The following is a 72,089-nucleotide window of genomic DNA, read 5'->3' as shown; positions in this document are numbered from 1 at the left end:
ATGGCACCACAGCCTACTGTACATTCAGAAGTCATTTAGGCAGAAATGGAACTGGCACCACTGTATGAGCACCAGCTACAGAAGAATGTGCTGCAACACTGAGATACTTATCATTTCTCCCAACATTGTTATTTGTATTGTCTCATGGCTAGGAATACCAAATATTTAATCAAATTCCCTTGATTTTATAAATACAGAATACCAAGGCTGTGCTGCCCTCATAACTTCCTGTCATCGGGCGCATTACTGACAACAGTTACAGCAGATGGACAAGGTCATCACACGAGGAGAAAATACCACTTGTGCCAGGGCATATCAGAGGTCTATCTCACCCACTGTCTGCTCTTGGCAGTAGCCATCTGTGGGTGCCTAGGGAGAATTTAAGGACATCATATAGCAATACTTTGACAGAACACTTTGACAGAATGCTTTGTCACTTAAACACAGTTGTCTTCCTTCACAACTGTCCTTCATGTTTTATTCTAAGAATTCATCTGGTCTCATTTGTGAGCTATGAAAACTTTAGCACACACAGTGTCTTTGGGTGAGGGGCTTCACAGATGATCTGGTTTTCGCTGGAGTGGAGCTGATTTTCTTCACAGTAGCTAGAAGGGGCCTGTAGTTTGGATTTTTGCTGGAAACAGTTGATGACATGGAGATGTTTTCATTATTGCTGAGCAGCACTTACACACTATCAAGGCCTTTTCTGCTCCTCACCCCATGCCATCAGAGAGCGGGCTGGGCATGCAGAAGGACAGCTGACCCCAGCTGACCCCAGGGATGTGCCATACCATATGGTGTCATGCTCAGCACACAAAGCTGGGGAAGGTTAGCCAGGGAAGGCCACAGCTTCAGGCCATGCATTTCTCCACAGAAGCTGACAGGAAGGGATTAGTAGCAGAGCAATTTGAATTTCTGACCTCAGTGTACTAGGATGCCTTCAGCCTTGTGCCTGGCTCAGCCTTTGCTCAGCTGCATCACCAACACACAGACCTGTCCACCACTGAACCCTGCCAAGTCACGTCCAAAGCTCTCTGTTTCCTATCTATCCACACCTACAGCTGTGCTTTCACATACTGCTCGCAGCTGGGGAGACTGCAAGGTCTTGCATTTTAATCGCATTGCTGAATTCACTAAGGCAGGGAGAAAGGCTGTGTCTGGTCTCATCAGCATACTGAGTATTACACTTATCACACAGAGAGCAGCAATAACTCCAAGGTAATTAATTACTTAAGGTACTCCAGCTCTCAGAAACACAGTAAACAATTAGTATAATTTAAATTTACAGCTAACATAACAAATTAAAACAGAGAAACAAGTCCCCTTTTTTTTTTTTTTTTTTTGGTTCATTAGACAGGACATATCAGGCCTGTGAACAGGCCTGATAAATGGAATTTGCCTTTAGGGCATTACTGATGAAAAATGACAAGTGTAATATTTTTATCTAGCACTTTGCTGAGATTCTGTCAGCAAATCCCCAAACCTTACAGTTCCAAATGACTCTAAGGAAGATTTTATCCCTTAAGTCTCTTAGAAGATCCTTCCATCCCAAAATATGTTGGTGTTCTGACATGTTGGTGTTGTCCCTCGATATGTTTAAAACCCCAAAGTATTGCTTCTCTCCAGGAGACCAAGACCGGATCATAAAAAATGAAATTTTTATCTCATGGGTAGATAAATGTGCTGTGAAAGAATTTTTCAGCTAAACTGGTATTTTATGCCATAGAGAACCAATGTTTCTATCCGTCTAAGCCATCTGCCTATTTACACTTCCAATCACCATGGCATCCAGTCACAACAAATGGAAAAAAAACTCACAAAACCCCCTTTTCATTGGTTAGTCACCATTATCAGCACGTGTGAGCCATCAGATCCTGTTTTCATTGCTCATGCAGGCACCCTCTACAGCTCCCAGGGTGCTGCATCTGCAGTCTGAATGTGCAGTACTCACCTCAAGCTAGAGACAACGTGCAATGCTGAATGCTTAAATGCTTTCTCCACTGGAAATTTTTTTTTGGATCACTAGCTTTTGAGGTGGAATGCCACTGGAAGCTTGCATAAACAAAAGGCTAAAAAGGGATTTCTCTGTCAGTGACCTATTAACATCTATTAATATATATCTTAAGTCTTACACTGTCTTGAGTTTGAAGGCATCAGTTTATCTCAAATGGACTAAAAATCCATCATCCCAGAATCCTCATCACTATAACTTGTTAGAACTGCAGCTAAAGTGGCATTCCTTTCTGGTATGCACAATATCATGATGATTTAAATTGATTTCTTCAGACCGAGGATCAAGCTTGCAGAAGATTTGCTTTTTCTACCACTGCTGAGCATGTGTGTGTGCAGATTTAGCTTGCCTAAATCAAATCAAGGATGGACTCTATGCCCTTGAAATTCAGCTGAGGCCCAAGGACCAGTTTAACCTGCCTGCTTTCCATTACAACCTAACAGACCACCTAAATTATTTAGCTCGTTCCACCATTCTAACCAGGCTCATGCTTCTATGGCCCTCCCCTGGCACCAAGTTAGGGAGCCTGCCCATCCCAAGGGATACCTGGGGATACAGGCACCCAGGCTAGGCCATGGCCTCCCAGAGAAACCTGAGAGCAACGTTCCAGGCAGGGTGTGGGTTGGATATATCATGGTGCTGTTCCCTGGGAAGCAGAAAGTTGCAGTCCAATGTTGCTGCTGCTGGAGGGAGATAGGGGTGGCAGTGTGAGCCAGGCTCCCCTCTGTCCTTGCCACAGGCCCTAGTGCTCCCAACTCCCCCCTTAGTGCCTTGTAACTTGGACATTTAAATTAAATGGATTGATTTATGTCATCTAGAGTTAAATGTATTAAGTGTGTATGTTTCTTGAATTTATAAATAAGACTGCAGTCAAGTAAATCATATTCCTTGCGTGTTGCTTCACTCACCAAATTGGCTAAATTATCTTTTCTGTGCTCATTACATTTTAGTCCTGCCAGCCTAGGAAGGGCATGCAATTGCTCACATTTGAGAAGAAAAAGAAAATCAGAAAAAAAAAAAATAGAAATCCAGGAGCCAAAGATATATTACTGAGTTAATTTAAATCAGGATTTATCTTAAAGCATAGTTCATGGCAAAACAAAACTAACTGCTGTTTATAATTCTGAGCAGCAGGAAAACAGCAACCTAGGACATTGTAATGTATGCCAGGTCCCCTCCTATCCTCAGGTAACAAATATTCCCCCAAAATGTACGCAAATCACTGTTTGCAATGGAGCACCATAGGCTTCAAGACAGGCTGTGGTCACCAACAGCAAACAGGAGCAAGAAGACTGAAGTGAGGCAAACTAGTGGGAGCATCTGAGCTGCCAGTGCCTCAGCTTACAGTTCCTAATGGTGATCTAATTCTAAGAAAAATACTTTACATGAAGTCCCATGCATATGTGGCAAGTTCAGAGGTGCCCTGTGATGTTTCATGACTACCATGCACTGTCTTGCCTCCAGCAGATTCTGTGTGAACATGTTGGTTCTTCGAACAGGGAAACATGGAGGAAGAGCCAGGAAAAACAGAAATAGCTTTGGCAGCCACCTCTGTGAAGGTTCAGGAAAAAAATGCTAGGAAAACAGTACAGAGAGAAACTTTCTCTTTAAACATCTCTCATCTTTTAAAAATTAGGCTTTCTCCTCAAGGTCTGCAAAACCCACCACAGAATTAGAAAAGATGAAGTAATGGATGAGCTGTGACTACTATTTATCACCGGATCACAACCATTTCACTTCCACTGTAAGCCTTCTCCTACATGTGCACTACTTACTCTTGTTGTAAGCTCCAGTCTTAATTAATTTTGGGTGAACCACATTGCTTTTTGTATTTCCTCGGGTTCTTCAGTGAGGATTTTGGTGCTTCTTCATCATCTTCCTTGTTATTCAAAGCCCAGTACATCAGTATCCCTTAGCCATAAACTATCATTCTGTGCTGATGCCCTCCACTACTGTGCCCCTGGTGCACAGAGCTGAAGCAGCTTCTTGTTACTAGGTTCAGGCTTCCTTACTGTTTCCATCCAGAAAAGACAGCAGTCCAAGGTTCCTTCCTAGTCTTGTCCTCCACTTCAAAGATACTGAAGATGCCACCAGGGCTGATGTGCTTGTGTTAGTGGTGGTAGGCTTGCTTACACTGTCCCCAGCAGTAGCTAAAATCCTGAGTGCAACCTGTTGCCTTTACACTGTAGAGTAGTAAAGTATCACAAAGTAGATAATTTATTTTTTCATTGCAGAAGGGAAAGTGTAAGGGAAAGGATGCCCTCTTTAAACACCCTCTTTATCACTCTGTGGAATCTGTGAGCAATTTGGTATGAAGTCCTCCTGTCTCCTTGCCCGCCTTACTTCCAGTTAATTCTTTAAACATGAATACCCCTGCATGTGTTGTTTTACATCAAGTCTCCTTCTTTCCTTGCTTCCTCTGGTCCTTCTGATCTGCAATCGCTGCTCCCCACCATTTCACCTTCACACTTACCTCCCTCTACCATGGCATCCCACACTTTTTAAAGCTAGATTATGTCTGGCAGATTATTGAACCCCTTGACCCCATACAGACAAGTTTTGCTGTGAAGATAAATGTAAAAATGTACAGTGATGAGCCAGTGGAGAATTAAACTGGTAACAAAATAAAACATTGGATGGCAGACAGTTAATGAAGTCAGACATAACCTAATGCAGCTAGTGAAGCAGAATGGTGACAGAATTGTCCTTCAGGACCCACTTGTCCTAGCAGGGGATTTTAGCAAGTTACTGAGAAAGAAATCTGTATAGAACATATTAAGGAAATCACTGGGTGACAGGATATGAATATGGCTATTGGACCACATGGTCTCTGAGGCAGGAAAATATCACACAGGCATGTGTGCCTGACCCATCACAAATGACTGACTAATCCCAAGCCAAGGGTCATGCTGGAAGGGACCTCCTGGCCATTAACTCCACACCCTTGGTCCTGCATGTCGTACAAACACCCATACAAAAAAATTTTAACTTGAAGCATAATTACACTTGTACTCTGCTTTCCAGCTCAAATGGATTTCAAGCAGGGGTGCTGACAATTTAGGCAAATCCCTGTTTGCTACACTGCCAAGAAACTTCATTAGATATTATTAGTTAGTTATGTATGGATTGTTTCTCCCAAAACCCCTCATTTGTGAATGAACTGTATACTCCCCTGACTGCATTTCTTCTTCCTCTTATTGCTGCCTCAGGTCACTCAGTGCCAGCTTATTCTAGGAAATGTTTTCCTTCCTTCCTTCTTCCCTTCTTCCCCCCCCCCCCCTTTGCTTCCCTTCCTTCCTTCCGTCCTTTCCATTCCTTCCTTTCCTTCCTTTTCCTTCCTTCCTTCCTTCCTTCCTTCCTTCCTTCCGTCCTTCCTGCCTTCCCTTCCCTTCCTTCCTTCCTTCTCTCCTTCCTTTATCCTACTTCCTTCCCCTGTCCTATCCGATTCTTCTCCTCCGAATTCCTTCCTACTTCCGTATCCTTCCCTTCCTGTGCCTATCCTATCCTTCCCTATCCTTCCTGTCCTACTCCTTCCTGTTCTATTCCTTCGCTTCCCTTTCCTCTTCCTAGTCCTCCTAGTTCCTTCCATTCGCTTACCTAACGTCCTATTTCCTTTCCTTCCTTTGCCTGTCCAGCTTGCCTTCCTAAATCACTTCCTTATCCTATGTCCTAGTCCTCGTTCGCTCTACAGGTCACTTTTCCTATCCGTTCACTGGGAAAAGTGGCCCTTCCCGTCGGGGATTTTCCCCCTTGGGTCCGTTAAAACCTTCCTGACCTTCCTTAAATGTTCCCCGTTCCTTCCTTCCATTCCTTCCTATTCCTTCCTTACCTGATGCCGCTATGCCTGGCCAATTCCTTCCTGATCCAATTTAGAAATCACCTTTCCTTCCCGTCCTTGCCTTCCTTATTCCCTCTGGTTCCTATCCATTATCCTTCCTTCTTCCATTTCCGTTATTCAGGCTCGCCACTAGGACGCTTGTACTGTCGCCACGTATAATAATCCCCCTATCGTTGCCTACCACTATACAGCGTCCGCGGCTCCCCTGTGAATTCCATAGGCGGCTGAGAGGTAACTCATTAGTGAAAATGCGTCCGCGCACCGGGGAGTCACGCCACCTTTCCCGAGGTAAGATTCATACAGGAGGAGTCCTCCCCGTTCCCGGGAGGAAAGTCTCAATGGAGCCCAAAGACTTGGGTCCCGTCTAGCGGCCAAAGTACTAAAAGGGGCGTTTCCGTGGAGTTGAAAGACCATGGGAGAGATTCGCAATAGGAGACGTATGGGTGACGAGCGCAGTTAAGGACTTAGGAAAAAGGAGAAATATGAAGTTTATGCTTTTAAAACCTTGTACCTCCACAGCCCTCCCCGTGGATTCGTCAGCGGGAGCTGGGGGCTTCCAGGGCTAACGTGGGAGCTTTATAGGTCGCAAAAACTATAGCGACGGCCGGGCCAGCCGCCTTGGATGAAAAGGAGACTAGAATTCACTCCGCCATCCAATCAGAACCAAACATCCGAGTTGAAAGAGTCTGTAGGCGAGATCCATACGTCGCGAGGTTGGGGCGTAGAAAAGCAGGAAAGAAAAAGGAAAAGGAATTTTCCCTCCCCTATCCGGGATGGAAAGCAATATCAAACTACCGCGCCCATAGGGGCGCATCAACTATGAAACAAGGCAGAAGGTTAGATGCCCAGATACAGGAGAAATAAAGAACAGAGAGGGAAAACTAACTCCAAGGTAGGAAGGCAAAATGCAGCACGTTATTGTGTCAAAGAGTCCTCACCCCGTCCCTGCCCCTAAGAGACAAAACTAATATCCGGGACGTGAGGAACAGAAGTCCCGCTCCGTCTTCCTAGCGCGGTAATAGTAGCTCGAGCTGACAGGGATCAAGAAGATATACCGGCAGCGGTGATTAGAGCATGGCTAGGTAACGGGAAAGACAAAAGGTAAAGAACAAGAGGAGGGAAGATCCTTAGAGACATGTTGAATTCGCGCCAGGGAGTTGTTTGCAGAAGCCGGCGCGCTGGCCGACTTCCACGGGGTGGGATAAGTCAAAGAGCTTCCTTTTAGGGGAAAAGTCGCACATAGTTTACAAACGGGGATCCTCACCAAGCGTCATAACAGGTGATGATCAACGAGCCGCCAATAGGGAGGAAGATTGAGAGAAAAAAGTGTGGGTCCTAGTAAGTCTGCGTTATAAAGAAACATGGAAGGTTCCGAAGAAAGTAAAAAGTGTCCAGAAGCGACATGCGAACAAGAAAAAGAAGTACCTACCACTTCCAGGCCTAAAAATCCTCCCAGCATGGGGATCCTCAATAGAAAGAGCACCGTCAGGACGATATCCCGGCTAACCACTAAAATAATTAGGAACAGTGGGTGGAACGGTTCCCCAACCAGGGAGGGTAAGGAAGAGCGAAAAGATCACACCAGGTCCCTTTTTGAGATCACCCATAAAAGCAAGTCCGCACTATAGACGCTCCTTCCGTAGCCCCTTCACGCCCCGTAGGAAATGAGACAAAGAATGGGACCTGAAAGAGAGTAACGTTCCTTTAACCGTGGAGTGCACTTCCGGTTCCATAATAACAAAAAAAAAAATGATCACTTCCTATCCATTCGAAAAACCAGACCCCCCTACTGAGCGGCATACCGAAAGCTGTCGCTGAGATACGTCCAATAACGCTTGCAGCATTCCGCTATCCGACCTCACGGGCCATTCTTTATCACTCTTAATAATCTAATTACCGCTTGAATCAAATGAAGAATCAGCTACAAGAATCCAGCCTATAAGTAGACTTTGGGGGCTAGGTATATCTCTGATATTCAGCAAAAAGGGTCCTGGTCAGCCGTGAAAAAGCTATCCAGGGATATCCTAACAAACCGGGACTCCAACGTGGACCCGTGAGTAGAATGAATGCAACCCAACTGAGAGAACCATCCAGAATACCGGGTGGCTATGGATCCCTAGAACCATAGGTACATTGCAAAAGAGGAAGTTGAGTCCTCCTCGTCCTGGTGATTACCTTACTCTATCCTATGTTCCCCGCACGGAGAGATACCCTCTGGCTGAATATATGCTCAAACGTAAGTAAAGTCTTAACACGATTCGCTGGCCTTGCGTGTTGAAACATACATATTAAGGGGTCAGCAACTTAACCTTCCGCTCCGCTACACTCACACACACTACAGAATTAAAATATAGAAAGTGATCATAGAACTACAGGAAGGGGAGTTCACACTTCCTAATGGCCTCTGTGCCTAGAATGATTGCGCTGGCCTGGTTTGTTCCTCAATGCGTCATCCACTTAAATTGCGCCAAGTAATATGATACCTAGTCCGTGTCAAACTGTCCGGGGAAGTAGCCTAGATATGGCAACCTGGACTGCACGTAGTTTAAGCTCCGGAGGACATAAATTCCCACTTCTCTAGGAGGCCTCCTTACACTAAAAAGTCGCTGGTCGCGAGGTCTGATACGAGCCTTCCTAAGACCGCTGAACTATCCATATCCTAGTGCCTAAGAAGAAGAAATAACACCGAATCCTATGAGCCCCCCTATAAAAACTGCCATGTAACTGAAATAGCCGAGCATAAAAGGCGGGGGAATCCTAAAACGACATTTCACTCGAAAAATAATAGCCATAAGTCCTTTCCTGGCTATGAAGTCGTCACTGTGCAAAGATCCATACCTGGGGACGAAAAGAATAGATGCTCCGATTTATACCGTTGTTCCTCCTAGAATATAAATTCAACGCCATGATCAAAAGGAGAAGAAAAGTGCCTGTTTGTGGGTGGCCTTCTCACTAGGAGTATAGTCTTAGAACATCCTGGTGCTGTACCTAGACAGAGCCCTTATAAGTGTGATATCCTTGGCCCTTATAAACCTGAACAAAAATGCTATAGGATCAGCTCATGCATTCCTCCTGTCGCCCTTCCTGATAATCCATGACAGGAAATCCCTAGGGGGTCAGCCCCTTAAGAGCTCAACTTCTAAATGCTAACATTCGCTCTCCTGCTAGATTACAGTGGGATAAACATCAGCTAACCATTCCAGTTCCGTTTTAAGGAGCCGATTTACCTAATATGGTGGGAGTTCAGTAGCAAATTCAGGGGGACGCTAGAATTTACTGCCTAGATAACTATACCGGAAATACCAGCTAAAGGTTCCTCTACCTATAGAGCACAGGTAGCTTGTTGAGACACTATTCACTTCCGAATCATCTCACCGGGTTCCGCGTGAGTCCGAAAACGGCACTGCCCAGACGAGCACAGAAAGAAAAATAAAAAGATCCAACATAAAGCTACTGCCTAAGGATCCAAAGTCGGATAGAGACTATGGTCCATTGCGCCTAAAAAACGCCTCTGACCTTCCTTTGCCGAAGTGGATATACCTATAAACGAGCATTTTTCTGCCGTAAACGTTCGCGTGGATCAACATTCACATGGTTGAAAAAATCCTGGGAATTCAAACGAGTTATTAGATCAATCCGAGGGTTCCTTACCTTCCCTCCTAAAATGCCTAAACTACCCTTTGTCAATCTTGTCTGGAGGAGCACTAGCAGGGCTGAACCTTCATCTGGTCCTTCTGCCTATTTTCCTATACTTCCTTCCTTATCCTTCCCTTCCTTCCACCTTCCTGGAGTCCGCAATTCGCTATGGTCTCCCCTGTTCCCACGTCTTCCTATCTGCCTTACCATGATCGCTCGTTCCTCAAAAATTTCCTCGTGCCTGGTGCCTCTACCTTCCTATGGCCTATCCTAGGGTCCATTCCTTACCAGGATTCCTTCCTTTCCTTCTTCCTTCCTTCCTTCCCGCCTATAGCTTCCTGCTAAGCCATCCTCACACAGGATGAACAAGGATGCTCTCACACTTTGAACACTAGCTTCAGTGTGCCCAGTTTGAGCTGCAATGAACCCACATAACTCCAGCAGCCATGTCTCACCACTTATGCCACTCACTTGCACTTGCATAAGGAAAAAAGCTCACCTATGCCTGACTTTCTCTTCTGATTACCTGAGGTCACTCATGATCAAATTAATGTTACTATGAATCACCTTTCATTACATTTTTTACTTTCTAAGGCCAGAGAGATAAAACACAAGTCTGCTGATACTGTTTTTTATGCTATCTAGATCCTTTATTTGTGCAATAGCACAAATTCACAATAGCAATGACATCATGTTTTTGCAGAGCATTTTCTAAATACTGTCTTCCAAGCACATTTTAAGAGACCATCTTGTGTACAGAGGTCTGCAACTCCAGTTTGACAGAAAACATCTTGCAATTAACCTGTCATTACAGCAAAATTAACATTCATAATTACAAAACAGGGATTTGTGACCTTTTTTTAAAACAGCAGAACACAGTGTATTTTCTAAAAGAACGAATTTTCAATACCATTTTTAAAGCAGTATTTCACAAAGGTACTGATTAGCTTAAACAGGCACTTGTTATTCTGTCACATTTGAAAACCTTCTGCAGTTTTGCAGCTCTACCTATTTTTTTCTTTTGTCAGACTTTGAGGGTAGGGTAAGGAATGAACTTGTTTTTTACCAGAAGTCAATATCAAAGGAATACTTTCAGGGGTATATTCATTATATCTTCAGAGACAATATCAGCAAAAGATCTTTTCTTGGTCTTGCTCACTCTCCAAACACTGGCAATTTCTGAGAACAACAAAGAAGAAAAGTTTGGGGTATTGCATTGCATTGAGCAAGAGAAATACAGAGTTGAGAATTGAAATCTCCAGCAAAGTTTAGCCTGTAAATGAAGCCAGTGCAGTGCAGTGTATGGCCACAACACAGCAGGAAAATAAAAGATAACCTGTTCAAATCACTAAACTATATTTTCATGATATGCCCAAATGCTCACTGCATTAAAGTGATTTGCAAATGGCACATGGTTAGGATAAGGATAGCAATCTTGCTGACAGATTTGCACACATATGCATAAAATATGTTTGTATGCAAACATCCATACACAAAAACTGGCTAAAATCCAGGCTGGCAAAAGCTTTTTTTGCCCCTGAACTGATTTGTTCTTTTGTGTGCAGTTTTATAGGGAGTGAGTTTCATTATAAACCTGTTAGTGTTTGGAAAATATCCCCCAGAACTAAAATCACAATTAGCTCTGAATTAAGCATCTCAGTAATGACTGAAATCTTTTCTTCCAATGCACAAAGTTATCTAATTTCCTCTGAAAAGTTCAAGGAGCAGCTGGTTTATTTTTAGCCAATCCTTCTTGTGTGCAAGGAAATTCTAATAATTTTGCAGCATGGGTATGCTAAAATAATGCTTTGTATTCTTTGAACTTCATCATGATAGAGCATATTACATGCTCATAAAGAAGCTGGGAGATGAGCCCTCAGGCATGCTGTGGATAGAGAAGTCTCCAAGAGGAATATAAACACCTGACTCAGAGGAATGCTGGTGTCACTGATTCCGCAGGGAGAGGTGCTGCTGTGGAACAGGCAGATAGGTGGGACCAAGGCAGTACAGCACAGATACCACAGGGAAAAGCAAGGAGGCAAGAAATAAATGCCAGAAAAGCAGAGGCCATGCAGCTGTAGTCCTAAACTCACAGGAAGAAGGGGAGGTGTGACATGCATATGCATGAAGCAAACAAAATTTCACAACAGCACAGCCTTAAAAAACCCACTACGGATTATGGACTTAAAAGCCTAGGGTCAGAAAATTCACATCAGGGAGTGTGGCCCCGCTTTTTCCCCTCCTTAAAGGTAATGCTGGTGTATTCATCTCCGGGTGGAGGATCTGGCAGATGCCAAGATATTCTTTCAGATTTCGGGACCAGCACAGCATTAGACCTGTACATGAGGTCATTCAGCTGCAAAGAAGGAACTAAATGTTAAGGAGACAGGTCAGCTATGATAATTTACTATCACTGGTAGTGCTGGTATAAGAAAGGCTCAGGAGGGCCAGTTACACCCAAGGAAACAAGAAGAAACAATGGAAGAAATTATTGCAATGGATATGTTTGTAAAAGGACAGAACCTGGAAAAGACTATTCAAGGAAAAGACTGGAAAAGACTATACAAGGAGATACGCCTTGTATTAAGTCCTTTCTAAGTCTGTATGATCCTGTTACAAGGAATGTGCATAAATGAATTCGGTTTTTTCCCTATTGCTAGCTGGTTTTTAGTAAAGTCTAAGAAAAGAACAAGCAGCTTTCAGTACAGTGTGTGACAGAATGTATAAATCAAAACAAAATTCTATCCAGAGGCTATGACACAGGTATCTATCATATTGTTCTGTAACTGAGTCCAACACAACTCACCATTATGCCACCAAGAGGAATCCAAGGTTAATGTATCTCTTTATTTTGCCCCTCTTTTTTTTTCTTTTTCTTTTTTCTGGGCAAGGCAGCATGGGGCAGAGGGGAGTTGGTTGGTTGGTTGCTTGCTTGCTAGATTGTTTGCTTGCTTGCTTGGCTGGAGTTTTTTGTTTGGTGTTGTTTGAGATCTTGATTTTTGGATCACCATAAACTATGTCACATTGAGATTTGTGTTCTGGTGGCTGGTTCTTTCTAGGGGTGGGATGTGACCAGGGCAAAAAAAAGAGGAAGTGGTGACTGGAACAGTAGCAGAATGGTACAGTTTACAAACTCAGTAGGCTCTTTGTAATTCATAGGACAGATTGATGTCCACCCCTCCAGTGATCCAGAAATCTGAAAAGAGAATGCATGTCATGCTGCTTACTGTGCCAGGAAGGGCTGTTTGGTGTTGCTCCACACCTTCATCTGTGGCTTCCGTTTTGTAACTTTATTGCTGTTGATTTTTTAACTGTCTTTTCTTTATATAGTGGCATGATTGTTTTGCAGGGTCCTCTCACATTAAAAAAAATCAAAACACTGTATTACTACATGCTGCCTGTCAAAAGTGCCTCTACCATACATAAGGAAACAGCAAAACAAATAAAAGTATAAAAAAAACAAGTATAAATTCCTGGCGGAGAGAGGAAGTGGATAGACTGCTTAAACACATCAGTACTTCCTCCTTTTCAGCAGCATGAAAAAGATTTCAAAGCAAAACTGGTGGCTCTGTCAGCAAGAGAATTGTCTATTCCCACAAATCTGTAATGTTCAGAAAATGTAAAGTCATTGATTGCACAAGTCGCTCCTCCCATTGTTTTAGCAATGTGCTACTGCCATGACTCTGCCTCTGCTTCCAGCATATTTCCTGTTTCTTTACATACAGTTCATATTCATTCCCACTTACTTAGTAAAATTTTTTCGTGCTGCTGCTGTTGTGTGCTTTTCCTGTTTGTTTGTGTTCACTGCAGGGCTGGCACCAGTTGCCTGTGTCTGAGGAGCTGCTAATGCTTATGAATGAGACACCACATGCAGTAAGCAAGGCCCAGTGGAAAGCCCAGCAATATGAAATACAGAACATACTGGTTTATTCTTCTCCTACTTGTTTCCAGGTTAAATCACTTTGTTCTTCAGCATCCCATCTGTTAAAAAGGCTCATGAACTCACTAAGATAGGGAATATGGGACTGTTGCTTTTCTGTGTGTCACATTTTCATGCGTGTTTGCCGCTGTAATGCATTGACTTGCTGTAGCACCTAAACCCTGTAGGTTCACCTGTTTAAAAAACCTGCAATTTACAAAACTAAGTAGAAGTTCACTAAGAGAGGAAAGTGATAGCGTAGAGTGGCCGAGGTGGAAAGAGCTACCGACAAGGACACGTTGATACACAACAGCAGTGGGAGCACATGCCATTTGTCCCAGGTGTCTGTGCTCAGGAATGCTGCTGCAGTCAGCTGGCACACCCCTTGGACACACATCACTGCTGCTGCCCGGGATGACACAGCCTACGTGCTCAGGTGACAAGACAACAACCCCAGCCTGCCCCTCTGCCTCTTGTCTATCTCTGTAGCTGGCTTTCTGTGTTCTTTTCCCTCCAAGACGAAGGCAACACTGATGAGTGAAGGAAAGGCGCATGAGCTCTTCCCTGGAAGTGGGAAGAGGTTGACTAGATGACGCTGATTATTCCACCCCTCAATTACCCTCTCCTCCCACTTACTCATCCTTTCCCAGCATTGTCTCGCTGGCTGCAGCTGCAGGGTTGGCAAGTGGGGGAGAAATAAAACCAAACTGGCAGAAATAGAGAAAGCAGTGAGCAGGCAAGCATTTGTTTAGCAACAGCATGCCATTCTGATGGCTGAGGAAGTCTGCCAGGGTGGTAAGGTGCAAAGACACCTGAAATTATAGACCAGAACGGATCCTCTTGCTTACCTGCTTGCACTTGAATCTAAATAACTGAACTGAGTGGAGACAAAGCATAGAGTAAATGTTAGTTCCGCTCTGCATAGATCTGGTATTTTGGAAAAGCTCTAGATCAGGAATTTTTTTAAACAATTCCATTTTCTTTTTTTTTACAATCCCTCTTTACAAAGTACTGGTATGTGGACAGGCAGACAAAAATAAAAAATTAATTCTCTTACTTGCTGAGTCACCCCTGAGAGTTTTAGCAGACACTGCATTCAGTCTACCTTCAGCCCTATTATACAGCTTCTGGAGTGCCCTAAAAGGATAAACAAGACATTATTAGTTACTACATTGTCAATAATCACCATTAGCAGCATTTTCCACATGGTCAACTTAGGTTCAGAAGTCACTGGATGTTAAGGAAAGAGCCTAGCTAGACCCTTTAAAACATGCAAAATGACAAAATGACTGAGTGAAATTCTGAGGTCATTGTTCAAGTAAGTCAGAACAAATCATCTTATAGGCCTGTCCTGACCTTAAAAAACCACTAATCTACAAAAAATTCCTCATGAGGCAGGAACTAATCTACTGAGGTCTTATAGAATCATATAAATTCTTTAAAGCATTTTTAATTTAAATTTTTTCTTATTTTTAAACCAAGAAAAAGTACACACATCAAATTCTGAAGCTGATTTGCTCAGTAAAAGAGCATTATAACTACAATTGTATTACTACAACAGTCCCCTATCCTGAAAAAGTCAGCACTCCTAAAAATGAAGGTTTGAAAAGACCCATCTGCTCCCTCCATTTTAATTATAGTTTTCTGTTGTTAAAATCCTGTTCTCAGGAAGCTGGCACCCAGAGTACTGTCAGGTTGATTGGATAGCATTCTCCAATGTTACTGGCTGCTAAGTTTTCACATTTCTTCTTCTATCCATAGAATCAGAGAATCATATAATATCTCAAGTTGGAAGGAATTCATAAGAATCACCGAATCCAAATCCCCACTCCTTGCAGGACTATCTAAATTAAACCATATGACTAAGAGTGTTCTCCAGACAGTCCTTGAATTCTGACAATCTTGGTGCTGTGACCTCTTCTCTGGGGAGCATGATTTAATCACTGACCATCATCTCCTTGAAGAACCTTTTCCTAACGTCCGGTCAGAACTTCTCCTGATGCAGCTTCATTCCATTTCCCAATATCCTATACTGGCCACCAGAGACAGGAGGTTAGCACCTCTCACTTCATTGCCCACCTTGACAAAGTTGTAGGTTGCTTGAGGTCACCTCAGCCTTTTCTTCTCCAAGCTGAGGAAACCAAGTGACTCAGTCTTGCCATTGAGAATTTTCCCCATCTTGGTCACGCTTTTCTGGACACTCTAATAGTTCGATGTTGTTTTACTGTGGCACCCAGAACTGCCCCCAGCACTCGAGCTGAGGCTGTGCCAGCTCAGGGCAGAGCAGGACAATCCCCTCCCTTGCCCAGCTGGCCATGCTGTGCCTGATGCCCCCAGAACATGGGTGGCCCTCCTGGCTGCCAGGGCACTGCTGACTCATGTTCAGCTTGCTACCAACCCAAACCCCCAGATCTCTTTCCCCAAGCCTCTCATCCTCAAATCTACATGCACATCCAGAATTACCCCATCCCAAGTGGAGAATCCTGCAACTGATCTTGTCTAGTTTCTAATATTTTGCTAGTTACCCAAATTTCTAATCTACCTACATCTTTCTGCAGAGCCTCTCTACCCTCAATAGAGTTCATAGCTATTCCTACTACTAGTGTAGTAAAATCACCATGCCTATTTAATGTGCATTTGATCCCTGCATCTAGATCTTTTATAAAAACATTATAGAGCGCTGGTGCTATAATGGAGCTCTGAAGAACCTCTGGTCCCTGGCTGCCAGACTGCTGTAACAACATTTACCAAAACCCTTTGAGCCCACCAGCCAGTTACTCACACAATGTATTATGGACTCAACTAGCTGTGTGCCAGGCAGTTTACCCAGTAGGGTACTGTGGCAGACAGAACAAAAAAACTCTGCTAAAATAAAACCAGTCCACATCTACTGGCTTCCCTTGGTCACCTAGGGTTACTTTGACATAAAAGAAAATTACATTGGTCAAACAGGACTTTCCCCTAGTGAACCCATGCTCACTGTAATGACTGCATTGTCTCTTAAACAATGTTTTTCAGTAACTCCCGGAAAAAACTTTCCCTATGATTTTACCACATGCTGCAGTGAAAATACCAGGCCTATAACTTCCAGAGTTTTCTTTCTATCCTTCTTGAAAACTGGGACAAATTTCCAGATTCCAGCTGACTGGGACATCTCCAGACTCACAAGACAAATTAAATATCATGGAAAGAGGTTTGATGCAGGATGATGCTTGGCTGATGCCAAGTGCATCTGCCAGTTCTTCGATGGAAAGAATAATATCTGGCCCCATACACCTGTGTGCATGCAACTGAAACAACAAGTCTCGAACAATTTCAGGATTGCCTGGGAATCTATCATTCCCTAAGTGGCAGTCTTCCAACAATGGGCTCCAGGGATCCCAGCCCATCATTGGTCTTGAAGATGGATGGTGAAGGTGGCATCATTCCCTTTTTGCTTTCCTTCACAGCTTGTCCTGCACAGCTTGAATTCTGAGTTTTGTTCACACAAATTTTCTCTCCACAGAGACGAGCAGCATCTCTGTCATCCTTCCATGTGACCTTGTTCCCAAGGTTCATATTCTTTCCTTCTCCATCTAAGTTCACTGCTCAGCCTAGCCAACATTCTGCCCCATTGGCTTGGCCTTCAATATGTTGTGTTTGGCTGCTCCTGCACCCTTAAAAGAGAGCTCTTGAAAAGAGACAGCACATCACTCAGATAACTTCCAAAAAAAGATTCCAAATAGACTTTACTAACTAGTTCTTTAAGCACCCTTACTCTCCTCTTTCCCATGCAAGAAGATGAGCAATTACTACTAATGACATTTATGAAGAAAAGCAGCGCACTAAATAAGGTAGATAAGGAGGGAAAAGTGGGTCCTTTCTAGTCACTTCATTTTCCTATGTGTCTAGACTGAGAATCTAGCACCTCAGAACCAACTCCCACCTGAAAATAAAGAATATATATGAAATACTTTTATTTCAGCTATTTTGCCAGTTAGAGACAAATTTGAGCAGAGTACAACAGGTGCCTCAGAGCTCTGTTCCCAAGAATATTTAGGTCAAAGAGATTAGTCTGAGCAGACCAAAGCTAGTGATCTTCCTTGCTTTTCTTAGTAATGATGTCCAAAATCTGAGTCCATGTGCATGAGGAGCCGGTACCTGACTGTCATGAAGTTCACCGAGGAGAAGGTCCTGCTGCTGCAGTATGGCATAAGAATTGATCTCTTGAATAGTGAGCAATAAATGTTTGGATACTGGATACTTCTCAGAAGTGAGGCCAGGGAGCCTGACAAAAAGCAAAATTAATTGCTACAGCAGAGACTGGCATGAGGAATATGGTTATGGTCTACCCTGGATCTTGAAAAAGGAAATTTCCAGAATTTTTGGCACTAAAATGATGGCATTGTAAAATGCCCTTTTTCTTATGTCTGAATCAGTTTTCTTAGGAGAAATAAAAAACCTTGAAACTTGACATTAATTTGAGTTAAGATTTCTATACAAAGGATTCACCATGGCATGGTTTAATGCTCAAAGCAAACTGCAAAGCAGGTTGGTATCTCCAAGGAGGTGCTGACAATCCCTATTAATAGGGGGCTTGCTTCTTTTGCATCAAGAAAGGGGACAGGCAGGGGAGACAAATTCATTCTTGAGCAGAGTTAAATATGAATTACAAATAATTCAGGCCTTAAACAGTGTGACTCAAAGAAACCTTGAAGAATTTCATGTGATCCCCTCAGTAGAACACAGACTGAGAACAAAAGTATTGCAAAATGCTCAGCTTTTTCTCAAGAACTAGTAAATATAAATACAAAAGCTATAACTAGAGGTAAGGAAACAGGAAAATCAAAGGAGACATTCTCATAGCAACAGCAATTGCTTCGCATAGGACACTACCAAAACAAAGGTATTGAGGTCTGCAGGAGCAAGAACCTGAGAACAGTGAAGAAGAACAGGTGCTTGAGGACAACAAAGTGAAAACACTGCTGCAGTGCTCTGGGGTACACTGTCCCAGCAGCCTATGTGAAAGGGAGCTGCAAGCAGAAGGAAGAATACAGAATTGCCAAGGGGAGGCCTTCCAGACCTGCAAGGGTCTTGCCAAAACTAGTAGTTTTCCAGTGCCTCGTCCCTTCCTGTACCAGCCTGGATACAGGTGGAATAATGAGCTGCTGCTTAGGAGTAACAGGTGAGGTGCTAAGAGCACGCACAAGGAGCCAGGCCTTTGTTGTGTGCATCACCTGCTTTACAGGAGCTCCAGCTTAGTACAACCAGTGGCAAGGGGAAGTAACCTGGTTTTGGCGATGCTCATTGTTACAGGAATTGCTGATGCCGGATCAAACAGGGCTGAAGATGAAACCTCCATCTCAACACAGGGAAGGCGTCTCTCCTGTCCTGCTATTTACCCACTGAAGTTTTATACTACATTTACGCTATCTGCAAGAGAAACAAGAGTGGCTTCATGCTGTTTCTTAGCAGCTCATGAAGATTTTGAAGCTGGAAGCTCCTTCACAACCCTGCCCTTTACTTCCACTGAGCCCAGCAGAACATTAGACCTGCACTCCCAGAGTACATTCAAAGCTTCAGGCACAGACTGAAATATTCCTCGGCTCTTAACCAAATGGAGGTATTCTAACTGTGAATAAAATGAAATTACTTTTATTTGCTCACCTTTTGAAAACATTTTAAGAGATACACCAGTGAGTTCCTGCCCTTTATCTGCATATCAATTATTCATTCTTTTCATTAAAGAAAGCCAAGCCATGCTGTGCCCATGAGGACGAAAGAAATCTGTACTGCTCTCTTTCTCTCTGCCTCTCATACATTTTTATTTCAGATTACTTTTAATCCATATATATTTGAAATAGGAAAATGTGCGGGTTTTATTAGCAATAAAACTTAAGAGGAATTTCCCCCCTACTGATTTTTCATAGATTTATGGATCCATAATCATTCACGTCACAGCCTAAGGGAAACGAGGCTTGAACAGGATAATAGCCCTTAAATCCCCTCCTCTAAGCACTCAGATCTTTGCTGTCAGCAAGATTAAAACGGTCAACAGCAGTCTTCATGTGTCTATATCCCATACAGAGCTTTCACAACAACTGGAGTGGTGGCTGGCAGGGAGAAATATGCAGAACCACTGCTGTGCATAATACTTCTGAGATAAAGAGAGAGGAAAACCAGTTTGCCAGCTTTTGCAGTGTTGAGAAGGACTGGTGTTAACTGCTTGATCAGGTGAATGCAAAGAGGGGAGAGGAGTAAGGAATAATATTATGTTGCAGTTTGACAGTCAGCAAGAGTTTATTTTCCTAAAACATAAAGGCAGAGAGATGGAAGCACCAAACATCCTCCCACAACCTAGCAAGGGGAAGGAAAAGGAAGTCGCTCACGTAGACAAGCAGAGTGGTCCTTCTGTCACTGCTCCCTTGAACACCCAGCCCCTACCAGGACCTGAGGGGAATTACAACTATTATGTGGATGATGAAGATGAGGAAGATGAAGAGAAAGAACAAGGAAAATGGGAACATGAAGATGCATTTAAGGGAGAAAGCAAGGCCTCATCGTTTATTCCTTGTTCCCCTGCTCTTTCCTCTAGATCCCCGGCCACATCATCTGCTCCATCCATGCTGAACATCAATGTTGGTGGCCAAAGTTACCGCCTCACCTACCAGGCGGTGGCCATCTACCCCAAGACACGCCTGGGCCGCCTGGCTACCTCCACCGACCGTCGTTGCCAGCTGGGCCTGTGCGATGACTACGCTGCCCAGGTTGACGAGTATTTCTTTGACCGGGACCCAGCTGTCTTCCAGCTGGTGTACAATTTCTATGCCTCGGGGGTGCTGCGGGTGAGGGACGAGCTGTGCCCCCGCAGCTTCCTGGAGGAGCTGAGCTACTGGGGCGTGCGTCTCAAATACACACCCCGCTGCTGCCGCATCTGCTTCGAGGAGCGCCGGGACGAGCTGAGTGAGCAGCTGAAGGTCCAGCGGGAGCTGCGCTCCCAGGCAGAGGCTGAGGAGAATGAGCAGCTCTTCCGCCACATGCGCTACTACGGTCCCCAGCGCTGGCGCCTTTGGAACCTCATGGAGAAGCCCTTCTCCTCTGTCACTGCCAAAGTGATGGCAGTGGCCTCCAGCTTCTTCGTGCTCATCTCTGTGGTGGCCCTGGCACTCAATACAGTAGAGGAGATGCAGCAGGTAGACTGGAAGAGTGGGGATAGCCGACCTGTCTTGGAGCATGTGGAGACCTTGTGCATTGCATTCTTCACATTGGAGTACCTGCTGCGCTTGGTCTCTACCCCAGACCTGCGCCGCTTTGCCAGCAGTGCCCTCAATGCAGTAGACCTCATTGCCATCCTGCCCCTCTATCTGCAGCTGCTGCTTGAATGCTTTACTGATGATGACCAGCCCCGGGGTCGGGGCTCCCAACATGAGCATGATATCGAGAAGGTGGGACGGGTGAGCAAGGTAGGACAAGTGCTTCGCATCATGCGCCTCATGCGCATCTTCCGCATCCTCAAGCTTGCCCGCCACTCCACAGGGCTGCGTGCCTTTGGCTTTACCTTGCGCCAGTGCTACCAGCAGGTGGGCTGCCTTTTGCTCTTCATTGCTATGGGCATCTTTGCCTTCTCTGCCATGGTCTACACAGTGGAGCACGATGTCTCCAGTACCAACTTCACCAGCATTCCCCATGCTTGGTGGTGGGCTGCCGTAAGTAAACACATCTTACCTTGCTGGGTAGCCAGAGACCCTCCCTTCCCTCCCCTCCCCTTCCCCACTTCTCCCAGCTGGAGTTGCTGACAGTCTTGAAAACAACAGGCTCAGATCAGTGAACATCTGCTCTGAATTCTGAGCTTACAGGACATATGCATGCCTGCGTGCACGCGCACACACACATACACACACACACACACACACACACACTCTCATTCACCTCTCTGTAAGCTTAAATCAAGGCTTAATCAGGCAGGCAGTCTTGAAATACCCATATCTTCAAATGCAGACAGTATTTTCACTTTACAAGAAGGAAGTGGGCAAAGACAGGGAAAGAAAAGCTTTTCCCAATTTAGTGCCATTGTCAGTGTTGCCAAAACAATAGGGAAAAAAATGCATGCATTCAACTATCTAGTAACAGGATTTTTGTTCTTATTCTATGTGTAGGTATTCTGCGACCCATAAAAATGCAAGCTCATGAGACATAGTTTATTAGCTACAGTCAGATCACCCACACTTTAAAAGTGAAATCTGTCCCAGAACTCTGGCTGTTAAAAATCCATTAGGACCAACAGTGGTTTTACACAAGAGATTGTGTTCTGCTGTGCTGCAGAAGATGTCTCTCTCTATTTGTAGCACCCCAGATAAAACTAGGGGGGAGCTAGACACTGTCAATGCTGAGAGAAGGCACAGGACCCACATCTTGGTCATCTATAACCCTTAAGGCTTGTCCTAGACTATTGTCACATACATTCTGTTTTGCAGCAGCTGATGCCAGCCTGCATAGTTTATGTTTGTGTGGGGCCCCAGGAGCAGTTCTGACCCCTGGGCATGGCTATAGGCATGGCTCTGTCCCATATGGGCATGGCTCTGTCCCTTTCCTGGAGAAAGAAGCTCATGCAAATAGACTGGATAGGAGTTAGAACATCTCACGCTGGTTGATCAGCACTGACAGTGGATGCCCCAAGATGTGTATGAGTCGCACTAGACAGTAATCCCAGCCCATTCAAGGTCACTTCTCCTGGCCAGCCATCCTGGAGCCCAAGGTCTGCACCTCTGGTTCAGCCACGGACAATGAGATGTGGTGGTTTACCACACATTTGCAGTGATTCAGCAGATGGCAGAAAAAAAGCCTTACAGACAAGCATAGATGCACACATTTATATGTGCATATGCATATGTGTAACTGTGCTGATTATCCTTTAAGCTGGGCCATGGAAGGATGGAAAAACCAGTGAATAAAGGAAAGAAGGCACTGTAATGTGACCTTAAAAGATAAGTGTAAGTGATACACAAAGGCTATGAAAACACTGGTGATTCATACATTGCTAAAATACTTTGTCTTCTGAACATGCAGGTTATATGCAAAATCTTTAGGGCTCATTTTTGCAAACTGGTGATACCATAATAATTTAGATATTCCTAATAAACCTATATGACGAGGTGAAAAAGGCCTATTTAGCTGGGCAGATGCCTTCAAAACAGGATCTGTATCATACACACTGCAATTCCAAAGAATAAAACACTTTTTAAAGCCTATTCAATCTTTAGGACTGTAAATTAAAATATCTAAATCATTCGAATTTTATAAAAATCCAACAGCATTCACCAGCTCACACCTGCAGGAGAAGAAGCATCCCTCCTAAACTGTTACAGGCAATGTATAAGACTATGCCAATGGTACAGAACCTCATCACAGGATAATGTTTTTGTCCTGGCTGGTAGAGATAAACATCTTGCCTTCATCTCAGTATTTATTTTTGGAGATATTTATCCTGTATTATCATTCAAATCCAGTGACTTAATTTCCATTGAACCAAATCACTAATCCTTTTTATTCCACAGGAAGCACCAGGTGCATCCTAAAAATGTGCTCACCAGTGTTGTCTCATGTACCCTAATGTTTTTTTCATTTAAAATATCATTCTATTTACTATTTTAGAAGATGGCAAACTCTACACAGAGACCTTCTGAAGACTTATTTTAGTGTTAAAGCCACAAGGGCATTACAGTTAAAGTCCTACAGTCTGCCTCTTATTTTTGTCCGAATTTTAGGTTACTGTTTATCAGATACACACAGTGTGTTGAGACACTGTGAAAAAAAAAAATAAAATTCACTGGCTGAAAAAGATCCCTTGCACAGACTAGAAAGTGAGAGGTGACAGCAACATGCAAGTTTTACCTGCCAGGAATAAAATAAGTTATTTTTACTCAGTGTAAAACATATTAAACATCAAAATGTGTGCAGTGAAATTAAATAAATTAAGAGTTATCTTATATTGACTGTTTGAGAGTGCATTTTTCAAATGTGGCATCTCCATAATCAAACATGAATTAATTTTTGATCTGAATTTTACAATGGAAGTATTTTATGGGTCCAGCGCTACTTGGTGTAGTGCTGGACCCATAAAACAGTTCCCTAATATATCCATCAGCTAGAAAGGGAAAATTATATTGGCTGAGAAGAAAAATGTAAAGATATGTACACAGTGAGCTGGCAAAGTGTTCAGAATCATATAAAATAAATACACTAAACACCATCACTCCCAAAAAAAACCCTCAAAGCAAATCCAACAATAAAAGCTGAAACATTTTTAACAACCCCTAAATTCTTCTTCAAAAGAAAATTCAGCAAAAATTACCCACCTGTGTACTTATTTAACACTATAAGTATACATATTGCAACCATACCCTGCAAGCAAAACGTTCCGGGCTGCATTTCCTTGTAGGTATGTAATCATTAAATGGGGTTTTATCTAGAAACTTTGAAGTACTGGATCTTTTCTTCCTATAATGCAAATAGGAAAATTTATTTTGTAATTAATTGAAGGGGTTTGTGTGTTTTTCACTACTAAAACATATATGAAAAACAAAGGTAAAACTCAAAATACAACCCACAGAATAAGTCCCAAATACCGGGTTTTATCAGCACAGTGGATTTAGAAACAGGACATCTGTTCCAAGTGACATGATGAGGGAGCAGGATTGCAGCTATCAGCGGATTTGCATGGAGCCACATCTATCCTCTCCCTACTGCCAAGCAAACTCACCTTCTGGTCAGCCTGGTGTGGAAATTGTCTGGGAATTCCCTCTGCAGGGCAAAAGTCTAAAAGTCCTCCAAAATGCTGTCAGACCATTGTCTGTCTTTACTCCATGAGAGGGTTTGGATTTTTTAAAATTAGGGATATTTTGCAAAAGTAAGCCAGTAGACACACGCGCGCACACACACACACACACACAAAAAAAAAAAAAAAAAAAGCAGCCCAGAATATTTTAGATTTACAATGCAAATTAAAAAAGAGCTAACTTTAACATTGTCCCTGATCAGTGAACATATCTGTCTATGTACTTCTGCTGAGCTAATAAGCTGCGTGTTGGTTTGCCTGTAGGTCAGCATCTCTACAGTGGGATATGGAGATATGTGTCCAGAAACGCACCTAGGACGCCTGTTTGCTTTCCTCTGCATTGCTTTTGGAATAATCCTGAATGGCATGCCCATCTCCATTCTCTACAATAAATTCTCAGACTATTACAGCAAGCTGAAGGCCTACGAGTACACAGCTCTCAAGAAAGAAAGAGGGAAGGTCGACTTCACACGGAGAGCCATGAGGAAAATATCTGAGTGCTGTGGAGAAGGTGCATCCCACCCTTTGTCACAGCAATGACAGTTTGTGCTTTGGATATTGGGAGGCAACCAAGAAGCTGGAGGAGAAAGAGGAAAAACAAATCAACCAAAATATAAATGAAAAGGGCAAAAAGTAACAAAAGTAGATGGTGAGATCTGTTTTGAAGGGAGTTGTTTTCAAAACCAAAAAGGCTCAGATTGAAACAATAGATTTTTTGAACTCTGATAGCCTGTGAGCAGCACTTGAGTGCTCATCAACTCTCTGAAATTAATTCCTTCAAATTAAACACTCTGAATAAGTCTCACATTAAGATCTAACTCCCTGCTACTGATTAGATTGACAATAAAGACCCACCATAACTGTACAAATAGAAAACAAATTGTTTGTCATTAAAGGTCAGCCACCTTACCTCTGTTCAAGGCAGTGTCAAAAATTAAACAAATAGAATACCCAATATACTGACTGCATCACTTAAATTGGTTTTGCATCAGCTTTCAATTAGAGGAAAATGGCCTAGAGCACTTACCTAAATATTAGCAGCAGCTATAGTCCCTAAAATGTCAGCCTCTGTTTCCATTGCCAGATAGCTATGCTTCATTGTTCTAATTTTATTGTTCAAATGAAGCCCTGCAAATGAGCCTTCCTATTTTCATGCCTAGTCAAGCAATGCACTGCTTTTAGCATCTCCTACCACCCCATCTCTATAATCATCTTTCAGTATGACAAGAACTAGTGAAGAATTCTGTAGTCTGAGTTGATAAATCTCATTGATCAAATCTGAAAACATTTCCAAACCCATCCTTTTTAGGTATAGGATTAAGTGAGAATTTATTTTTCAGTATGTAATGCATCTACTTATTGGATTGTTAGAACAACAGACCTGTCAAGGAACATAAGTATTAAAGCATTAATTTTAAAATAATCAAAGGTAATATGTGGGTAGCAACTCTCAGACTATTCATACAAAGGATTTTATTGGCACTTCACTGTAACCAATTTAAAATATTATTTAAAATCAAGATAATTTGTCTGGTACATACAGCCTTATCTCACCCCCAGGAGCACCTTATGTCCTAAGATTACTGTCTTCTTGCACAGCTGGATGGGATTTCTCATTCTCTAAATTCATCCCAAAACTTAAATAAAGCAAACAATAATTAGATGGAATTGCAGTTTTATGTATTACTTCTGAGACTCTGAGGAGTATTTTTTTACATAAGAGCAGTCATACCAATTTAGAAACAGTAAAGTGAATAACAAATCTGAAAGAAAAATTATTTTATTGATAATCAGATGCAAAGACCTGAAAGAAAAAAAGTGTAATGAAAAGGATCAACAGTAACAGTGCACTGATATGACCCATGGCTGTTAGTCAGCAGCACTCCTGCTGCAAAAGCATCTTGATGACAGAGATGCATTTCAAAACTCTTGAACTCTCACTTTGTGTCTGTGCTGCCCTGATGAATGCAAATGGCTGCATTAAGATCTCAGGGCCACATGGGACACAGTGGTGTGAAGCTCACTCTGGGACAGCTGAGGGTGAAAATGTTCATTAATTTTGACACGTCCATGCAAGTTGTGTCAAGCATGGGGACATTTCTCCTTTCAGTGGTGGGAAGGTAATTAGTAACCAACTTGCTCTTCTCATTCTCTACCTCCAGACGAATGTATCATAAGCCCATCTGTCATTTTGTTCTTTAGAAATGACAGTCAGAACACTGTGTGCTGATCAGCTCTGTTAAAAGCTACACCATGTCTTTAAGGCACAGCTGAGCCCTGGGAGTTCAATGTGATAGATGTTTGCTGTTCTGGACTGCACACAATGCAGCAGGCACAATCCTGGCACTCACTGAGAATAGCTGCTTTGCATTAGTTCTAGGGAATTTGCATAGCCCTTCAGCACAGCAACAACAGGACAAGAAGCTTTCAGGAACCACAGGACACCTCCTACTGCAGTTCAGAGAGGTGACAAGTTACAAGCATGCAAAAACACAATATGCTTTATTTTCAACATGCAAATTGATTTAGACCCATCAAAAGGATTTAAAATCTGGTGATTACTTAATTTTCCAAAATTTAGGACAATGTAAATAAATTTCTTTGCTGAAGGAATTCATATTTGCATGACCATGCAGATGGGATGCAGATGCTCAGCCTTGTATGGCAGGCTTTGTAGCTTCTTGCTACCTAGAGAAATCCAGAGCCTAAGGACTAACTCTGCTTAGACTGGAGTCTGTCAGCCTCAGACCTGACAAAGATCACCAGTCTCATTTGCCATCCCATTTTCCTCACCTGCAGGACCTATTCAACTAGACATTTTTGAAGACATGTAATGAAATAGATTTTCCACACCAAATTCAAGCAGAAGAAAAAGGAGTCTTGTCTCTTAATCAAGAGTCAGAATTGAACATCCTTGGCAAGTGCTTTATCTGTTCAATAAGATTTCAATGCACAAATTAGTACTGCTCTAACTGCTCAAATGCAGCTTGAAGAGGATCTCTTGCACCCCTCTAGTTGAATCTGTTCCACTTTGCACAGGGTAAATAATGGTCCACAAGGTGACAGCAAAAGGAAGACCATAGAGCTTGGCGCTTCCAGCTTTTACCTGGAAAGGAGTGTGTCACAGACCCTGCTTCAATAAAGAGCTATGAAAGTACCCTGACCAAGCAGCAAAGTCTTCCCAGTCTCCTCTGGCCCAAGCAATCCTTAGTTGAGTTTGGAAGGAATCCAGAATCTCCACACACTACAGACACAGGAAGGTAAAATTTACTTAAGAGTGCCTCACAGCCTAATGGCTATGGGCCAAAACCACTGCCAAACACAGAGGAGAGTGATTTTTGTCCCTTCAGAAGCACAAGACATTGTGACCAGTACCACCAGCATATTTGGAAGCCCTGAACACCAAGGCCATCACACTTTGGGCAGCTCAGCTTACCTAGCAGCTGCTCTACTCCCTTTTTTCTCAATGCACTTTGCCCCCTCATCTGTCATCCAGCCCCACCATCTCACAGATGGCAGCTTTGGTACCATCCTGGCAATTCTGGGCACTGACTGAGCAGGCAAATGTGACTCTTGGGGGAGTGAGGATAGATTCTCACTTGGCTCATGACCAGGCTCAGTGCTGAGAGCTCTCACTGGCACTAGAGTTGGCACAAGGTACATATAAGAGGTGTGTAGCCCAGAGGACACACCTCTGGCAGTGAAACACTAAGCATAAGGCTATGCAAAGCTGCTGCATTTTGTTTTGCAATACCTGTCACCTCTGGTCTGCAGCACTGAGGAGGTGAATTGGAGCTTAGTGGAGTAAAGCACTTTCCAGAAAATTAGAAGCTAGTGCTTGCTAGGTTTTTTTCCCTAAAGCTTTGTAATTTTCTTCTCTGGATAATCCTTTGCAGTTTTCTGTCTTTGGCTTAACTATTCTTATTTTAGGGGTGACAAGCATTAGTCTGTGCATTTCAATAGGAAAGATTATGCCTAATTTGAGGTACCATTATTTGAGCCAGACAGTGCCTGGATTGCTCAGGGCTCTGTCAGTGCCACCACTTGTTACACTACCTGTGTAGATGGGAACTAGCAAGATCCTTCCACAAATTCTCTCCTGCTCCTACCATACAAAGGGGACCCCCAGCCAGCTCAGAGATAGGAACAAGTCTGTATTCCCAGAGAACAGACTTTCAAGAACCTGCAGAAGGCTTTGCAAACATGCATCAGCTGATTTTGAAAGAGGATGAAGCACATTTGCCTTTCTTTTTGACATGTTTCCCAGAGAAGACTCAGTTAATTTATTGTGCCACATCCACAAAGACTTTCAGTGGCATCACTGTCCCTAAATTACTCAAACAAAATAGTCAAGTGGTAGACATGATGACATCCAAAAACAATGCAGGAGAGTCATGAATGTCTTGGTTACTTGCATTCCATAGGGCTTTGGCAACCAAAAGGTTTTGAAATAACACATCAAGGGAAAACATGCTTAAACACAACAAGATGGGCAAAACTACTAAAGACAAAGTAGACAGTCTTTTTTTATGAGATGCTAATTTGGCATAACTAAGATTTTGGAAAAACACGGTGGAGAATTCTCAAACTACTGAGAAATTAGAAATCTCTCTAAATATGGCCATACTAGAGTCTTCTATTTTAACAAATTGCAGATATTAATGAGACCCAGAGGGAGAAAGAAAATACATTCTATCATTATGTTTCACTACAGACTTGGCAAACATGGTGCCTCTGTAAGACAAAGAAACAGTCAGTTTACCTGGATGGCCTAGCTTCATTTTAGGAGAACCAAGCATTGTTTCTTCTTCTACTTAATTTAGTCCTGGGAATTAAGGGGGAAAAGGGGGATGAAAAAAACCCAGAAAATAAGAAAGAAAAAGAAAAAAGAAAAAGAAAAAGAAAAAGAAAAAAGAAAAAGAAAAAGAAAAAGAAAAAGAAAAAGAAAAAGAAAAAGAAAAAGAAAAAGAAAAAAGAAAAAGAAAAAGAAACAGAAAGAAAAAGAAAAAGAAAGAAAAGAGAAGAGAAAGAAAGGACAGATTTAAAAAAAAAAAAAATGGGTGGGTAGTAGTAGAAATGTAGTCTGTCCCTACATGATAGTGGAAAGAATTCCACTTAGAATATGCTCCTGCAGAAATCCTGTCTTTGAAGAACATCACTTTTTCAGTGCAGTTCAGCAGCTGTTTGCTTTTCTCACTCAGAAAGATAGCACTTAAAAGGGGCAGCTACAGTACACCACGGATTAATAGACATCTGGTACTATTCCCAGGTTTCTAAGGCAAATAGCAATATTCAGTCTCTAAATATTGTAAGTAAACTTAGTGAAATTTTTGAAATATCAATTAGGAATACTTCAAGGTTTTTGATGAAATATAATTACTATCACTAAGACTAAGAAATAAAAGTCATTGCCTTGCTTAAAAAAACCTTCAACTGTTTAGACCATTCTGGTTTTATGTCATGCAAAAAAAAATGCTTAACTACTACTAAAAACCTTTCATTAACTTCTTATTTGGTAGTATAAAAATTACATGCCTTTTGACTGTAATCCAGTCCTTTATCTAGGACTAATATAGGGAAAGGTCAGAGGTAGAAGTTTTTCATGTACTTAGTTAATTTAATGGAAATATGTTGAGAGAAATTAAAGCTTTATAAAAGTCCTGAGATAGAGATTATCAATAAATAAAACTTGTCAGAGTTCTATGTTCTACTCTAAAAAATTACTCTGTACTGTCATTCAAATTCCAGAAGTGGATATGCTCAATTTATAAGAAAAATAATTTGCCACCAGTCAATAACCAGATAAGCAAATACCATATTTTAAAGCCAGTCTTTTGCCACCACTTAGTAACTGTTCTTCAGGCCACATTCACCTTTTCCTTCACCAGTTTTGGCAGGGCCTGGGGAGGGGGAGGGGATAACGATGACAACACAACAAAGAAGCAAAAAACCCCCAAAATCAGCACATTCAGGAAAATTCAGGAAATCACAGGCAGGTTGTGACAGCACCTGCTGCGCTGCCGGGCCTCTTCAGGGCAGGACAAAATAGCTGGGTGGGTCTCCTTGTGGGAAGAACCGCTCCTGGCATGGAACATTGTTCACTGCTGCCGCTCAGAGGTTACAAGCTGCCAGATTTCCCCTTCCCTTAACAGTATCTGGTGCCTGCTACCTGCCATGTTAGCCAGCTGTGCTGCATCTTCCTCAGGCAGTCTACCAAAAGCCTGAAGTCTTGTCACCAAGGGTGGAGTATTTACAGTAATGTAAAACTTCAACCATTTAAATTCATTTGAAGATAAGTAATTCAGATAAATCTCAAACATCTTTAATTGATACTATTTTTTTCACTGTCCACTATCAAAAGATGCACAATTTAAAAGATGCTCTAAATCTAAGTATTTTTACCTGTTTAGATAAACAGTGGGAAAAAAACATAAAAACTGAAAATGCCTACATATAAAAATAGGTGCTATCAATTTGTAAAACAGCCTCTGAAAGCATTTCAGCTGTAAGAACGACTGCCTTGAAAACTGGTGCTATCGCCAGGCTGTAAAGATGACCTCATGGCAAGTGTTGTAGCAGTGATGTTTTTCATCTCACCACAGCCTGGGAGCAGAAGCTTAAACAACCCCAACATACTGAACCAATTCTCATATTAACTTATTATTCTTCTCCCCAGAAACTGTTCCCCCAGAGATGCTTATAATTTAGTCTATCATTAAAATAACAAACCCTGGTTTGTTTTTTTCCTTTTTGTTGTTTGTTTTTCGGTGGTGGTGATGGTGATGGTTGGCTGTTTTGGATCAATTTTTTTTCCCCCCACAAGTGTCTTATTTGTATGTTTTGCAAAGGGATAAAAACTTTTTGGCTACTTAATTAATTCTTAATTCAGTGCTTATAGCACCTTCTTGTCTATGCTTGTATACCCAGAGGTCCTGTAGGCTTGCTCCTCTGTACATTTTATTTTCGGTTTTAAATTCTAATGAAAGATGCAATCCATGTAGACACACTCTAGTTAGAGAACAGACTTTCAAGATACCTGAATGGCAGGCGGAACCAGCTGTGGGGAGGACAGTGGAAATCAGAGAATCAGTAGGATTTTTGCATTTTGTAAAGCATAAATGTACTTATAAGACAAATTCTGATTGAAACATGTATGAATCCAGCAATTAAAAACATCTTCTATGACAGCAGATGACAAGATGGTTCAGTCCACTTCAGACAGTATGGCCCTTGACAAAACTTTAATATGACTACTGAAAGAGGAAAATCACAAAGGTATATGATGTTAAGTAGGGCATATGTAAGGAATTACTGGTGATAACTAAGCTTAACTCACAAATTTTCCAGTTTTCCAGCCATCAGTGACTTTCCCTTCCCTCAATCCCTCCACACAGAACAGTGTGTAACATCCTACTGGCTGCTTTAATGCCAATGTAAAATGGCTTAGACCTTCTGTATACATTTACAGGAAAATAATCATGTTAAGTAAAACTTGAACTGCTGAACTTTAGAGTTGCAGGGATGAGAGAAAAGGTGAAGGACCCACTATGATAGATCAGTGTTTCTTAAACAGCAATTATTTCCAGGAATACCTATTCCTCTTTTATTAGATGGTTAACACAATGTATTTACTATTTACACATCTTTAAAAAGGTTTGACATCTCAAAAATACAGGTCTTAAAACAAGACACACAAAACCACACAACGGTCTTTAAACAACAAAAACTTACTAAAAGAGAAAAAAAGGTGCAATTTACATAATGGTGAATGTAAGGGAGCAACTCAGTGCAAGAGTTTTAAACCCCATGCAGGAAACTGATGGAAAAATAATATGGTTAAGGGTAAATGAACTCTGGTGTTTTCATGCAGCAGCTGAGCAATGTGATACACACTGAAGCAAAATGGACGGGTTTTGGCAATGATCTTGAACCTGATAGTGCCAAATGTTAAATGGGCAGTACAGATTTCTTCCAGGAAACAAGGAAATATATCTTGATTAATGCAATGAACTCTTGCATGACTCTGTCTTAAAGATGTATGAAATTAAAAGGTCCCACTTTTAATATCAGATTATTACAATTTAATTGTTTAGACATAATGCAGGAATAAAGCAAGCACATAGTGTAACTCCATAAGTACTACGTGGTGTGCATTTGTGGGCATGGCCATGTGTCCATTGTGACAGTCTACAACCCAACTAGACAGGAGATGGACAGGACTAGGAAAACAAGTCTCAGTTATGGGTCACAGTCTGTCTGCAATGTGTATACTGTCCCCAAACATTCCTCCTTTATTTCCAGCTAAGTCAATCACTCTGCATTTTCTGCTGATCCCACATTTTCCCTCAGCACTCAGAAAAAAACTCAGTCATTGTGTACTTTTTTTTTGCTTTTGAAGAAAAGTTGGTGGAGTCAGTGGGAAAGTGAAACACTGCATGCTCTTGGTAGATCCTGTTGTCAGCAGCAAAGAGCAAGGCTGGTTCTTCTGTACCTTAAACCAAGAGCTACTAAGGCAGCTCAACTGCACCCATCTGCATGCGCCTACTTCCAAGGTAATGTAAAATACACTGTTACACAGTAATATATATCAATACCAACGAAATAGGTCTTCTGTCTTCTGAGAACAGAAAATAAAACAGTCTTTACCACCTCTTCTGTCCTAGCACTCACAATGGTGGCTCATCCTCCAACTTCTGCTAACTGAGGTGAGAGGTGTTGGCTGGTCATAAGGGACAGGCATTTCACCTCAGGAAAATGGCTTTAAAACAAATGCCCCACAATTGCTGGCACAGCCTTTCTCCTGAGCAAGTAGAGGACAAAAAAATATTACTTGCAGCCTGTGCACTTCCATTGTTTTCTTGGCAAAAAAAAAATACCACAAGCTATATTAAGATGCTGGCAATAATTTGAGCACTTTGGATAACTTAAGTAGGCAAAAAAGTACGTATCAAACAAAACGAAAAGCATACAACAACAAAAAAAACCTGAATCAAGAAAAAAACACTATTATTTCAGCAACTTTCAAAAATTTACCTCTCTGCCCCCACACAACGACAGAGACCCCTGACAGACTGGGACAAATACGGCACTGCATCCAACCAGCTACCTCACTGGGAAAAACCACTCCACCCCTTGATGAAGCTTGAACTGTTGAAACAATCTTTCATTCTTCATATATCCTGCTTCTTCTCTCCTTCCGTTTAGGCTATTCTAGAACTTGTTTTCAATTGACACTAAAGACACACCTTAACAGTAAAATTTACGTTCTATCTCTGGCAGGAAAACAATGACAACTGTCGCATAACCTTAACTGGAAGAGAGGCATTTCTCAGCTTGTGGTAAAGAAAACTAATAGCTAGCCACTGCAAATTACTGCACATAACTTAAAATAAATGATTAATGGAGACTCAAAAATGCAAATAAACTGCCTGGTACACATCCAGCTAAAGCAACCATAAATAAAGTACACAATCAAAGCATCAGATCAGATTCATGTAAGCACACATTCTTACACAGCTTTTTGCTGTTCTGTTTATTAGCATCTTCTCTAGCTATGACTTATTTTCATTGCTCCCTGTAATCCTCTTGACTGGAAGTCTGTTCTGTGCCAGATTCTAAGTATTAGTTCCCCTTAATAACCCAAAAAATTGAGAAGGGTTGTTCCAGACTTTTTTTCCTCTCCCTGTTTTATTGTACCATTAATTATTCAGTCACAAATCTGTTGCATATTTCATTCAGGTTGGGTTTTGGCAGTAACTGTTACTTCTTTAGAAACAGTTCACTACAGTTTAAATTCATTATCTGCTGCTAATTAAACCGATCTGTTTTATTGTCACAAAAGAAAATCCTATTACAGAAACTAATGAGCTCCAATCTTCAGTAACTGAGAGAACATGTTTACAAGCAGGAACACTTAATGCCTTTGCCAATCAGAGGCTGGAATAAAGTACATTTTCTAGATGTGAATGCTTAAGTCTAAATAGTTAAAGCAGTGAAATGCACTGTTTCATCTTTATAAATAATATCTTGCTTCTCACTGGGGGCAGTATTTGTTAGTCCACAAAAAAATTATAAGATACTTAAATAGGCGAATTCATAAAAACAAATCCTAAACCCAATTGTTATTTGTAGTTTACCTAGGCTACTTTGGGCAGTACATAATGGTATAGTTCTGAAAATGGTTTCTAACATTGTTTGTTTACTGGAATCTGTTCATTTACTAACATTTCGCTGACTGTGCTCCCCTCTAATTCCACCTAAGTTTTTGAGTAGGTGTAAATACTTAAAGGTTAATCCCAATTAGACCTGCTTGGCAATGGCATTAAGTGTTCCTGCTTGAAAACACATCCTCTCAGCTACTGAAGACTGAAGGTCACTGGTGTCTGTAACATAATTTTCTTTTGTGACAATAAACCAGATTGTTCTAATTAGCAACAGGTAGTGAATTTATAAGTTACTGAACTGTTATTAGGAAGTCTAAGTTACTGCCAAAAAAGCCAACCTGAACAAAATATGCAACAGATTTATGGTGAATAAAACAGAAGTACAGAATCACAGAACAAGTCAGTTTGGAAGGGACCACAATGGGTCATTTGTTCCAACCTTCCAGCTCAAGCAAGGTCATCTACAGCACACAGCACAGGATTGAGTCCAGAGAGTTCTGGAATATCCCCAGTGAAAGGAAACTCCACATCCTCTCTGAGCAACCTGTTCCGCTGGACAAAAAACCTCTTCCTTATGTTCTGGTGGAACTTCTATGCGTCACTTTCCGCCCTTTGCCTCTTGTCCTATTACTCAGCATCAAGAAGAGCCTAGATCCATCCTCCTTGCACCCTCCCTTTGCACACTTACAGGCATTGATGAGGTCCTTACTCAAGTCATTTCAAGGCTGAGCACGCCCAGTTTCCCCAGCCTTTCTCCACTGAAGAGATGCTCCAATTCCTTGATCAACTTTGTAGCTCCAGTTAGTGGCAGAACAAAACGGGGAGGGCAAAAAAAAATCCCCCTCTCGATTTTCAGGATACTGAGGGCAATAATCTAATGTTTAGAACCTGGCACAAACACATGGGAGCAATGAAATTAAGTCACAGCTAGAGAAGGTGCTGATAAACTGGAGAGCAAACAGCCATGTAAGAATGTCTGCTTACATGAATCTGATGGTTTGAGTCCTTTAACATCAGGGCCATATAGGTGCTCCCTAGAGAACCAGAGTATTCTACCTCATGCTATGCATTCTGAGTCTAACACTGGGTAATCTGGTTGTAATGTGTGCTGAGCACTGCAGTTCCCAGTGGAGTGTAGGACGAGTGGTGGACCATGATGACCTCTGACAGTAAACGCAGTAGTTCAGGAGACTGATTTCAAGTATGTAAAACATGGGAACTTAAACCATTTACTTAACCACTGGCAACCAACCCCTGATAGCTGTATTGTACTTCATGTTGAGGAAGCTATTATCTTAGCAGAAGCAATGCCTAAGTATCTGCTATTACTAATGGAGCCACATCTTGTCAAGCTAAGCAACAGTAAAGAGTGACTCCTACAGCTGGAGATTTAATCAGTCTGGTTCTCTGCTTGGATCAGTCTATCAGCACAGCCTTCTGCACCAGCAGGGTGGGTGTTCTTTGAATGCCTTATAAAGGAAGTTTGGATTTTATTCCTAAATGGACAAATTAAAATATTGGCTTCATTTTTCTAAATCAAAATAAGGTACAGGAAAAATCAAAAGGATACCAATTTGGTGTCATGTGGAAGTGAATTCACCCCTCCCTCCTTACCACAAAAAACCCTCCAAATCCCTTGGATTTATTAGGGCTTAAAAGACTGTAGTTAGAAGTCTTGAGTGAAACCAAACCATGGTCCATTGGAACAGTCAGCTGTTCCTTCAGGACCTTCTCTGAAAAAAGTCAGAGACACTAGGGAGGATAGCCTCCATCACAAGGTAAGAATGGGACTTAAGCAGTCTTCCTGGTTGATCTGTTTGTTTTTGTTTTTTTTTTTTTTTTTTTTAAGAAAACCAGGAGGGAAGGGGATTAAAACATAAACAGTTGCCCAAACACAGTATATGTCCAGAACAGATGCTTGTGTTTCTATGGCAACCATGACACCATACATGCAAATTTTAACAACACTTACAACATTTTTGTTCAAGTTATCAGGAAAGACTGATCGCCCTGAACACATGTTCAGAAGTTTCCATTAGCCCTTAAATCTCAAGATTTCAATCTCTGAGGACAATGTTCTGTTGTACAAAATGGATGGAGTACAATGACAAGTTGATTTAGGAATTATTTAATATACAAATGTATACACTGCTTCTTAAAACAACCATGGTATAAAATCTTACCAAATCTCAGTTGACTGCATTGATGTAAATAATTATTTTAGGTTCATTTACATTAGGAAGTCAGTTTCTCCAGCAAGGCTTCTATTCCTTTTACACTTTTATTCTGCTTCAGTTTTGGGATGAGCTTTATAAGTCCTTTTTTGACTGTGCTTGCCACGTTTTCATCAGTGCTTCGGAGAAGGCTGCAAGACATAGGAAAAAAATGAAGGATATCAAAGGTCAGCATGCAGGTTATAAAGAAGCAGTCAATGACAGGAAAACAATAACTATTTAAGAAGAATATAGTTCAAGCCAGATGCTATCATCTGGTTATATATACTATAAAAAAGATGTAGAACACTCCATAAAATATGAAACATCAAGTCAGAACATAGCCAACAGAGGATAAATCAGTCTGCAAGAAACTGCTGACCCCTATTCAGTGCATGTTCAAATACTGAGTCAGAACAGGTTGTTCTGGGTTTTACCCAGCCCGGGCTTCAAACCTGCCAGGCTGGCGACTTCCAGAACCTCCTGGGCCCCAGCCCCACTGATGGGGCTGCACCATCCTCATGGGGAAAAGGCTCTTCCTTATCTCCAGCCTAAGCCTCTTGTGTTTAAGCTCATGCCACTGCCTCCTGCTCTCTACTCATACATTGCTGCGAAGGGACCAGCTCTCCATCCATCCGCTGGTGCCAGACATGCTCTCAGGAGCCCAGCTGCCCCTTTTTCCAGCTGAAATAAGATTGGCCCCACAGCCTCTCCTTCCAAACCAAGGGACCTAACCCAAGTCTATGCCAGTTGCCCTCCATTGTATTCACTCCAGTTGTTGGTGCCTTTCTTTTTACTGCAGGTCCTAAAAACTGGATGCAGTGAAGCACATCTAATATACACCAAGCACCTTCACTATTATACTTTCATGGCTGCGGTTAGTGAAGAACGATGAAGCCTTATCAGTTCTGTTCTCCTTTTACATACTACTTTTGGAAACTAAATCAAATTTCCCAGATAAATTCTCTTCCTCAGAAACAAAGAAATTATTAAGCTGCAAAATCAAACACATAAACTGTAAAATACTATCAGCTTAGTAGCACCTGTCCTTTTTCCTTTCTTCACTTAACAGTGAAATGTTTTTGGATTGAAGTACAAGATCTGCTGAGTTAATGACATACCTAATTTGCTACTTCAAAGTTGTAAGTGAACACTGGCTAGAAAAGTGCCTTCTACAGACAGTTTGTGGAAACCACATCAGAACTACAACCCAACATAAAAATAAACTAAGACTAGAAACAAATTGTAACACCCATGGTATGAAGCAGGCTGCATGATACTGCAAGTCCTTACAATCCCCAGGATTCTTCCAAGTGGCTCCCAAATTTACATCAACATAAAAGCTTATTTCTTAACTACTTTTTACACAATGATTAGACACGGCAAACTGAACTGAGTAAGACATAAATAAATTAACGTAGCTTAAGATGAGATTTAAATTTGGTTTCCTTTAGGGCACCAAATCCTGTGCTAGATGGCAACAATAAAGTCAGAAAAGCACTGGATGTCCATCTGACAACACCAGAATTTTCAGCTACTTAATTACAAGATTTACTTCTATGACAATGACTACAACAACCTTTATCAGCAAATTGTGTTACACTTTTATCTGTAACGGTACCATTTAATCAAGAGGCCTTCTTTAAAACTGAATTCAGCTGAGGGTGATATTTTCTCATCTCCTCTATGACTCATGTGCCCCTGATAAAAGCAAGGAAGTCCAGAATCCTGGAAAACGCTGTCCTGAACACACTAGTAATTAACATGGAAAGGTATGTACGTTTCACTCACCACAAGAGACAAGGACCACACAAAGTAGCAAGCCACTCTGGACTGTATTTTACTTATCTCTAAAAGTGAATGTCAGCTTCTGACAGTGAATGCCAACCTCATACAAGCGAGATTGCTTTCAAACTCATGGTAACCACAGGTATGTCAAGACAACGTTAATAATACAGAACATCTGCATGTATGACAACACAGCCAAAAGACCAACATAGTTGACAGAGAGGGGTATTTTTAAATTACTATTCTGTAAGTTCTTACAAGGTCTAGAAAGCTGGCACCTATGTATTTTGTGGATGTAAAACATAACTTCCACAGATCACAGAAATAAAGGAAGTCACTTCACATTTGGTGAAGTACATTCTTATCCATGTTCTATCCTGATGCTACGCATCATCTACAAATTTAAAAATAAGCAGAAAAGTCACATATAGAAATTTAAATAGGCAAGCATCCATAACATTCATGTACTTAGAACACTTAATACACATGTGAGCATGGGATCCTCAAGATAATACTAAGTCAGAACCAGGCCCCATATATTTTTATTACAATCAAAAGCAAGTAGGGCAAGGAAAGAAGGTCCACAGGGTACCAGGTTACTGAGAAGCCACATGAACTGCTTATAACTGACAAATAAGCTTAAAGGACTAGATAGCCAAAAATTTTCAAATGGACTCACTGAGTAATTTTGAGTTTCAGATCTGCACATATGTGACAGATGGTTTCCGAAAGCCAGCAACAAAACAAAAATCAATCATGGCTTTAGGAGGAACTAGCACTGTCTGAAAATTCTCTGTCTGAACATTAGAGATTCTTTATGACAAAATAAGTGTGTTGGTTTTATATGGCCAGGTTTTTCTTAGCTGGGGGGCCACAAAAGTGGATCCTGTGAGAAGCTGCAGAAACTTCCACTGTGTCTGGCTCTGAGGATGACTCTGAGGATGAACACACTGCTGGACAAAACTGGACTAATGAGAGATGTTGGTAACACCTCTGTGATGATGTATTTAAGAAAAAATTCAAAATGAAGTAGACACACGGGTTTTTTTTTACCCAGAGAAGAGGAGGAACTCAGAATGTGTAAGGGAAACAACATGGCAGCACCAAGGTGAGTGCAGAAGGAGGGGAGGAGGTGCTCCAGGCACTGGAGCTGAGATTCCTCTGCAGGCTGTGGTGAGACTGGTGAAGCAAGCAGCTGTGCCCCTGAAGCCCATGGGGATCCACAGGGGATGCAGAGATCCACCCACAGCCCATGCTGGAGCGGGTGGATGCCTGGAGGAGGCTGTGGTCCAGTGGAAGGCCTGGTAGAGAGAGAGGGCCCTGCTTTCAGGCTGGAGCAGCCTGTCCTTGGAGGACTGCCTCTGGTGAAGAGTGACCCATGCTGCAGCAGTTTTGGGAGGACTGTCTCCCTGTGCTGTCTGTGGAAAGGAATGAGGGGATGGAAGAGAAAAAGTGTGGTTTTTTTCAAGGGCTTATTTTACTTCTCATTATCCTCTGCTGATTCTGTTAGTAATAAATTCACTTTCTATCTTTAAGTTAAACCTGTTTTGTACTTGGAGTGTTCTCGCCCAGCCCTTATCTTAACTCGTGAACCCTTTGATAATTTTTTTTTTCCTCTCCTCTTCTCAGCTGTAGCCAGGGAGGGTGAGTGCGTGACTTTCATGTGTTCCTGGCATTTGGTCAGTGTCAAACCATGACATAAGTATCTGGGTTTTTTAAATTAAAAGGTTTTTGAAAACGCAGCCATTACTTAATGTTAAAAAAATCTCCTGCTGTTACTTTCCACCTGACTAAATGAATCACTGCTGTACAATTTAGGTAGTGTCTTGACTTCAGCGCATGCAGTTAAACAAAAATGCGATTAATTTCTATGTGATAGTGAGGTAAACAAGTGTGACATGAAATGAACAAAAGAAGATGGTTATGTTTGTGCGCTCTCAGCTGACTAAATAAAAGGACATCATGCCTAAAAAGTCATCAAGAGAAGTTCACTCCAGAAAGAATTTAGATTTAAGTGAAATAAACCAAAGATTACCAACAAAATTCCACCAAACATACAAACTGTCCTACAATATATTTTTTTCTCTCGTTTCTGTCAGTTAAGTTTCATTATGGGTGAAATACTGCCAGTCTGGGAGGTAAGATCCCCCGCTTGGTAACAAAGCACACTTCTCGAGGCTCCACCTGTAGTGACATGAGTAATAGCAGAGACGGAGAAAGACTGCCATTCCTCACAGACTTTTCCACAAAATACAGCACTCCCGTGCCAGTTTCTTTCATGATCAATTACCAGTTTCCTGTTGTAACTCCAAGTCTTCAATGTCTATTAAAAGACTATTGTCACAGTGATCGGAAACAGTTATTAAAGTGTTAAATATGGAGAAAAAAATCTATTAATTTACTTGACAACTTTATTTGGACAATCCCAATAGCTTAGTACATACACCAGCAACATCACATGTTAAATTAATCTGTTCAGCCTTGACTTAAAGGAAAAACATCCAAGCATTAACATAGTGCCAGTGAATAACCCTTTCTAACAAAACTTCATTGAACATCTGTGCACAGGATCAGATAACTTAAGGTGCATTTGTTGAATTCTAAAGGCCTGTTATAAGAGGCAAAGAAAGACCTTTATCATTTTGGCAGCTGAACAATCTTAACAGCCAAATACATATGACTAGTAAGACGTTGTATGAACTGGTTTTGTATCTGGACTGCAACTGCTCTTCTACTACCAGCTCTTCTCACTAGTGATCTAAGTGACAATGACTAAAAAAAAGTTAGAATTAAACTCAGAATAGCTAACAGAAGTGAAAATGGCTTTTGATGTACCTAGCAAAAGAACACAAACATTGAAGGAGCCCTACTGTAAACTGATAAAGAGCAGAGATGGAAGGCAAAGAGCAGGGAATCTAAAATAACTTTGGGAGAGAGAAAAGTCGAGCAGAAAAAAGAGATCAAGGGACTTAATGTTCAAAATCTTGGTGTCTGTTTGAATTGTTTGCTGACTTTGGTTCAGTGAAAGTCTTTAGGATGTGCCACAAGGGCAAGGCTGATAAACAACAAGTTCCAGAACACAGACCACATACTTCAGGTTATAGGACAAAACCTTGGCTTTCTATGACCTGATACTGACAGGTAGCTACAAACTGAAAGCAGCGATGATCAACACTGCAGTTCACTCCTGATAAAACAAAATGTTAATCTTAATCTGATCCCTGTAGGGTGTTTTTGATTTCACTACTTGCGTGGTTCACTGCTTCAAATTTGTGAGCCAGTTAGATCATCATAGGCCTTTGCACAGTTTATTCTTATGTATGGTCTCTTCCAAACATTTCCCTGCTTCAGTGTGAGAACTTTTTAGGCTTTGCAATTAAGGCATCAAAACAAAGTAGTAATTTACTAAAACAAACAAAACAAAACAATTTCCAGATTTTTGTATGCTGCCACCCAGGTATTCTGAAGTTAATTATTTTAATGTAGCTATTTGTGGAGTTCTCTTTTGAGAGTTTTGTGTAAAACAAGACATGGTAGGCACAATTCTAAAAATAATTTTGTTTTTAATCTTCAGATTTTCTGATACTGAGCTGCTTCCTAGTACTACAAAAGGAACTCAAAGAATAACCTATGGAAACTCTGATTTGAATCTTTCTAATCCCTGTTTCATTCAAGACTTGCCAGCTACATTCAAGACAGCACACGCTGAATGTAATTTTGTTGGTAGAAATTTCAATTTCAGTTCTCTCAGCTGTTCAAGAATGCAATGTAATGTAACAATGTAATCTAACCAGAAGTACTTATGCACCATACTTACCAACAAAGAATAATGGCACCTCGATTTACTTCTGCCCAGGTCTTCAGATTCTCAATACCAACATGTTCTACCAGCGTTCTTCCAAAGCAAACTGCAAAATGTGAGAAAGAAGCAGGGAAAGAAAAAAAAAAATGAGGCAGTATCTTTCTACAAAGAAGTCTGTTAAAAGTTCTCTGTAGTTTTGATTTAATCAAATAGTTTTCAGTCCCCCAAGTATTCACAAAGTTCTGTCCCCTCAAAATAATTGACTGTTTAATGCAATGCAGACCTTTATAGATATTAGACTGTTTCCAAATACTGCATGGAATTTGTTAGGCAACAGCAGCACTGTGTAATAGTTTACTATTATAAAGTATGTGAACTTGTTTGTTTCTAAAAAGGGTGTAAAAGGCTATTAATATCAGAGCAGGCATCCAGTTCAAAGAGAGAACTCAGCAAGAATCACAGAATCATTCTGGTTCAACAGATCATGGTATGCAGTATACTGAATACAGTATACTGCATACCATGATACCTCTGTTAAAAAATGCTACATTTTTAAGCATCTAACTCTACAACTGAAGGAAAAGAATTTAAACAGAAGTTACTTAAAATTTCAGAGCTAATACTTACTGATGCAAAAACTTTCTTTTTCAGCTGTACTGATGCTCCAGGGCTCTATTTCTTCAGAGGCTTTGAAAGCCTAAAGTGACTTAATACTCATTACATTAACCTAGGCTGACTTCAAGACCCCAGCTGAATTTAAAGAACTAAACTGCACGGAAACTGCTCTTTCAACTTAGCCTGCTGAACAAACTTATCAGTAAACAATGCAAGAAACCCCACCCAAACCCAACAAACACCATGCTCCCCATGTGATAGCAATTTGTTAGGGTTTAATGACAACTTAATAAACTCAGAGCAGCAATTCTGAATGGTACTTTTTGGAGGAAACCAAAGGGAACAGCATGTGATTAAACTGGAAATTCTACAATTTTTACAGAAATAAAATCCAGATTACAATCATCATTTCCAATCAGCAAGTCTCTGAAAGACACTCACAGAAGTTTCCCTTTGGACATTTTCAACGACCTGCTTGAGAAGTGGGAAAACAGCCTACTTTCAGAAATACTTAATAAAACAAAACTAACATTTTTAAAGGAAATAGCAGATACCTGAATGTAGCAAGTGGAAAAGAAATAAAAAGTTTAACAAGATCTGATAATTCTACATAGAGAAAAAGACTACTACACAGAGAAGTTCCCCCAGAGTACACTTTGCTAACCACATGCTTTCATTTTTTGAGCTTTTTGTATGAGAAAAAGTAATCACTATTAGGATAGAGTGATACACACAGAAGATTTTACAGTTATGTAATAACACAAGTTTAAAAGCTAAATTAAGATGAGAACATCTGTGCCCAATATCTGCCTTATGGAACATAAACTAGTAAAGATGTCCTATTTTTGTGCACAAATTATTTTAGTAACAGTTATAAAGCATTAACCCAGCAGCAGTAATGAACACAGTAAAGATTACAGCCCAGATTACAAGCACTAATGAAACAGGGACTCCTGTAAGAAAGATTTCACTGTTTCTATTATTATCCTTAAACTACCATGTAATTTAGCAAAGCTGTCAAGACATTTTAAGCATAGAAATGAACTCTGCCCCAAATATACATTAAAGCACTGAGACTGCTCACATTGCAAAAAAAAAAAAGCAAACATATCCTTGGCATTCTGTTTGAATAGCAGCTCCCAACAGCAAAAAAGATAGAAACAATAACATTAAATTTTCTATGTACTAGTATACTCAAAGAAATAACTGCAACTATCTTATTTGAGGTCAGATAGCAAACTACTCTGAAGTCAATCAGAGAAATTAAAGCTGTATTTCCAACATACCTTCTTTTCCACTCTCTCTCATTTTTTCATCTTGCTCTATTAACCATTTCAAAACTAGATGGCCTGCTGGATGTTCTGCAATGTGGAGCTTTAAGGGGAATAGACAAACAAAAAAAAACCCACAAAATTATTTAGTGATGTGGGTTCAAAATTCAGTTACATGTCTGGCCACCAATACTTCTGCTTGATTTATTCACTCTACCGTCACACTGAGTCATGACCTATGCTAGGCTAGTATCAACAGGTTTGATGTAAGTTTCTGGTTACTCATTTAAATTGACCATTTTAACTCTTATCTTTCCCCCAACATTTAACTTTCAGTAATATAAACTATATCAACCAACATTTCATCCACCCCTCCAAGAATTTAGTTCTTAATAAAGAGAACCTTCTGGTCTGTCTCTGCCAGAACTTCTAGACCTTTCACATTTCCACACCTGAAAAATCAACTACAGTATGGTTTACAGAAAGTTACAGAAAACATGTGTAGTTCACATTAAAATGTCATAAAATGTCTATCAAAGATTGTGAAACACGGACCTAAAACACAACTATAGAAATCTGGAGATATCTATTTTCAAAACAGCATACATTGTATTTTTTGTTTTCTAGTCTAGGGACACATATCTGACTGAGTTTAACAAAGTAGGGGAGGGGAACTCTTTGAAGAGGAGGTCATACTTTGAAGACAAACAGCTCTTATCTAAGATCTTTCCTTGCATGGAAATATGCATGCCTGAAAGGTAAGAGATCCTGTCCCTTTCAATGTAAACAGTCCAATGACCTATAAAACTTTGCTAAGTGCTTGACTGCACAGTGATAGCATTAGACTGTGTAACATGTTTGTCAGCAACCTTTCCACTAAGTATTTAAAGCAGTTCTGAAGATTGAAGATCATGAAGCACCTTGCTCTACAACTCATATGAAATGCTGGCTCAAGACACCATCTCTCCAGATGCACTAATAATAAACTATGAATTCAACAAGTCAGAAAAGAGTATCACATTTAATGTTCAAGTGCTATCAGCGCAGTACACTGATGACTTACATAAAGCAAATCAAGACCAAACTTGATTTCAGTAATGCAGAGGATCTGCAAGATCTCAGCATCTTGTCTTCTGCACATTACCTGTCCATCACAGCCCCCTGGAACCAGCTCTTCTGCTGCTAACGTAGCAATTGCATCTAGTGCAGGCTGGATGTCACCAGGAGCTGTTCTTAAAATATCAGCAACCAAGACAAAAGTGGCTTTGTCTATCACTATTTCTTGGGTATGTTCTTGCAAATATTCTAGCAAAGGTGAGGAAATGGCTTCCAGGAGCTCATGACGACGGAGTTCAGTATTCTTCTTACTGATGAAAGAGACAGCACATTACTGCAGAAGATTTGCACTGAATGCACATCAAGTGACAAGAAATTTTAGAATGTGTGTGCTATTTGAGACATTTAAATTACTGCTGGATTCAAATACAGGCATTACTGTTCCTTCTGTTTCATGTACAATTAAACGGATGTTGGACACAGAATTTAAGAATGCATGGAGTGAAAAGTGTTTAAAGCTGACTGTCTCAAAACCTCTAAGTTTCTTCTTTTAGTAACATTTACTATTTCTTTTCATTTTGTTATCTCAACTATGGCAATATATTTTTTACACAGCTTGCTAGTCATCTAGAACTGCTCCTTCTTCAGAAGCTGTTAAGCATCAATGTCAATACCAGACTAAAAACAAATTAACAATTTCCATTCTTATTGCTAGATTTTGAGATATACTTTTATGCTACCTAAAGCACCAGTAATACATATTACAAATTTTCTTCTATACTGAATTTGATAGACGAGCTCACGAACAAAATATATCACAGTATCTGCTCTTTACAAAAGGGGCAAACATGTATTATTTATATATATCTACATTACTTAGATTTATTATGAAGAAAAGTTGAAATTGAATAACAACGAAAAGTTGCAAGACTTCTTCTGCACTGCTAAGAAAAACCACGCAACCTTCACATCTGAGTTACCTATAGGCATTTCCATCTCCCTGTTGCAGAAGTGTGATGATTTCTGGAACAAAATGTGCAGGATCTCTAGGACTTAGCAAGTACAACAAGACCTTCTTTCCATATTTGTTGTTTATTATATCAGGCAAAGAAGCTTTTATTTCCTGTGGGAGTAAACAAACCACAAGAAAACATTAATGAAATAACAGCTCTTGGTCACTATCAGTATTGGAACTGTCAAAAAGTACCAGGAGAAACTCTAAATGACAGAGACATGCTATCTCTTGTTGGTAATGTCTCCATCTTTTTGGAGTCCTCATGAAAGAGAGGGATTTTGTGCTGAGATCTGCCTGAATCTTTACACATGCCAGGCGCTCAATGTACAGTTCCAATCACATATGGAAGTTCAACACACCACAGACAGACTTTGGTCCAGGATTAAGATTCTGTGGACCTGAGAGATGATGATAAGAAGTGACTTTCTTTCAGAGGATTTAAAGAGCTTAAAACCCTCCTTTACCTACTAATTCTCAGCCATACTGCCAACCCAGACAAATGATGAATTTTGCAATACTACCAAAAGTAATTCCAAACCAACAAAAACACTGCTCCCCCCCCCCAAAAAAAAACAACCAAAAAAAAACACACAAAAAAACCCAAAAAAAACCCCCAAAACCACAAAAAAAACCTACAAAAACCTCCTTGCTTTTTCTTCCTCTCAAGTTTTTTTATCTTCCTAAAGCTAATTTTTTTTATGGACAAAATTATAATCTCCATAAGGTATCTTTCAAGTCTAACTGCTCTTTGAAATAATTTTAAAGATTGGTTTCCTCTACAGAATATGCTTCAATGCTTGATTTTAAGATGCCCCCACCTCATCATCTGCTACTAGTTTTCATTGACTATCTGAAGAGCTGGTTTTGATCCTAAGATTTTTTTTTCTTCTTCCTGCCATCCTTTCCTCATTCTTGACCACACATAAACCCTGATGGGCCGATGCGTATGTGCAAAGGCCACATCGTGCTCTCCATTTTCTGTCCAGACTGATGTTATAGGATGACCAAACAGTAAACATTCCACTACCTCTGATAACACATTAATTCTTGATCTCAGATGATTCTGTCACTAAATGACATCTTGGAAGCTCAGTTAAAGACACAGTATCTGAACTAATATACTCTCCAGAAAGCAGAGTGCTTTTACACACTACAGGAATAGGTCGAATATCTCATTCTAGGAATGAACTTACTTCCTTAGTCCTTTCCCAGAAGTTGTTGTTACATTTCAGACCTGGCTCTGGGAACCAAACCCAGCTGCAATCATAGCTGAAATCCTTGAGTAACAAAATCCACCTCCACACAAATATGCTGTAATCACTTCAGACCCATTAGAGAGGCAGAGTCTAACAGCCAAATCCCTATGACAGCGTACAAAATCCCAACTGCACCCTACACAAAGTTGCACAAGGGAAGAATTGTTCCTACTTCGCAAAACAAGCCTCATCGGAACCACTTTCTCCTCATATTCATTTTCCACAGAAGATCTGCCTCATCTTTATCTCCCTGCCACTCCCCCTAAACCACCAGCCCTTACAGCTATAGCATGAGTACTACTGGAAGCAGATTATAACACGTACATCAATGTGAATTTCTCTGCTGAGAGTATGCAAATAGTTTCGCTTGTAAAATCAATAACGTACCATCATCATTCTGAAGTTTTCCATCGATTTCATCTCTAGAAATATTAGTAGAGCTCAAACTTCTTTGATAAAAGACATTGACTTTAAAGAGACTCCAGTCACCCCTTACCCAGAATGAATGTGTACTAAAAGGGAAAATTTCACCAAGCACTGAACCTAGCTTAAAAATTAATTCAAATAAATAATTAAAATTATGTCTGAAAGTGCTACAGTCTGCTAGGAAAAGAAAAAACTAATCATGATACATAAATATAATGACACAGAAAAGACAGGAAGTATTTAAATAGTCTAAAAAAGCAAAAAAGCAGATGGATTCCTACTTTCATTCTCCTATACACTGATAAACACATTGACACTATTTAATATACTATTTTAGGAGAAATTCAATTACTTACTGATATAATTAACTGCTTCACAAGTTTAGTGTCATCAATGCAATCAAATGCCGCCAGCAAGACCAGATGAGAAAATTCACCCTGCAAAGATGAGACATCAGAAACCACATGCAGTCATTTTTTATGAATATACTAACTGATTTAGAATCAAGATTTCAGAGGGTTTGTCTCAAACATAACGCAACATGAAGCACAAGCAAATTCTGACTACTGTCATAGAATGAGAGAAGTCCAGCATTTAGGTTTCTCTCCAAAAGCAAGGCTTGTTAAAAGAAATATGCTGTTAAAACAAAGGTCTATCTTCCATTTCAAGTGGGTATACTGTTTTACCATGTTCAAGCTGTTAACCTGATCCTACTGTATTATCAACATTTGAAATCATAGTATTTTCCCTACAGCAACATTACAGACTTTATTTCTATTGTTGATTTGCTTACAAGTGAACTAAGTCACATACAATGTTTTTGGAGATCATATCTCTGCAGTGAGCCATACAGTCTTAATTGCATTGCTGGAGATCAAGTCTCCAGTACACTCATAAAGGCCACAACCAATTCACTTGTATGTCAGTGAGGCTCTACATCAAAGTGAAGCTAGATCTTCTGTGCTCCAGTGTTGTGTCAGTTATTATTTACCCACTGTCTCATAATTCCATATAACTTATAAAATGAAACAATTAATTTATTATAGTGGAAAATTATGGAGAGAAAGATTACCTAGACCAATGGCCCTCAAAGTGGGTTGCACAAGACAATCATTATGGTGCAGAAAGAAAATATTTTTGGAACCATTAATAAAAAATAAAAATAGGCTCTGGTTATTTTTATCTCATCCTTTCAAATTTTCTATTATAATGTACACTGCTAGAGTAGTAAAGGCATGTGATTTATACATAAATATATACTTTGGGGATACATGCCCAGGATGCGATCAAAATGCTTGAAGGCCACTGACTGAGATCACAATAACTATTAGAAAATAAAAAAACCCAGAGCAACCAGAAACGGAAGTTTAAAAAGCTCTTCTTTACAGCTACGGTTTTGCCCAACTCCATGAAATCTGGTTTCAATTGTTACTATGCTGGTGCTGCAGACTCCAAGCACATGTTATTCATTAAAAAAGAAAACTGAATTCTTCCATTGTATTCCAATGTATTTTGAATCTTCCTGACTTAAAAAAAATATTGAGCATCTTCTAAGAAATACACATGTTTAGAGAGCCTTTTCAATGACATCTCAGCATATCTTGATTTTGATTCCTCCTCTTTATATAGGCTGCTTTACTCCCAACCAAGGAGAATTAACCAATGAACTGCATGAAGATGCAATACAAAGTCTGGATCAACAAAATAAAAAGTAGAAAGAAAACTGAGGAATAATAATGAATTCAGCCATAATGAAGCATACCACTACATGTAGTGCTCACAATGAAGCTTCTTGGCAGGTCTATAAATATTCCATACAGTTCAATTAATTTATACTGCTATTTCAAGACTGGTTTTATTAAGATCTCAAAACTGTTCCCAGTACCAAAGAACGTTCAAGCTAGCCTCTATCAAATCACTAGTTTCAGAGACTATGAAAGAAGTGGTTAATGAACACTCACCGTTGCTATTTTTTCAACGTACGTCTTCATAGTTTTTACAATGACTTTTCTGTCCTATCCAAAAGAAAAGAGGAAACTCAAATGAGCCTAGAATACCAGTGATTCTGAGTAACTAAACTATTTACACCTTTCAAAAAGATAATCTTCAATTTGCTTTCTAAGGCAAAGGCATCTACCAAAGACTCACACATATTCTATTACTTTACACCCAGAACCAGTATGGAAAGTTAAACCTGAATTGTGACCTGATCCCAGAGAGATCCTGTGGTATATTTACAAGTCCAGATCACCAGTGGGACACATGTCAAAAAAACATGGAAAAAACCACAATAAAAAACCCCAAACTATCACATATGTTCACTCATATTTTATCCCTTAATTAAGGAAGAATGCATTTCATCTCTTCATTTGGATAGAAACATATTCAACACTACTTAAAACTCTAACTTGGTTTAAACCCCTATTACTAGCAAGAATATTTTGCCAGAAAGGTCCCTCCCTGTATTTTTGGCTCTTGGAATCACTGCTCAGTCTTCTTTGGATCCATTACTATGCCTAGATCCTAGAAACTTAATTGGACTATTTTAATAAGCCATCTTTTTTATTTTTTTAATATAGAAAAACATAGGAGGCATTACAGTATTTCCAAGATGTGATGACATGTATTACACCAAAATAATTTCTGGACATTGTATCAGCTGATGAAACTAAACCACATTTCCTGTACCATTTTGCAAGTCTTGGCATTCCAAAGCCAAACATGGTTTCGCATTATGATTTCTTTACTGTCCTCTTCCTACTGTCAGTTTCACTTATATTAAGAAATCCATGGGATACATGAAATGCCAATAACCTTGTAGTGGAAAAATTACTCCATGTGTCACTGTAAAAACCTCTGCTAAAAATAAAAGGCGATGCTTCTGCTATAAAAGTTCTAATGAAAGCATTTGATTCACAAAAAAGTACTGCTTAAGTTTGCCAATAGATAAAGACAGGTCAGTTTTTAATCTTGCTCTCAAATTGTTAATTGCTTTAAAATGCAAGCAGAAGGTCCCATATGGGCAGTCAGAGAGAACTAAGTGGAAGGAAACCAAACCTTGGGAGTGCCATGCCATAAGCAGTGCATTGCTACTCGGGCTCCATCATGAGTGTGTGCCAGGTAGATGACAGCCTCTCTGATAGCTTCTATCATTTCCTGGGGAAGAAAAGGTAATAAAGCAAAAAGATCAAAGAAAAGGCTTGAGGAACTCAAGGCAGGTGAGGAAGAAAGAATTATTTTGTCTGCCCACATGGTACTGCTCTACACTCCATCACTGCCTCTACAGAACCACTCTCATTTCCCTGACCTATGAAAAACTGCCCCAACAGGAGTCCAAAAGACTGCAAATGACACAAGCTTTCTCTCTTTAATATTACACTATTCATCATAATCACGCCATGAAATCACAACTGTACTGAAGCTTGTCAGCTGTCCTATTACAAAAAATTCAAGAAAGGCTGCTCAGAACTGAGAGAGAAGATAGAGAAAAAGACAACCATTAATTTAGGAATAAATCTTTGAAGCTGATGCATATTCATACATGAATATGAGCCAGAAAGTAAGATGAACTACAGTCATTTAAGCAGCAGCTTATGTTATAAATCAGGTATTACAAGACATAGTCAGAAGTTTTGTCTTCATATCAAAGGAATGAAGTTCTCTGAAGCTATCTGACAATACCATCAGCCAAAGAAAAAAATCAAATCAAATCAAATGACACCCTCTTGGATTACTAGATACTACTTCTGTTACTATCCAATAGATTTCCTCGAAGTGCAGCTCCCACCGATGCTTCTTTCTATCCCTAGTTCTTCTTGCTCTCCAGCCAAAGGCTCCAAGCATTTTACCACTTATTTACAAACTGCTCAGCCACAACACAATTGGTGTCACTACCTGTAAGCACAGGCAGGAACAGATCTGCAGAAGGGGTTTCCAAACCCCGAAGAGCATGTCCATATACTAGCACATTTGCACAGAAAGCCAAGCAAGGAGATATGACCTTATTCCCCTGATTCATGCAAGCGAATACAAAAGCATTCTCAGACATAGCATTACATAAAACCATGCACAGGAATGCTCTGGGTTCTGAAGATCTGGACTCAGAATAGGCCCCAAATAGTCCACTTCCCTACCCTTAGCTTTGGGTTTATCAACAGTAACAAAGAAGTATTCAGGAGTCCAGTCTGGCAGAAAGAAGCAAGAGACAGCAAGTTTAGAAGGCTCTGCCGGACTTGAAGTGACATGGTTCTGAGCTGCAGAACCAAGGTGAGGCTGACAGACAGATCTTGAAGACAGGTAAAGTCAAACAGCATACCAGAGCTTAAACCATGTCACATCACACAGACAGATTTAGGCCTAAATACAAGAATATCTGACATAATTTTAAACCTGCAATTTAATACAGATACAGCAAACTAAGTTTTGGTTGCTGACAGAAGGGCCAATTTCATTGTATTTTGGTCAAGAGATTTTTGGACAACCACTACAAGTTGTTAAGAAACTACACACTGGAAAGCTAAACTACTGCAAGCAGTGGTCCTCACTTTAATTACATTCTCCAGCTACTGCAAAGGGTCATTTAGCAAGAAAAGAAGAAACATCAAAGTCATCTCACTTTTCTGTGATACTTGAAAAAATTCAAGTATCACAAACACTTGAAAAAGTTCACTGTAGCTATAAATCTCCATACAACACTACTCTCCCATGATCTATCCAGAATCATCAGATGTGTAGAACTCTATTAATGCAAGATGTGTATTTTTGTCTAGTTAACTTACAAAGTTTTCACAAGAAGATAAAAAACATTCCACAAAAAGCAGACAAAAAAGCAAAAGAAGAAAAAGAAGAAAAGAAGACAAAAAGCAAAATAAACATACTTACAGATCTTTGTTTCTGAAGAGCGTAAGTGAAGAAGTCCAAAAACACTTTATGTACCAGTGAGTGCTTTATCACTGCCTCTCTGTATTTGGAGAGATGAAAATAAGCAACAAGCTCCCCACAAACAATCATTTTAAATTATGTTAGCAATGCCTCAGTTGTATTTTAAAAAGTTAGGCACCATGGTGAGCAAAAAACACACAATCATTTTGGATTCAGATGTTTAACATTTGTGGAAGATTCTAACAAAATTTACAAATTATAGAACGTATTTTCTTCACTGGAGAAGCATATCTAATGCATTATGGAAATATATTGTAGTGCAACATTTCTACCAATTGTCTGACTGGGATAGAGGATGCTTTAACTCATAGAAGGGGAGTTCAAAATTAAGGGAAGATACTCATTATAACACCTGGGACAAAACCATAGACTATTCAGCATAGCAACATTACAGCTTGAAAGAGTATCAGTATCACTGTCATCTGAACTTACAAATATACCAGTTGTATGTCAGAAACAAACTGATTTGTGCTAGATTATCACACCTTCAGCTGATTTTTGTCCTTACTTTTGTGCCATTGGTGTAAGAATCTGCTTCATTTCATCCAAGATGGCCTCTCTCTTTTCAGGCTGAGCTTCTAGCACTTTATCCAGTGTTGGGGTAGCCGGTGTCTGAAACGAACACAGTACAACCAGAGGTTTAATCATACCAGTAAGAATCAGAGCTCATAGAAAATTACAATGCTTAGACCTTTTTCAATCAAAGGTCAGGAATATCAAAAACAAAATGAATTTTCTGCAAAACTAAAAATATTTACAATTTTAAAAATAAAAAGCTACCTTTTCTGAGTATGTCTGAAGCTGTAAACTTCAGCTTCCAGAAATCAAATATTCCTCATTAGCAAACAAAACCCACTTCTACAGCCTGAGCTGCTTCTTGCCAATTACATCAGCTCTTCATGCCAGACAGAAGGCAAAATACATAAAACTGGCACTGTGTTAAAGTGCTCCTGAGCTAAGCAGAAACCCTGCTTTAGGCACACATCAGAGGGCAACACAACAAGTTAATTAACTGAGAAGCTAACAAAGGCTCAGAAAATTCCAGCTCAGGAACAGCAGAGAGGGGGAATATTTACCATATACCTTACACACAGAAGTACTTCCTGGTATGTGAACAAAATAATTACACTGCTAACTCTTTTAAAATAACCTGCCATGAGAAGAAGTCTGATTCAATAGACAATTAGAAGAAATAGTTTTTAAACCATCCCTGTTACTTTTTAAAGACTACACTGCAATTTTTTATAAACCTACATTGTGCTGAATCTTGGTTTTGCAACACAATGTCTGGCTACTTAAAGCAGTTATGCCAAAAATACCAGAATGATGGAAGCTAACAGTGCCCTTCATTTCACAGGCTTTTTGACTCTCAGTATAAATTACAGCCCATAATCACAACAACATGCCGCTCTACTTAGTGCTGCAAAGTGCCTAACTAAAACTTAAAATAACCTATTAAGAAAATACAGGTTCAGAAATGAGCTTTTAATTTCTTAAGATGATTTTAACAGAAATCTTGCATATAAGGGAACATGTGAAAAAATCATTAGGGTGGAGTTAGTAATTGTGTAAAACAGTTCTGTTTTAGCAAGACTTTGTAGCAAAATTCCTAACTCTAATGGATACCAACTTTACAAGTCAGCAAAAATTAAAAACAGAATCCAAAAGAATGGAGGTTGTAGTTTTTAAGAAGGTTCCAACTGCCTGGTGAGCATCCACCAGAGACCTAGATTTCAGTGGAGTTCGAACTCAAGTGCTACAGTCTCCACATGAAAAGAAAACAAAGAAAAAAATTAAGCCTAAATGGAATACTGTTTGTTGATACTGGCCCGTTCTGCCCACATGCAGTTTTCACAAGACATAAGATAGTTCTGACACAAGAGTCATCTACGGTACTAATGAAGAATTGTGCCTAAGTCTTACCATAGCAAGGATGATATCAGCTTAGGCACTATGAGAACTGAAACTACATAAGAACAAACTGTCTTTGATGAGCAAAGCAAGCTCATACATGAACATAGCATATTTTACACAGCTCAAACTAAAACAACCCACAACAATTTCATCTAAACTAGAAATGTGCAAGTAATCATTACATTTAAACATGCTAAACTAGACTACCTTTAGACAGCTGACAGAAAGAAATATTATCAAAAGAAATAGTAGGTAAGATAGGACATTAGGGCATTACTAACACAACACCTTATGGGCTAAACTGTCTAAACTACAAAGTACTGAAATACCACCTTGTAAACCTGGAAAGTGTTCCCATATAGTTCTTCTGTCAGCATATTTCTCTGCTCCAGAATGGCTTTGTCATTATATGCATATTCCACCACAGCAGATGCTTCGGCATGACGAAGCATTTTTTTCACATGGCCTTTAAAACTTTTTATTATTTCTGCAACTTGTGCTTTTGTCCTGTTTTACAGGGAAATACAAATAGCAAGAGTTAAGACTTCTAGAGATAAGCTTACCTATTGATAGTCTTATTTTAGAAACACATTTAGGTAGTAAGTTTTATCACAGAAACCATGAACTTTATGAATCTGAATCAGCCTTATAGCACTGGGAAAATATGTAAAGAAAGCCAGGAATGTGGGAAAATTCCTGGGGAATTTTCCAAGGGAAAGGAAACAGTGAATAAATTCTAGAGAATAACAAATGCCATAGTGAAATGCTTAGCAAAGAAATTTTTTAAAAGCCAGTGTTTCACACACAGCAAAGATCAACTCTGACAATAAATCTAACCTTCTTTTTGGTCATGTTTTCCTTAGCATGAACAGCATTAGCTTTATTTCTTGCAAAAGGAAAAATACTGTTAGCAGCCCCCTGTCTTTACTCCATAATATTGCAAAGATGTTGACAGAGACATACTTTTTATTCATGGTCGATCCGCTACAGATTAAGAACCAGCATTCACACTGGAAATGAAACAACTTTGATAAGGAAATTCACTTGGGAAACTCACCCATACATAAGAAACTTCTTCACAATGTTTCTGGAATATTTTGACTTGCTCAATTCTATTAGGCTATCTAGAAGGAGTGAGAAACATTCAGCTTGCTTATTTTTCACTACATTAACTTCATTAAATGATAAGTCATTATTTAAATAAATATGAAGAGTTCACTAGAAATTATACATCAGTTCAGAAAAAAAGGTAAAAATATTCAAGAGAAAACAACATGGTTTGTTAAAATCCTTCCTAACCACAATACAGAAGCATATAAGTGAAATGAAAATACCTTTCAATTCTTCAAATGTCTCTTGCCTTTGCTTCTCATTACCATACTGAATAAAGCACTGGATCACCCGGGTTGAATCATGCGCAAACGCCAGCTTAAGGACAGAGATATTTTGTTACTCTAGGCCATTCAAAAAGCAGTATGAACCATAATTACTTTAATGTATGTGCTCTCTGGTAAAGTTTCATCCCACATGTAATGCCAATTATAAAATTAGAAAAGCAGTTACCTGCTTATAACAAACCAAGACTTAACGATTTTTGCCCCTTCACAAGTACTCTATCAAAGAGAATACAGACAACAGCTGCTGACAATTAAGGACAAGCATTAAGGTTTTCCATACTGAAATAAAACCATTTAATGGTATCTCCATTTTGTTCCTCTTCTTCATAATTTCAGAGTAAGTATGATGAAACAGCTCCACTTCAGCACGGAATATGAAAAGCTCAACATGCTCCTCACTGAAAATTTATACACTTCAAGAATAAAGCAGAAAGACTGTTTAGCATGATTAAGCATGAGGACACTAACTTCCCTAGAAAATTGCAAAGTAACAATTGTGACTAATCAAACCTCTGAGCTCCTGAACCCCAGCTAACATCAAATTTCACAGGACTAAAGCTACTTGGCAGCCTTTTACAACAGCCAGCTGACAGAGAAAGCATCCCAGGACTACTGTCCTGAAATACAGGTGCCAAATGCAGTCTCTGTGCCCTGTTTTTACTCTTTTTACTCAAAGTTTCACCATTTGTTAAAGAAAAATTTGTGAATTTGTGCACTAGGCCATTACTATTTTTCTTACCTTTTTAATTTTCCCATGAAGAAGCTTCTGTAGGTCATTCATCAGCTTTTCTCGTTTCTCCTTATTGCATTTCTTCCTAGAAGCAAAAAATATCTAGTAAAACAATTCTAACCGAGGAAGCAGCTTTTTTGTAGTATGATTCACTTATATCTATAAATTAAGAAGCAAGACAGTACAAATAGAACCAAGTTGGCCTCTGCCAATCCAAATTTATACTGTCATTAATTAACCGTGTACAGAGATGAAATTAAGCTGTTTCAATTCGTGGAAATCAAACCAGAATTCCACACTTTATTCTTTTTTTTTTTGAGTAAAAATTTCAAAAATATTTTTGAAACATAAACTCAAATTTGCAATCAGAGTTGCTTACAGGTCCAAAAATCTGTAAGCATGCAAAGCACAAACACTCAAAACAAGCAAAATCAACTTGTCTTGCTGACATGGGGCACCAGTTCTACAATTACACCCTCAGACAGAGACAATGAACCTTCACATAAAACTCAAGCAGTGATCCCACTGCAGGATCAGGGTGAATCAGTGCATGCTCTGTATTTCAGGGCTGAAAAAGCAAAAAAAATGCAATTTCTTAAGCAATTACTCACAAATTTATGAATTTTAGCCTAAAATACAAGTTCAATCCAGACATTCCTAGGAGCAGAGGTTATCATACTCTGTTTGATCTACCTAAAAAATTGCATGCAATGTTACTGCTCACTCAGGAGATTCAGTTTGGAAATACAGTTTTATATAATTACACAAGATGAGAAAAACAGTATTCTGGCAATTTATGACTAGAAGTCAACAGAGTGGAAGAAAAAAAGTCATTACCTTCTCATGCCTTCCCATATTTGTTTAGATTTTACAATTATGTCAAAATTACTTTTATCATTAATTTGTCTGGTTTGCTTTAACTCTCTCCTTTTCTTTTTGAAGTCATTCCAATTTGGCTTCTTAGAATCTGACCCTTAGGAAAAAAACAAATATATTTTCTAAGTCAATAAATAAAAGAGCAGCAATAGAATTCTTTACCAGTCTAAACTGTGGCAGTTCCATGACTTGACTTACTAACAATTCAGGACCTTTGCCTGCAGTTACCCAGCCAGCCATAAATCTTGAATAAGTATGCTAAGCTAGTAATCTAGACTACTGGGGGAACAAGGCAAACAATTAATTTTCCTCAAAACTGTCACAGGATGCACCACATAGCTTTGACTGAATTGACTGAAGATGTACTTAGCAGCTATGGCTGCCCCAATAATTCTCCCATTTTAGTTTACTTGTAATTCATGCATTCCTTTCCCCTCTCCCAAAAGAAGAACTCTAACTCAAAGATACATATCTGAAAACTCTATACGAGAAAAGAAGTTAAACCCTTTTTACACGCCTAATCTTTTTACTCAGGGAAATTCCTTAAGCTTGGTATTTTACTATACAACCCTTGTACACTGCCACACAATGAACTGGGGCAAAATAATGTTATAAAAGGGCCACAAATTATGCATTAAAGACACCACCCAAAATTTGTATAGCTTAAAGCACTGTTCATTGGTATTTAGCAGCATGTTCTTAACTGACGCATTCAAAAATCCATGTTTTCCTTTTTACAAAGCATATTATTGATTTTTATATCCCTCTCCTAAAGCAACAGTGACAAGAAAAACTTGTAATGCTTTGAGAGCCGTGCAATACAGAGGCTTTAATTTACTCTTGTGAATAATATTTAAAAGTTTACTTTAAATACTGGGTTTCCTTTTTTTAAAAGCAGCCTAATAAAAACATTCTGTTATTAGATTTTCAGACATCTAGTGCATATTCCATGTGAAGCCATTCTGCAAACATGCAAGAACAGCAATAATAAAATACTCGACATAGTCTACTGTGCTTCAAAAAAATGATGTATTTCTGCAGAACTTCAGAACCCCTCATTTAAGATCCCACTTCTAATTTTATAACACTGATTAACTGCCCAGGTAGAGATTTACTTTAGGGAAGAGGATGGGACAAGATGAAGATCTCAAGCAGTAGGAATTAATTTGAAAAATAAACCCATTTAAACATGATAAAACCAAACAACTATTTAAGCTTTCTGCATAAACACCAGAAAGGAAAAAAGCTGTAAAACATAAAAGCAGTGTTAACACCCATGATGTTTTTTTTTTTTCTCTTACAGGATATGACTAGATAGTCTGGACCACAGAAAGGAAATAATGTAAAGGATAATCAACTTTGTTTCATGAATTTCTGTTCCAAAGCTTATAGCAAGTACTTTTAGAACAGTCCAAAACATAGTATGAAAACCTCTGTGTTTGCAAATCAAGTGTAACAACTGCCAGTTTCTAGCTGACCACTAAAGCTGCCATTAAAATAAACAGAGCTTTAGGATGGTATGACAATTTTAAAATTTGCTACAGTCTCTTTTACTTCTGACTTCCAAGAAAACTACAAACTGTTGATTTTCATGGCTTGACTAAGCCTCAGGCTTAGTCAAGTGAAGTAATTTTTCCCACAGCAAAGACTAAACAGGAAATAAACCTGGAGTTATTTAGCCAATTTGGAAAGGCAGAAAGAAAGAGGAAAACCTAGGTAACAATGCGTTTTCCAAAACCTGGTTACCCTTGATATCCAGGCTTAAAAATCTGCTCACCTCCCTCTTCACCATCCTGGCACTTTCTCTTCTTTGCAAACTTTTCTGGTTGCTGTTTATTCTTGAATTGTTTGACAGCAGCTTTTCCAGGTCTTAACTGTCCTTTAACAAACTTCTTGGAAATGAATTTAGGCTTTTCTTCCTCATCTCCTTTGTTAAAGACTTTCTTTGGTTGACCTGAATCTATTAACCAACACAAAAGAAATTAAAATGCCATCACATAGCTACTGTTGCTTCAAAATAATAATAAAAAAATTAAATTACTGTAAAAAGAATTAAACTATCTTCTAGTAACAATTCTGTATTTAACAAAAATTCTTATGTGCTTCTCAAAGCTGGTGTTTTCACTGCAGCCCCTGAGTGTGTACGTTTTCTCTAGGGAAGTTCTGCCCAGGCATTATCTTCTTGGCAGTAGTGTAAGAGCTCAGGCATAAAAAGGATTATTCCATATTAACAACTTCACCATTCCAAACACCTAAGTCATCAATCCCCAAATCCCCACTCTTTCCATAGCTCATGATCAGAGTTGTTTCAACATCATCTGTTTTGAGGCAGCAGTGAAAGGCATCTTCTCAATCCTAACCCATAGCAGGTTCCCATCTAGCTTCACTTCTCAATTTTGTCTCAATGTAGGAACACCAAGTCTAGAATCAAAAGGTTATCAACTTCTAAATTTTAACTGAGAATATTTTAGGTGAATCAAACAGAGATGAAGGGCTTGCAATGCAACCTGTTTAAAGCATTTCAGCAAATTATTGCCTCACACAGTCAGTACAGTTTTGAATACAAGACAGAGTTAAAGAATGCCTGTGGCTTGGAGGCACCTCTCAAAGTCATCTGGTCCAACCCTCCTGCTCAAAACCAGCTGTCCAAGACCCCGTCTGGGTAGTTTTTGACTGTCTCAAATCTGGTAAACTCCACCATCTCCAGGGGCAACCTGTGCCCATGTGCAGTCACTCCCAGAGTAAAAAAAGTCTTCCTGATACTGAGAAGTAATCTCCTGTGTTTTAGTTTGTGGCCACTGTTCTCTGGTCCTGTCACTGGGCACTACTGGAAAACATCTGGCTCTGTCTTTAAACCTTCTCTTCAGACATCTGTACACACTGAACAGAACCCCTTCAGCCTTGTCTTCTCTCTGGGACAGGCTGAACTGACCCAGATGTCTCAGCCTTTCCTACCAGAACAGATGCCCTGGTCCCCACATCATCTTTGCAACCCTTCATTGGGCTCTCTCCAGCATGTCTGTATCTCTGTTGCACTGAACAGCCAGAGCTGGGCCACAGCACTTCAGGTGAATCCTCACCAGGGCTGAGGAGAGGGCAAGGTTCACAGCCCTCAATCTGCTGACAGCACCCCTCCTAATGCAGCCCAGGATGCAGCTAGCCACCAGAGCACACTGCTGGTTCAAGTCCAACTCCGACCACCAGGAGCTCCTGGGCTTTCCCCAGTATTTTCCAGTGCATGCTGGAGCTGTTCTCTTCAAGCTGCAGGACTTTGCCCATTGCCCCTTGAGGAACTTCACCAGGTTCTGCCATCCCATTCATCCAACCTGCTGACATCCCCCTGGAGGGCAGCACGACCCTCTGGTGCATCTAAGACTCCTGGCAGTTCTGTGTCACCTGTAAATCTGAAGATGCTGCACTTTCCCCCATCATCCAGGTCATCCATGAAGCTATTGAACTAAACTCGACCTTGTACTCACTCCAGGGGTCCACTGCTAATCAGTGGTCTCCAAAACGCATACCAGTCTCTGGACCCAGCCATTCAGCCAGTTTTCAATCCACCTCTCCAACTGCTCCTGCAGCCCTTAACTCATCAGCACCTCTGTGAGGATCTCAAAGGAGACAGAAAACTGTCAAAGTCTTTCTGAAGTCCAAGCAAAAAACTGCCACTTCTCGTTGCTCATCTGCCAAACTAATAGTTTCAAAACATGAATTTACCAAGAGAGAAAAAATAAAGAACTCCAAGCATGCCAGTACACAACCATAACCATTAAGTCAGGGCTCCTTCTGACTACCCTTCACCCTCTTACCATTATCTTTTTTAAATCTCCTTTTCCCATGCGGCGCTTTTCCACGAGGCCCTTTTCCACTCTTCCCCACGAACTTCTTTTTACCCTTGTTCTCCATCGCGGCAACACTGCAAACGGAGCGAGACAACATTATTGGACCGCCGCGGCTCCCCCGTGAGGGAAAGACAGCCTGCGCCTGCTGCTTAACACCCACTGCGAAAGGTGGGATACCAGAGGCCGCGCACAGGCACACAGGCTCGGCCAGGCCCTCCCACGGTCCCCGCCGTCCAGGCCGCCCAGCCCCGGGCCTCCCGCGGTCCCCGCTGTCCCGGCCGCCCAGCCCCGGCCCTCCCGCGGTCCCCGCTGTCCCGGCCGCCCAGCCCAGCCCCTCCCGCGGTCCCCGCTGTCCCGGCCGCCCAGCCCCGGCCCTCCCGCGGTCCCCGCTGTCCCGGCCGCCCAGCCCCGGCCCTCCCGCGGTCCCCGCTGTCCCGACCCGCCCGCGGCTCCCGGGCCCGCCGCTCTAACCGCACATGTGCCGCCCGCCTGCGCCTGCCGACTGCGTGTCCAGGGCGCCGCTCCCCATTGGCCGCCGCGCTGCTGCCGCGCGACAGTGCCGCGCCGCCGTGCCGTACAGCGCGCCCGGGCGCTCCCGTGCCGCCGCGCGCGTGGCGCCTCCCGGCTGCGGGGCGGGGACAGGCCTCCGGGAGAGGCGCCGGGACTGTCGCCGGGCACTACGCCCCCGTGAGGCAGCAGTGTGCCCGTGTGGCCAGTGGTATCCTGGGGGCATTAGGAACTGTATTCCCAGCCGGCCCAAGGAGGTGATCCTGCCCCTGTACTCAGCCCTGGAGTGCTGTGTCCAGTTCTGGGCTCCCCAGGACACGAGAGACGTGGAGCTCCTGGAGCGGGTCCCGCAGAGAGCAAGAGAGGTGTCTGAGGGACTGGAGCATCCCTTAGGAGGAAAGGTGGAGAGAGAATTCTGTTCACAGAGTCATAGAATGTGCTGAGTTGGAAGACACCCAAAAATATCAAGTCCAGTTCCTGGTGCTGCAGATATCACAGATACCCCCTCCCCGAATCACTCCATATATCTAAGAGCATTGTCCAAATACCTTCTTAAATGCCTCCATCAAGCTTGGTACTGTCACCACTTGAGGACCCTGTACCAGTGCCCAGCCACCCTCTGGGTGAAGAATCTTTTTCTGCTGTCCAACCTAAACTTCCCCTGACAGAACTTCAGGCCATTCCCTCAGGTCCTGTCACTGATCACCACATGTTTCTCCTCTCAAGATGTACCTATTAGCATAGGATTTTTTTTTTCTGTTGCGATTTTGTGTGATAATGATTTATTTTAGAGGAAGTACCATGTTCAGTTCTGTGCTATTTCCTGAACTCAGGTGTATTTCATGCTTTGTGGTAATATCCTCCTTTGTTAATGCTTTTATGAGTGTTTGATTAATGTACATTTGAGGATCTCTGTAATGTTAGCTGTATCACCTCAGCATAGAAAACTACCCATAAACTCTGAAAACAAGTCTCTGCTTCCCCTTGCATCACTGAAGAAATGCTAAAGAGCGGGATTTCTTCACAGATACTCACAAATGTTTACTGTAGAAAAAAAATCTAATTAAAAATGGCAATTCAAAGTAAAAGCTTAACACTGGCTTTTGTTTAGAGGCCATTAAACATAAGATTTATTATCTTAAGTTCAATTGAGCATTGAGCATTTGCTTTGTTGGCAGTAGTTTGGAATCGTGATCCATTGAATATCTGACTACAGACTAACCAGTTACACAAGGAACATCTAAAACCTGTAAAAAATGCTGAAGTCCAAGCAAAATCAGGCTGAAGTCTCAGTTTAGTGTTGTGAGATGACATGCCTGTGAGAAATGGCTGATCTGGGGAGGGGCAGCCACTGAAAGATATTTTTATCCTTCCCCCTCCCTTTTCTTTGTTTTCTTGACTTAAGCTTTGCTTCTTTTTCTTCTGTTGTAAGAGCTGAAATGAGGGATGCAGGACTCCAGGCAGCTCTCCAAAATGCAGTTTATTCCATCCAAGAGGTTACAGCAGTCCAGGGTTGTGGGTGTGACAGAGCTGTGCCTACAGCTGTCAGCTCTAGCTGCAGGCAGGCCTGGAGACCCTTTGGTTTTGGTTACATTGCATTATATACTTTTCTTTGCTGAGCATCTTAATACAGTAGAACCAATCTATACCTTAACTATTTTCTAATTACCTATATCTTATCATTACTACTATAATTACCATATTCATGTTACTATTCTGCAATCACTAAAAGTTAGTATATTACAGTTTAAGCTAGAAGTTTTCTTACAGTGGAAAATTTTGAGACCTTTTTTCTACTTGCAACTTTGCTGATTTGTTTGCCTGTGCTATCTTTCTGCTTGGTAAAAACATCTTGTTTGAGGTGGGTTTATCTTTTGTTCTAAGTCATAAAAACCTCTTCTAATTAACATACCCTTTGCCTCCTTGGTTATCCAGTAAAACTGGCTCAGCAATTCTTCTATATCAAAACTTGCTTCCATCTCTATTCCTTCATCAGACTCTACATTTAAAAATCTTTGCTAAGCATACATATCTGTGAGACTTTCTTGTCAAACTTTCATCCTTCCCAACATTCTGTAATTATGTGCATCTCAGTGTCACAAAAGTCAGTGTGGGTTCAACCTGGTGAGCTGAACCTGAACAATTAACAGGTATTTAATGCCCTCTTGAATGCTCACAGCAAGAAAGTAGTTTTTCTGCCTGACTTTCCTGTTGAACTGTTGTCCTCTATCCTGCTGACTCTCCAGCTACACTGTGACAATGAATCTTTCCTCAGTTTTAGCTCCCATTTGATCAATGCACAGTTGTAAATATGTGTGTTTTCTAATTATGAAATGTAGAAACATATATCTCACATGCCAGGGCTTAAGTATAAAATGCATGCAGTCGGGAGACTTATTCTTCCAACCTCTAAATGCCTTTTTTTCCCTCTCTCTTTTTTTTAGTTTTTTTTTTTTAATCTTAAGAAGAAAGCACAACATGCAGAAACTTAGTTAAGCAAATTAACACCAAGCAAATTAACACCATAGTTATTTCACTGCAGTTATATCCAGATGCATCCATGTTGGTTTTTGATATCACAGTTGTCATAATCATTGCAAAGAATTCTGTGGGTCTAGCACACACAACATGCAGTAAATCACTGTTTCTCTTGGCAGCTGCTACATTAATGATAAACACATTGATTTCCTATACTATTCCTAAGGATAGAATAGTCTAATGCCACTTCATATGGATATATATTCAAAATGAATTCTACTGAAAATGCAGCTTACCATTAATTGCTATGTCTATATTACTGCTTACAAAAATTTAAATGTATCTGTCTGGGGTGAATGTAAAAAAAATCAACCATATGCAGTTGATAAGCCACAAAAAGCATTTCTTACTGCTGTAATTTCTTGAAGATGAACCTACTACATGACCATGGATCCAACCTGACAGTGCTGTCTGCTGCTGTTGTTTTCCTCCCTCCCATTGACTTTCTTCCTTAAAAAGGTGTGAAATTGTCACACAAAATTCACAAGGTAAGGCTTTCCCCCATAAAAGATAAGTGTACAGATACTTTTAGAAGAGGTTTGAGACTGAAATATGAGATCAAGACAGCCATGCAGGTCAATAGGAGATACAGCAAATCTCTCAGCTGAGTTCAGATGTACTCCTTTCATTATTGGCAAGAGAAACTTGCCAGACTCTCGAGAACTGAACAATGGCTGCCTAGTATTTGGATTCGGACATTCCTGGATTTGTTGCCTTCTCATACAGGCCACAAACCATCAGTCCCGGTACAGACTAAATTTGGGAAGGATAAATAATCAGCTATGGGACATTGCATCAGAAGTCTCATTCCACTGCTTGTGCAGGGTAGAATGATAATTTCTGCAGGGTGCTGCTGTTCAGAAACAGCACCCCACATTAAACAGTTGGGGTTTTTTAAACTGTGTAACAAGGCAGTTGTTTGTTGTGCCAGCTTAATTTTATACTAGAAATTTCTCACCTGCTGTATTAAATGCTACTAGAAATAACAAGCCAGTCATTGTCTGATGCTACCTTCAGTGGTTTCATGGCCTCACCCAGGAAGCCCCAGCTGTTTACAATTCCCAGTTTTAGGGACTACTTTTCATAATGTCATAAACTATCTTTAAATATCTGCAAATGGCCATTGACTTGGAGAAAAATCTCTGAAACTACAGCTGTTTCTTAATTATTTTGAGCAGCATGTAACTTCCTCAGAGGAGGAGGGTCTGTTTTCTTGGGACTTTTCATTCGAACCAGTCTTTCAACAGCATGTGGAAGGCTAAACATTGATCCCATTGTGCTAGAGGACACTGCAGTTATGTTTTTGGTATTAAAATGGTATCTGCATTTCTGATTTGACTCTAGCTCATTTGTTCAGAATGAGGCATACATATAAAAATCACTTTGTGCTAGTGGATAACATTACATAGTGAGAGATCTCATTAAAATCTGTTCTACAACTCTGTAGATTTCTTCATTTGCTAGATGCACAAATAAAAATAGATATTTCTATAGCTTGCAATATCAATATTTCTCAGAGAGCTACAGAAAATGTGAAAGACACACATATCCTATAATTTTTAATTTTTATCAGACTATGCTGGGGAGAATTTACAGATACATTCTGTTTGACTTCTATAGGCATAGAGAAATTTTAGAACACTTATAAAGGATATGCAAGATGACTCTAGGTTCATGTCTCAAAATGAACCAAATTGCTGAGTCTATTGAGAGAAAATTGCAGTATTTAACAGACTTCTGTGGTGAGCCACAGGATTATCCTCTCACAGAGAAGAACCTGGAAACAGGTCCTGAATCTATGATTCAGGTTATGAAGCATGTATGAAGCATGAATGCTTTGAGCAGTATGAAGCATGAATGCTGCGTACTGCTCAAAGATCTTCTGGCATGTTACATTCACATCATGAACATGATGGGGGGTTTGTTCAATAACCTAGAATATTGGTAAGAATATTTTAAAAAGTAAGACCAGTGAACCTATGCGAGCTTACTGCAAAACAGTAAAAAACAAATGCAAAGAAATAGTTCTTTATCAAATGAACTCTCAGGAATAAAACTGAATCTGGTACAATTCAAGTTTAAATATTAGGGCAAACTAAATTTCAGAATAAAAAAAAGAGCTGGAAGGACAATATTCCCTTCTCATGTGACTCACAGTGATGCACAGCTGCAAACTGATTTTATACAACACCAGTAGGTCTATTAGGAACCTCTGTTTTCAGATGCTGTATTATGATATATTCTATCCATACCTATAAATGGATGAAAGAATAAAATGCTTCTAATATAAATATATAATTCTACAGTTTACAGCACCAGCTGAACTAAGTAAACTTAATAAACTCCAATATAGTTTTTATTTTACTCTGTAGTAAAAACTATTGGCAGCTTTTTAGCGTTTAATAAATAAAGAGTTTTATGAAATTGAAAATGTAAGCACAACCCTCAGCCAATGTATGTCAGAAAAATATCACTGGAATAAAGCAAGGAAGTCAGTTCTCTGTGGTATTATTGGATTTGTTAAAAAAACATGATTTCAAATTTGGACCGTTAAGTCTTTTCCTCTTGATTTGCAGCTGTGCAAGCAAGTGTGAAACACTGACAAATCCGCTGTCTTTTACTTTGCAAAGGCAGAGGCTTTCTTTTGCTCTTAAGTATAACATCTCAGACCATTGCCTTCAGGGAAGTGAAAGGTTTCACTGTCTGGTGAAGTCCAATCTTTTCTTTTTACCATATGTAAAATTAGTAGGGAGTTGTTTTAAATCAGAAAAAAATGTCCAGAACTGCCCCTTCCCTACTATCGATCCATGTGGTACAGAGGTAATTATTTGCATCTGGGAGACTTTGAAGCAGTGCCATAGAAGAGAGTAAGGTCGTATGTGTTGGCAGAATATCCCACCATGCACAGGAATTAACGTGTCCAAGTTTAAAACCCACATTTTTTAAAGCCTTACAAATGTTCTGTAAGTTATCTCTTGCTATTGAATAAGCATTTTTTTTCTATTGGAAAGTATTCTTTGCCTTTGCTTTTTCTTTCAGAGTACTGGTAATTGTTATGGGAGAGCAGGGAACGAATGGAGAAGAATCAATTCAAACAAGAAACTTCAAGAAACCTCACAAGGAGAGCCTATTTAATATGGTTAGTGCTGTGGCAGGATTTCACAACCAAGCACCCTAAGAACTAATGTATATAAGAACAGTAGTCAACATTATGGAACTCAATATGGTTAACTGGCTAACAACTATGAAAACATACAGTTATCCTTTACTTTCAATTTTCAAACTAGAATACCACTTCATATAAATTAAGGTGTTTCTAGATGTAAGACACAACATTTTGAACATTTTACTTGGTGCTTTCTTACAAATGAGTGATAGCGCTGTTAAAATAATTTCTACTATTTTTGTTGCTTCAAAACTTACTAAAAATTTCTTTCTTTTGCTTGTAAATAAATAGACTTGTATCATCTTTAAAGTCACTCATGCAATGGGTGCTGAGAAAAGAAACAGATTTTTAGAAAACCAGTCAACTTGCTCATAATTATCCTCACAAAAATCTTTTAGACTTGAAACCAGTATTAGCCAAACCAAAAACATAAGAAAGCTAGGCACTGTCAATGTCACTTCATTCAGGATGCAAGGGTGTCCTGCAGTCCTAGGGATTACTCTATTCTCTAACTGAAAGCCAAAGAGCCAGAATGGCCATGCTACAGTCAAAGATAGGCTGAAATTTATTTTAAAAAATGATGGTTTTCTCTCATGCATTTCTAGTATCAAAAGCAGTTGAGTGCAGACAGTCACATCAGTAATCTATCTGATGGTCTTGCCAGATCTGGGCAGGTTTTAGGGTCTCCATGCAACAGCAGCTGGTATTGCTACTTAAAACTACTTAGCCTAAAGATAGCCAATATTGGTCGGTTATCTCCCCAGAGTAAGAAAGATTTTTTTCCCACATTCTTCCTAACTAGGGTTTTTACCAATAAGAAAGATGAATACTGCTGGGTGCTAAATCCAAGTGACAAAAAAAGAAAAAAGTATCTTTACATATTAAAAAGGGTTGTTTCGTTATACAGAAACCCGCTCATTTGGCTCCTTTCTCTTTTCCTATCATTTGTGGATGGCAAGAGGAAAATCAAGGTCAAGTCACTTGTTTAACAGACTAGAAAGAAAGAGGGAAGCTAGCTGCATGTTGGGAGGACAGTTGTTCACTGTGGCACCCTCACTCAGCTCATAGACACAACCAAGCTGGCTGGGGGCCAGTGGTGTGAGGTTCAACAAAGCCCAGTACCAGGTCCTGCTCTTGGGTCACAGCAGCCCCAGGCAGTGCCACAGGCTGGGGCAGAGTGGCTGCAAAGCTGCCCACAGGAAAAGGAGCTGGGGGTGCTGGTGACAGCAGCTGAACATGAGCCAGCAGTGCCCAGGTGGCCAAGAAGGCCAATGGCATCCCAGCCTGTACCAGCAATAGTGTGGCCAGCAGGAGCAGCGCAGGGATTGTCCCCCTGTTCATGGCATTCGGGAGGCCACATCTCAGATCCTGTGTTCAGTTTTGGGCTCCTCAGTACAAGCAAGGCATTGAGGTGCTGGAGCGTGTCCAGAGAAGAGCAATGGACCTGTAAAGGGTTCTAAATACAAGTCTCATGAGGAGCAGCGGAGGGAGTTGGGGGTGTTTAGCCTAGAGGAAGTAGAGAAGGCTTGGGGGGTCCTTATTACTTTCTACAACTGCCTGAGAGGAGGCTGTAGCCAGGTGGAGGTCAGTCTCTTCTCCCAGGTAACAAATGACTGGATAAGAGAAAATAAGCTCAAATTTTCATGGGGAGGTTTAGATTGGATATTACGAAAAATTTCTTCACAGAAAAAGTGGCCAAGCATTGTAAAAGGCTATCCAGGAGAGTGGCTGAGTTACCATTCCTGGAGGGATTTAAAATTCATATAGATGAGACGCTTAGGGACATGGTTTAGTGGTGGACTTGGTTGTGCCTGGTTCATGATTGGACATGATTATGGTGTTACCAGTTGTCAGTTTCCCTGGGTCTGGCTTGAAGGCACTTGAGATGGTAGTTCATTTTCAATCTGTGAGTTCAGCAACTTTTCATTAGAAGGCACAAAATGGCCAACAATCTCTTGTTGCAAGGTCTTTTAAGACTAAACTATCCAATTAAGAACTGACACCTGGATTATTTTCCCTTTAAACCAATAACTGATCCCAAGGAGTCCACAATGCAGACTTTTCTGCCCAATTACAGAGTGCCACCCAAACCCCTGAAGAAGAAGGAAGAAGCATGAAGAAGAAACACAGGATGACATTCTGTGCCCTCCATCTTGCTTCCATCCACAACACACTAAAAATCCCAAAACCTAAATTTCTCACCAAGTGATACACCTACACTACTCTCTATAATCTTTGTGGATTCTAGTTTATCTTGAAGTCTAGGAAGCTTTCTCCATGAATGAGGGTCAAAATCAGTGCTCCCCTGGGAGTCAGGGCACCCCAGAGCAGACAGAGAAATATTCCCAGTGCCATGGGTTTCCACACATCTTAAAGGTATTTTCCAATCTAAACAAATTGTGATTCTCTTATTCCCAATGTGTTAATATCTCTAGGCATCTGCTATTAACAGCAAAACCAGAAATATTACATACAGTAGTTAGCTTTTTCCAGCAGGTCTGTTCACACTTGTGGAGTTATTTCTGGCTCTTTATTCAACAGCCACTGTGTTCTGGTAAACAAGGGTACTGTAGCTGTACGATTTGGGGAAGAGGGTGAGAGAGGGAAAGGGAAAACCTAGAAATTAGATCCCAGACATAAAAACTTACCACAATAGGTTGCTGAAAACACTCATCCACAGCTGCACTGCACAAGCTGCACAGGTTGATCCTATAAAAATATTTTTGGTATCTAGAAACACATAAAGTGTTCAGGGAAAAATTGTTTTTTTCTCTGTTCCAACCAAATCCAGGTACCCTAACTGTAAATGACACCTGTAAATGGCAGGTGAAGTGTAGCTAAACAATTATTTCCCTTTCTTCTGTCTTCCAAAAGGCCAAGTTTCAGCCTTCCTAATCTTACTTTACCTTTCCACAGACACTCTATACAGCACTGAGGTGTCATTATTCCCTAGAATGGACATATGAAGACATTTCACACTATGCCTTTGAAAGAACAGACACACCAAGCAGAAAATAGGAAGAAGGGCTGAGGCACTCTTAAACTACTTTTGTAATCTTGGCACTTTTCAGAAATGGGAGTGGACCTTGTATAAATCAAAACAGGGATGAGGGCACCTCTTTTACAGGTATTTTTATTGATATCAAATAAGAAAATAAAGGTCAACCTATACCAAAAGAATAAGGAAAAACAAAATTTTGGTACTATCAATATGCAAATGTTCGTTTGATCTATATTCCAAGTACATCCAGTATGAAATCTGAAATGAAAATATACATGCTTAAAGTAATCTTCTTCCTGCACATTACCATCTTATCAATTAATTGAAAAGTTTCATAGATATCCTTACTTCCAGGTAATATAAGGGGGATGGAAAGGGGAAACAGCAAGGAGGCTCATCTCCTTATCCCAGAAGTGTGGTCTAGATACAAAACCATGGTCAAGCCTTCTAACTTTTCAAGAAGCACTTAAAAAGGGTAACTTTGAATGTTTGTCCTCATTGTTACATCAACATACAAATCCTAAACTATAACAACTTTTTTCAAAGTGGATCAATTAGTCTAGACCCTTCTGGCAATATTCCTTAATAGTAATAAATTCTGCATTACTAGTTCTAAACTAATTGTATAAAGGGAAAATGTCCAGCTGGCTGTGTGTCTTAAAGATATCTTAGAAGACATCCTTAAGGAAAGAACTCAAATGAGCGCAACAGAGAATATCAAGTGACACCAGTAACTGCAAGGGGTCTTTTATCCCTTTTCATATGTTTGCTATACTGTATTAGCACTGACCACCACAAAGCCATGTTCCCTAAGCATCATGTTTTTGTGGTTTTTAAATACGTACAGGAATGGCTACTCAATCCTTTCCCAGGGTAGTCTGTTGCAAATCTTGACAAGCCTTTAGGTAAAGAAATTTTCCTAACCTAGACCTTGCCTGGAGCAACCTGAGGGCTGGCTCCTTTGGTCCTACTGCTTGTTACCTGGGAGACCAACCCCCAACTCACTACAGCCTCCTTTGAGGGAGTTGAATAGAGCAGTAGGGTCTCCCCTGCTTCCTTTTCTCCAGGAAAACCAACACAGTTTGCACCTGCTCAGGACTAAACTGCTGTGGATCACTCACCCCTCACACACACAGCACTGACAGTTACAGAGTCCAGGGTAGGAATCAGAGAGAGGAAGATGTCTTGTTGATTTGAAGAGCAAATCTTTCTGCAAATAACTTTAAAATTGAAAGATGGGTTCACAAAAGGCATACTCTTGTGCTTGCCAGTTCAATTCAGTCAAGGAACCAAATAATGTATATTAAATATTTCTTTTTTATTCTTACTGGAGATTAATGAATACACAAACACTA

The 72,089-nt window shown here is 40.3% G+C and overlaps 2 protein-coding genes across 4 annotated transcripts; one reads left to right on the top strand and one right to left on the bottom strand.

Moving 5' to 3' along the window:
- Positions 1-19,464: 19,464 nt before the first annotated feature.
- KCNV2 (potassium voltage-gated channel modifier subfamily V member 2) lies at positions 19,465-24,967 on the top strand. Its single transcript, XM_009094045.4, has 2 exons — positions 19,465-21,089; positions 24,482-24,967. The coding sequence occupies exons 1-2, from the start codon at positions 19,656-19,658 to the stop codon at positions 24,755-24,757; spliced, it is 1,710 nt and encodes a 569-aa protein (XP_009092293.2). The 5' UTR covers positions 19,465-19,655; the 3' UTR covers positions 24,758-24,967.
- Positions 24,968-29,708: 4,741 nt separating this feature from the next.
- On the bottom strand, positions 29,709-62,135 carry PUM3 (pumilio RNA binding family member 3). 3 transcript variants are annotated; one of them, XR_003945833.2, is made up of 19 exons: positions 61,962-62,050; positions 61,490-61,596; positions 59,458-59,640; positions 57,642-57,777; positions 56,814-56,889; positions 56,012-56,105; positions 55,735-55,801; positions 55,010-55,184; positions 53,272-53,375; positions 52,704-52,782; positions 50,880-50,978; positions 49,784-49,837; positions 48,179-48,259; positions 46,106-46,248; positions 45,214-45,436; positions 44,085-44,172; positions 42,199-42,289; positions 36,564-36,745; positions 29,709-33,017 (listed from the first exon to the last, which is right to left on the bottom strand). XR_003945833.2 is itself a non-coding variant. In XM_030236947.2 (18 exons), exons 2-18 carry the CDS (start codon positions 61,584-61,586, stop codon positions 36,616-36,618), a joined length of 1,920 nt encoding a protein of 639 aa, XP_030092807.2. In that variant the 5' UTR covers positions 61,587-61,596; positions 61,994-62,135; the 3' UTR covers positions 36,493-36,615. The 3 variants fall into 3 exon arrangements, 2 of the variants coding, with proteins under 2 accessions (XP_030092807.2, XP_030092806.2); XM_030236947.2 differs by lacking the exon at positions 29,709-33,017 and having other exon boundaries at positions 36,493-36,745; positions 61,994-62,135; XM_030236946.2 differs by lacking the exon at positions 29,709-33,017 and having other exon boundaries at positions 36,493-36,745.
- Positions 62,136-72,089: the final 9,954 nt, after the last annotated feature.

Source organism: Serinus canaria, chromosome Z (genome assembly GCF_022539315.1).
Source record: "Serinus canaria isolate serCan28SL12 chromosome Z, serCan2020, whole genome shotgun sequence".
Taxonomy (NCBI): domain Eukaryota; kingdom Metazoa; phylum Chordata; class Aves; order Passeriformes; family Fringillidae; genus Serinus; species Serinus canaria.
Note: the sequence above shows the minus strand (reverse complement) of the source record. Positions and strands in the feature narration are given on the sequence as shown.

Bases quoted from the DNA above. Each gene is read 5' to 3' on its own strand.
- KCNV2 (XM_009094045.4), top strand. From the start codon at position 19,656: ATGTTGCAGTTTGACAGTCAGCAAGAGTTTATTTTCCTAAAACATAAA. The intron at 21,090-24,481 runs GTAAGTAAACAC...GTTTGCCTGTAG, and splicing joins ATGCTTGGTGGTGGGCTGCC to GTCAGCATCTCTACAGTGGG.
- PUM3 (XM_030236947.2), bottom strand. From the start codon at position 61,586: ATGGAGAACAAGGGTAAAAAGAAGTTCGTGGGGAAGAGTGGAAAAGGG. The intron at 53,376-55,009 runs GTGGTATTTCAG...TGTTCGTTTCAG, and splicing joins ACACTTTCCAGGTTTACAAG to ACACCGGCTACCCCAACACT. The intron at 42,290-44,084 runs GTATGTTGGAAA...CACATTTTGCAG, and splicing joins GAGAGAGAGTGGAAAAGAAG to TTTGCTTTGGAAGAACGCTG.